Source organism: Lytechinus pictus, chromosome 13, assembly GCF_037042905.1.
Source record: "Lytechinus pictus isolate F3 Inbred chromosome 13, Lp3.0, whole genome shotgun sequence".
NCBI classification, from domain to species: Eukaryota; Metazoa; Echinodermata; class Echinoidea; order Temnopleuroida; family Toxopneustidae; genus Lytechinus; species Lytechinus pictus.
The window spans coordinates 12,141,298-12,204,523 of record NC_087257.1 but is presented as its reverse complement, the minus strand read 5'-3'; the positions used below and the strand labels follow the sequence as shown (position 1 = coordinate 12,204,523).

Sequence of the window (63,226 nt, the reverse complement as noted above, 5' to 3'; positions counted from 1 at the left end):
GTAAAAGTTACTCTTTCATATTGGTCATTTATTTTGTATACAATATTTTGTTAAATAAGTAAATTTCTGGCTTGAAATTGTGCCTTAAAACTGAATTTTCTTCCTCTGTTTTCTTTTGCAAATTGTGCAAAACTTTTTATTTTGAGCCTCAATGATATCTATATCACCATAAAGCTGAACTTCTGTACTTTCTCACAATGCCACTCTTGATATGCGGCACCTTTTAATCGGGTCAAGATCACACTTTTCCCACCAAGGTACAAGACGAGATTTCTGAAATTTTGTACTTGCATGAAATCCAGAGTTCTGATTGGCTGGATAAGGTTCACAGAACAACAGGCGCGGGGTATTTGAGGAGATTACCACATGGGAAGTGTGACCTTCCCACGAACCCAGGCACTGGAACCGTTGGAATTTGCCATTGTGTGGTCTTTTTGACCAATCAGAGTGCAGTATACTTGTTTTCAAGCTGCTTTATGTACTTGGCAAATGAAAAGTGTGATCTTGACCCGATTAAACCAATTCTTATTTTGAAACCTATATCATTTTAAAGCATACATATTCAGCTTTATCATGATATAAAAATCATTTGGGCTCAAACAAAAATAAAGTGTGAAAATAGCAGCTTTCGTCAGGTGAAAATATTTATTTTGTAGCATATTTTAGATCAAAATTTTAACCTATATTACAAAATCTTTTAATAAATCCAAACACATGACCTAAAAGAATGATTCTTCTTCTTTACAATGGTACCAAATTCATGAAATTCGATGCATAATTAGAGCAGCAATGACCGAATGAAAAGAGGTGTTTTGGTCCGCATCAAGCTCATTAAATATGCAAAACATCTCAAGTCATGAATATCACTTGGATGAAAGAAGCAACTTTCTTGGGACCTGCAGTCTGACTGACACTACTAAAGCTATATAAACTACTTAATTAAAAAAATTTAAAATCTGACTGGGCATGGCCGTTCACCTACAGTTTAAGGGGCAAGGCCCGGTAGGCACATCATTCACAGGCCACCATCTCCCAGCCAGAATCTACTAAGCAATTTAAATTACTGGATAAAAAAGAAGAAAAATCTGACTAGGCATGACCGTTCACCTACAGTTTAAGGGGCAAGGTTGGTAGGCACATCATTCACAGGCCATCATCTCCCAGCCAGAATCAACTAAGCTTTATAAACTACTCAATAAAAAAATATAAAAATCTGACAGGGCGTGGCCGTTCACCTACAGTTTAAGGGGCAAGGCCCGGTAGGCACATAATTCACAGGCCACCATCTCCCAGCAAGAATCTAAAAGTTATTTAAAGTACATTATTTAAAAAATAGAAGAAAAATCTGACTGGGCATGGCCGTTCACCTATAGTTTAAGGGGCAAGGCTCGGTAGGCACATCATTCACAGGCCACTATCTCCTAACCAGAATCTAAAAGCTATGTAAACTACTTTACAAAAAAAAATAAAAATAAATCTGACTGGGCGTGGCCATTCACCTACAGTTTATGGGGCAAGGCCCGGTAGGCACATCATTCACAGGCCACCATCCCCCAGCCTGACACTTCTAAAGCTATATAAACTACTTAACAAATATAAAAATCTGACTGGCCATGGCCGTTCCCCTACAGTTTAAGGGGCAAGGCCCAGTAGGCACATCATTCACAGGCCACCATCTCCCAGCCAGAATCTAAAAGCTATGTAAACTACTTTTAAAAAAAGAAAAAAAGGCTAGGTGTGGCTGTTCACCTACAGTTTAAGGGGCAAGGCCCGGTAGGCACATCATTCACAGGCCACCATCTCTCAGCCATAATCTACTAAGCAATGTAAACTATTGGATAAAAAAAAAATCTGACTGGGCGTGGCCGTTCACCTACAGTTTAAGGGGCAAGGCCCGGTAGGCACATAATTCACAGGCCACCATCTCCCAGCAAGAATCTACTAAGCAATTTAAATTACTGGATAAAAAAGAAGAAAAATCTGACTAGGCATGACCGTTCACCTATAGTTTAAGGGGCAAGGCCGGTAGGCACATCATTCACAGGCCATCATCTCCCAGCCGGAATCAACTAAGCTTTATAAACTACTCAATAAAAAAATATAAAAATCTGGCTGGGCGTGGCCGTTCACCTACAGTTTAAGGGGCAAGGCCCGGTAGGCACATAATTCACAGGCCACCATCTCCCAGCAAGAATCTAAAAGTTATGTAAAGTACATTATTTAAAAAATAGAAGAAAAATCTGACTGGGCATGGCCGTTCACCTATAGTTTAAGGGGCAAGGCTCGGTAGGCACATCATTCACAGGCCACTATCTCCTAACCAGAATCTAAAAGCTATGTAAACTACTTTACAAAAAAAAATAAAAATAAATCTGACTGGGCGTGGCCATTCACCTACAGTTTATGGGGCAAGGCCCGGTAGGCACATCATTCACAGGCCACCATCCCCCAGCCTGACACTTCTAAAGCCATATAAACTACTTAATAAACAAATATAAAAATCTGACTGGCCATGGCCGTTCCCCTACAGTTTAAGGGGCAAGGCCCAGTAGGCACATCATTCACAGGCCACCATCTCCCAGCCAGAATCTAAAAGCTATGTAAACTACTTTTTAAAAAAAGAAAAAAAGGCTAGGTGTGGCTGTTCACCTACAGTTTAAGGGGCAAGGCCCGGTAGGCACATAATTCACAGGCCACCATCTCCCAGCCAGAATCTTCTAAAGCAATGTAAACTACTGGATAAAAAAGAAGAAAAATCTGACTGGGCATGGCTGTTCACCTAGAGTTCAAGGGGCAAGGCCCGGTAGGCACATAATTCACAGGCCACCATCTCCCAGCAAGAATCTAAAAGCTATGTAAACTATTTTATTAAAAAAAAAAAAATCTGACTGGGTGTGGCCGTTCACCTAGTTTAAGGGGCAAGGCCCGGTAGGCACATCATTCACAGGCCACCATCTCCCAGCCAGAATCTACTAAGCAATGTAAACTAGTGGATAAAAAAGAAAAAAATCTGCCTGGGCATGGCCGTTCACCTACAGTTTAAGGGGCAAGGCCCGGTAGGCACATCATTCACAGGCCACCATCTCCCAGCCAGAATCTACTAAGCAATGTAAACTAGTGGATAAAAAATAAAAAAATCTAACTAGGCATGGCCATTCACCTACAGTTTAAGGGGCAAGGCCCGGTAGGCACATCATTCACAGGCCACCATCTCCCAGCCAGAATCCACTAAGCAATGTAAACTACTGGATAAAAAAGGATAAAAATCTGACTGGGCGTGGCCGTTCACCTACAGTTTAAGGGGCAATGCCCGGTAGGCACATCATTCACAGGCCACCATCTCCCAGCCAGAATCAACTAAGCTTTATAAACTACTGAGTACTCAATAAAAAAATATAAAAATCTGACTGGGCATGGCCGTTCCCCTACAGTTTAAGGGGCAAGGCCCAGTAGGCACATCATTCACAGGCCACCATCTCCCAGCCAGAATCTACTAACCAATGTAAACTACTGGATAAAAAAGGAGAAAAATCTGACTGGGCGTGGCCGTTCACCTACAGTTTAAGGGGCAAGGCCCGGTAGGCACATCATTCACAGGCCACCATCTCCCAGCCAAAATCTAATAAGCAATGTAAACTACTGGATAAAAAAGAAAAAAATCTGACTGGGCGTGGCCATTCACCTACAGTTTAAGGGGCAAGGCCCGGTAGGCACATAATTCACAGGCCACCATCTCCAAGCCAGTATCTAAGCAATGTAAACTACTACATTAAAAAAAAAAATCTGCCTGGGCATGGCCGTTCACCTACAGTTTAAGGGGCAAGACCCAGTAGACACATCATTCACAGGCCACCATCTCCCAGCCAGAATCTACTTAAAGCAATGAAAATTACTGGACAAAAAAGAAGAAAATCTGACTGAGCATGGCCGTTCACCTACATGTACAGTTTAAGGGGCAAGGCCCGGTAGGCACATAATTCAAAGGCCACCATCTCCCAGCCAGAATCTACTAAGCAATGTAAACTACTGGATAAAAAAGAAAAAAATCTGACTGACCTAAATGTAAACTACTGGATAAAAAAGAAAAAAATCTGACTGGGTGTGGCCGTTCACCTACAGTTTAAGGGGCAAGGCCCGGTAGGCACATAATTCACAGGCCACCATCTCCCAGCCAGAATCTATTAAGCAATGTAAACTACTGGATAAAAAAGAAAAAAATCTGCCTGGGCGTGGCCGTTCACCTACAGTTTAAGGGGCAAGACTTAGTAGACACATCATTCACAGGCACCATCTCCCAGCCAGAATCTAGATATATAAGCAACTGTATAAAAAAAATCTGACTGGGCGTGGCCGTTTACCTACAGGTATTTGGTAAAAGTGCCCGGAAGGCACATAATTCACAGGCCACCATCTCCCAGCAAGAATCTACATGTAAAAGCTATGTAAACTACTGTATAAAAATACAACATTCTGACTGGGTGTGGCCGTTCACCTACAGTTTAAAGGGCAAGGCCCGGTAGGCACATAATTCACAGGCCACCATCATTCAGCCAGAGTCTAAAAGCTATGTAAACTACTGTTAAAGCAAATTTCAAAAATCTGACTGGGCGTGGCAGTTTACCTTTAGCTTAAGGAGCAAGGCCGGGTAGGCCCATAATTTACAGGCCACCATCTCCCAGCCAAAATCTAATAAGCAATGTAAACTACTACATAAAAAAGAAAAATCTGCCTGGGCATGGCCGTTCACCTACAGTTTAAGGGGCAAGACCCAGTAGACACATCATTCACAGGCCACCATCTCCCAGCCAGAATCTACTTAAAGCAATGAAAATTACTGGACAAAAAAGAAGAAAATCTGACTGAGCATGGCCGTTCACCTACATGTACAGTTTAAGGGGCAAGGCCCGGTAGGCACATAATTCAAAGGCCACCATCTCCCAGCCAGAATCTACTAAGTAATGTAAACTACTGTATAAAAAAATACAAATATCTGATTGGGCGTAGCCGTTCACCTAGAGTTTAACAGCGTGGCCGTTTACCTACAATTAAAGGAGCAATGCCCAGTAGGCACATATTTCACAGGCCACCATCTCCCAGCCATAATCTACTTAACACTATGTACATGTATTAAAATTACTGTATAAAAAATACAAAATCTGACTGGGCCAGGCCATCCACATACAGTTTAAGGAGCAAGGCCCGGTAGGCACATAATTAACAGGCCACCATCTCCCAGCTGGTTATAATGCAGTCTTGCCTTCAAATGCAATTCAAAATAGCAGTAGTGCTGATTTTGAAAACTATAAAAAGAGGAATATTTACAAAAATACTATTCAAGTTCATTGACCTTAAATGACCTTTGACCTGACACTCTTGCAAAATGATCAGTGATACTTGATTCCCCTTATGTTCACGTTTAATCATGCAATGGATCCATTTACTTTCATAGTTATGATACAGTTGTACATGTACATGTAATTCAAAACTTAACCATGCAGTTGAGATTTCAATGCTGATAGTCACAACATAGACAAAGTTCATTGACCCTAAATGACTTTTGCCCTTGACCATATGACCTGAAACTCATGCAAGATTATCAGTGATATTTGATTACCCTTCTGCCCAAGGTTCATGAACTAGTTCCATATACTATCTAAGTTATGATAACGATTAAAACCTTGGTTAAGATTTCAATGTGGACGATGCCGCCATTACCGTCAGAAAACCAGCGCGAGTATAATCTTGCTCTCCTATGCAGGCGAGACAAAAGTTTTAGGTATGAAATCAGAGTCTGTATGTGGAGACTATGCATGTATGGATCATTTATTGAGTAACAGAGGAATTGGAAGCTACCTAATTACGATGTGCATATAAACTGTTCTAATTTTCACAAAATATTGCTAAACTTTAAAATTCAATGTTCTTTTATATAATTTGTTATCAGATTTTGAAAAAATTTTCAGCATTTTGCTCTGTAAATTTTACTATAGATTTATTGTATTTTCAGCCCGGAGTACCCTTTAAGATATATGTTCAATATATATTATTACATGGGTTGCTATATAGACCTTTATTAAGGTCTTTACTTATACAATTTATTGTATCATTTGTGATACAGGGCCTTGTTGCGACGGATATGCAATCAATCACATCTTTAGTTCTCTTATTAACTATAGAAGGCTCAACAGATGAAATCAGCTGTAAGGTGAGATATTGGATTAAATCGATCGCAACACAATAAACTGGCAATACATTGAGTATTTTCTTGTGAAAACTACATGCAGTGCCCCTATCAATGTTTTTTTATTTAACACCAATGTACCCCTTATTGTTCATGATATATATGCAAATAGTTGGTTCCATGAAAACTTACTGTAACAGGTGCATGCATATACAGGCCTACATACTCGATGTACATGTAACACTTGTACACAATAAATTAGGCCTCCTGTACATAGGATTTCCTGTATGTAGTTGGCAGGTCTCATTGTACGATTCTCTTGATCCTGCTGCGCTCGACTATTTTCAAAAGAAAAAAAAACAGATATGGGGGGGTGAAATCATCTATTCTGGAATCATTCCAAAAATGTGTTGCTTTGGAAAAGGCATTTGTGATACCGCTTTCACTCCTAGTATGTAGGAACCTTGGTAGGAATGTGTACTGATTCTGAAGACCATCAACAATAGAAGACCCGCACTGACTGCACACTGTTGACGGTGGTCCCTGGATGAAGAGTACATTCAGTAGTATATGAACTGGTGGGTGTTTCATAAAGCTGTTCGTAATATACGAATGACTTTACGCACGACTGGTGACCCCTTCTTGTGCTAAATGATACATCCCTGTCATTCATTTAGGACATAAGAACATGTTCCAGTCACTCGTAAAAGTGTGCGTAACTTTACGAGCAACTTTATGAAACACCCACCAGGACTAAGACTTTAATAGGTTCATGTGATAAATTTCATTTTTTAGTTGTTAGTCTGAAGATTAGGATGTAAAGATGAACTATTTAAAAAAAATCACCTGTAATCCTGTCTCTAGTGGCCACTTTTTTTGTTTCTCTTGGGGACCTTTAATAGACAGGTTGGACTGTAGGATGGGGTGGAGTGTCCAGACACTTCAACATTGTGAAGCCTTCTTTTTCTCTCTCTCTCTCTCTTTGGATCACACAAAAAATATGAATTCATTACTTGTACAGTATGTTACCTTCTTCAATTTTGTTCTCAATAACATTGCCTAACATTCACTGATGAGACTTTTCTTGATAACTTATCCAAAAATGGCTGTTTAAAACCAATTGTCTGGACATAGAATCTATCCGGCCACACGACAATTGGGTATATATGTACATGTAGTATTACTACCAATGATGTAGGCCTACCCTTTCACCATGTTTCATGAATGTAAGCTCTATTGTATCAACGATACACCACAATTTTACCATGTTTCAGTAGAGTCCCTGTAGCACCTGCAACAGCACAAACCTGGTGGGAGTTTCACTAGCCTCATTCAGACGCAGGCTGTTTTGGTCCGGTCGGTGGATATGTTGGAGTAGTATCCGTCTGGACAGAGGTCATGGTAAGTTCCTATGACCTTCCTCCGACCAAGATACTTCAATTTTTTCCAGGAGTATCTTGCTATTTATACAACTAGCTGATCAGAGTAAAAAATTGCCCTTGCGGACATGCGTAGTACATGTAGCTGCACACAGAGTACCTACGGCCTTGTGTTAAACTTCCAGGATCTAGCTCTCTCTACTAAAATACGGATTTCGCAAGGAACAATCAAAAGGTTGGCTTACACGGCGCGTCCACTTCTGGAAGTTACTCTGACCCTCCGCAATGGCCCGTGCGAAGGTCATGGTAAACTACATCTAGTCAGATTTTCTCTCATGATCGGTCATGTGGTTCATAATGGAAGTTTAATCCATGTGTAATAAAATTTTACTCCAACTAGGAACACACCTTTGAACTGCTCTACTTGCACTCTATGGCTTTTCAAATGTTAGGAAACACTTTCAATAAGCAAGGCTAATGCACTTTCTTCTGCTGAATGAAATGTAGACCACCTAGAGACATTTTCCAGTCCTTCCTAAAGTTTAGCATATAACTTTATGAAAAGCATTATGATACACCCACCTGTATATAAAATATGTCCTTCCTTATCAGCTCAATCTTCTTAATATTGGGTATAGGGAGGACTCTCAAACTTCAATCTCAAAAACCATAACGAGTTGAGAGATTAAAGCTAAATTACAGTAGTTGCAGTGAAACACTAATTTCATGAGAAAGTCTGTAAAACCAAGGTTAAGTATGACTATATCATCATGGATCTAGATCTGGTACAGTTACATGAACTGAACTTTGTGAAATAATAAAATCTAAGCTGAAATACGATCACTCTGAAGATCGCCAACACAGATAGGCACACGTGGGACAGTGTATCATTATTGCTGGAATAAAGACCCGACGGAAGTGACCGAATCCGCGCTTATTTTGCTTATTTCTCAGCAATTACACAATTTCTTCCAGAATCCTTTGGCACATATTTTTTATTAATACAAACAGACACTTGGGTGCCTGGGTGGTCATTATATTAGATTCTGTAAAAAGTCATTTTGAGATCGTTACCAGAACTGGAATTTACCTTTAATCTTGGGTATAGGGAGGACTCACAAACTTCAATCTCAAAAACCATAACGAGTTGACTGATTAAACATGCAAAAAAATATTTTTTAACCTACCTCAAGTTTCCTTTGCCTATCAGGATCATAGACATGGTCTGGGCCCATGGGCATTGGCCCTCGGTCCATTGGCCCCCTGTCCATTTGTCCCCTGTCAATTGGGCCCCGGTCTGGCGAAAGAGCCCCTCCATTATGCCTCACTAAATCCGACTGGCTTACGGGTTCTCCCACTCCGCCCCCTCCACCGCCGCCGCCGCCACCACCCCCGCCCACTCCTGGAGGGGGTTTACCTACACCCTCGGGAGCAGGGGAGCCGGTGGGGGGCGGGGCGTGAGGGGAGTGTGGATGTTGGTGGGGGAGTGGATGCTGCGGGGGTTGGTTACTCATGGCTTAAAGACTATTCTGGCAGTTTGGCGTTACAAGAAAAACTTTGGCAACAGATCCTAAAAACTGAAAGACGGCTGGTATCACTATTTCCCTCTAAATGCGTTGTCTTCGTGGTCTGTCAGCACAACTCCAACAAACAGCGCCCTCACGAGGATGATTTCAGAACACACATCATCTCACACGCTTCTATCCCGTAGCACTCGTAATGTTCAAGGTTCTGGTTGGGTAATGCGATAATCCAATATATCCTTTTATTCCCTGAAATATAATCAGAACAAATGTTGATTATTTTCAGGAGGAAAAAAAAATTCTCAATTGTTGGTTCAGATCCAAACAAGAGCCATTAACTGTCACACCTGAATGTTTTATAGTCAATGCATGGTGACATTTACACATTGGAAAGTCATTTCATCAAGTTATCTTTATTTCTTGATATCAAGAATTGCCATTTTATTATTAACAAGAACTTCCCAAAATTAATTCAAGGTCACAGTTTCAATAGCCCTGACTATGTATGCAGAAGCATTTATTATGGTACACAATAGAAAAAAATAGGATGCAATTTGAGATCTTTTGTGGTGCAATTTTGCATGCTTTTTAGAAACTTTTTGCACCAGTAAGGGAGAATTTATTTTTTGGCGATCTAAAGGGTGCAGAAATGTACCCTGAGGCAAGATGCAAATTTGCACCCTCTTGAATGCAAAAATATTGCCTTTGCATCCTACAAATTGCATACTTTAGGGGTTTCAACATAAGAAAAGTGTGCAAGTTTGCAGTTTTACACACACACAAAATTGTGCATTCTTTCAGTTTTCTTTTTATATTAAAATCATATAACAAATGTTTTTTAACTAAAATCATTTCGTCTAAAAACTAAAAAAATGAAATATTATTCAATTAAAGCAATACCTGTGAAGCTCATAGTTCCAAACCTACAAGAGTGTGTTCAATGTTGATTTTAAAATACAAACAGCAACACAAATCACGATTGAAAACTCAATTACAATACACTGAAGACAATTACGATCAGTATTAATGCATTGTTCATTGTCAAAAATATAAAGCTGATTATTTGTTGATCGTCTTTAATTTTCCCACTTTCGTTAGCGCAGCTTTAGTGCGCAGTTTGACCCATCACAAGAAAGGTCAATTCTGGCAGCTGCTTGTGTAGTCTTCCACTGCAAGAGCAAATTTTAAAGACGTTACAAAACTCAATCATGTATAATGAAGGTCGTAAAATCTGACCTGATCGCGTGTACAAACGCATCTTTTTCGACGTTCAAATTTTCCCCCGAATCAAGATTCAAAAGACGTTTAATGTTACGACCGGGAAAGAGGAAAATTTGAACACACCCTTTGTTTCTCATTTATCCGTGTTTTTTTTTTTTTGTAATCACATTTTCAATCATGATCCATATTGCCGTTTAAATCTGGAAACCGACATTGAACACACCCATAAAGTGAACACACATATTATCATGCAGACATATACAAATGAAATCAATCTATCAGCAAATGAAAAACTGTGTATCATTAACCCAAAATGGATCAGGTCAAAGTGATTCCAATCTACATAATAAACAGTATTATAATGCTTTTATCAATGTAATCAGAAACTGTTTAATAACTGTGTTTAACAATGTCTGATTGAATTAAATGCTGAGTTCAAAGTATAGTTTGAATTCAATGGGATAGTTTGCATTCAATCCTTATATGCGAGATAGGATTGTTGGATTCGGGATCGTTTGGGGGGTTAATTGAATGATTAATACATATATTCAGCGTAGGAAATAAATGAGGGCGACGGGTGATTTTGCCCCCATGAGAGCCCAAATCGCCCCTAAAATTCCCCCAAATGCATGCATTTGGGGGACCATTCTTTCTAGAGTCGCCCCAAAATATGTTTGAAACAATATTCCAAGATTTTTTAATAGAAAATTAATATTCTTACTGTGGCAGAAGAATATTTGGTTGTACTGCACAATTACTTTTCATCCCTAAAAAGTAGTATTTCAAATTAAAGAAATAGCCAGAAAATTCTGCAATCGCCCCAATGTGGAAAAGAAAAATAGCCAATAAAAATCAAAATTTATTTCCTACCCTGAATATATTGATCAATGGCCTTGGATACCCTATTTGGCTCTAGTACCTCACACAAATCTAAGTTATCTTTGTGCTATGTTATGTTAAGCATTACACACATATCAGTCCGGCATGGGTATTCAAATTCTTCCCAATACCCGTCTTTATTTCTTTTACTGTATCTTGCCTGGCGTTACGTACATACTTTTTAAAATAATGTTTGTCAATGTGTTTTATTTGAATTTTAATAATGTGCAATTTTATATATTGAATGTGCAATATTCTCTCAACGGTTTTTCCATGAGGGCTCGCATGCCTCTGGGCAATAGTACTGAATTTTACTTTTGCGAGCCCTGGCCCATGGAAAAACCGTTTTCTTACTCTTTTCTTCTTCTCTTTCATTTCTACCTTATCTATATGTAATTATTCAATTTCAAATTGTATTTATGTAATTACATTGTACAATTTTTGTATGTTTTTTATGGCCAAATAAATAATAATAATAAAATAAATAATAAATAATATTTATTGACCTACATCTAAATGCACTTCACTGGTGACTGGTCTATAGATCTATTGATCTTTTTTTTTGTTGCCCTTTTCATATCTTTTTCCAATTTGTGCTGTTATGAAAATGCGCCCTTTTGAAAAAAATTCCTTGCCCTAAAAATGTTGAAAATTAAAGGAGAAGTTCACCCTGACAAAAAGTTTATCGTGAAAATAGCAGAAATAATAACGAAAAAATATTGTCGAAAGTTTAAGGAAATCCATTAAAGAATAAAAAAAATTGTTTGAATTTTAATTATTTGATTTGTGATGTCATATGCAAGCAGCTTTCCTACATGTACCTATTGTTAATAAAAAAAATAATGAAGTGACATTTTCTAAAAAAATTTAAAAAGCTTTTTATTGCACCTTCAGTATATCAATGCACAAATTATTTCACACCCTTTCCTAAAAAGAAAAAACTCATCATGAACCACCAAAAATTTATATTTATGCATTTTACAAATATGTACCTGTACATGTATAGAACAGCTGCTCGTATATGATGTCACAAATCAAAAACTTACATTTTTATTTTTCTAATAACTTTCTTAAACTTTAATGGATTTTCCTCAAACCTTTACCAATACTTTTTAATATTTTTTCTGCTATTTTTACAACTTTTTCTTCAGGGTGAACTTTCCCTTTAAGGCAGTGGACAGGCCAAGCAAACGATACCTCCAATCATCTCTGTAAAACTATTCATATTCATGTATGTGATAGTGCAATGTATTGCATAAATACATACACATACACCCAATGTTTATCAATCTTTATGAATTTGAACATTGCAAAAACACAAAGGCCTCAACCACTTGATCTTTACAGCCATGAGCTACTGCACTCTACATAAACTTGAACTTGAACTCAATTTCTGTATGAGTTTGCACCTTTTTTGTTCCAGATGCTATTGTATATTCTTTTGGGTGTGTTTATATTTAATTTTGAAGGCAGAATGAATGTTTTGAAAAACAATGTAGATCAGAAATGCAGTTCACAGTGGTCCCTGCAATGCTCAATACCCTAGCCTGCCCTAGAGTACATGTATATCCCTCCACCAGGCGAATCATTCTTGATCACTACTAAAATCCAGCCAAAATGACAGAAAAAACCTATTTGATGGATAAACCCTCAGAAACATTCATCTCAATTTAAACATTTTAACTTAAAATCATGCTCGTTTTATTATTTCTTCAAATTTGTTTCTGACACCCTATTAAAATGGCACACCTCAACCAAAAAATCTACCCTTTTTCTCCTTTTATTTGAACAATGTAGGCCTACATAGTTGTCTGCCCCCTTTCTAGCATCTCATACTCATAAGGGCCGTCTGCACCAGCCCGAGTTTTCAAATTAGTGCGCTATTTCTGATCGGGCAAATTATCCCGATCTGAACAATCTTGAGATTATTTGTAATGGAGACGCAATTATCGCGCTAGTTCGCAGGATTAATCTCGAGATTGCAATCCCAAGTCAACTTGGGATTATTTGCAAATTAGCCTGCTATTTTTAAGAATTATCGTGCTAATTTGCAGGTGCAGATGCACTCAGGATTATTTCATTCACGGCGTCCTACAATAATGCATCGATGCCTCACTGGAGCAGGAATCGCTCTTCTTGCGATGGTGGAGACGGGGTTTCTTGAATGTCGAGATTAATCGCGAAAAGGGCCCATCGGGCTAAAATCTCGAGATTGAGCAAACTCGGGCTGGTGCAGCACCGCCTATAGTCTAAAGTATTAAAAAATAATGACACTAGCAATATCCATAATAAATCTTAAAATACATTCTTTGCAAGATTAGAGCTCATCTTCAGACCTGCCCCTGGTCACTGAATAGAAATTAAAGGAATGATCCGGGCTGAAAATATTTATATCTTAATACATAGAGTAGAATTCACTGAGTAAAATGCCGAAAATTTCATCATATTAGTTATTGAAGTTTAAAGTTTAGCAATATTTTGTGAAAACAGTCATCATGAATATTCATTAGGTGGGCTGATGATTTCACATCTCCACTTTCCGTTTTCTTATGTTATTACATAAAATCTTATTTTTTTCATTATTTCATACTTGTCAGAATAATATGTCTCCCATATAATGAAAGAAGTTACAGCAATAAATATCAGATGCACTAAATCAGTTGTCAATCCAATTTTTCTTGTTCTTTGAGGAAAAAAAATTGAATAAACCTAATTTCCTATAATAAAATACAAAAGAACAAGTGGGGATGTGACATCATCAGCCCACCTAATGAATATTCATGACGACTGTTTTCACAAAATATTGCTTAACTTTAAAATTCAATAACTTTGTTATTTATTATCCGATTTTGATGAAATTGTCGGCATTTTGCTCAGTGAATTCTCCTCTATTTATTAAGTTATACTTTCAGCCCGGACCATCCCTTTAAATGCTTATGGACCCTGGGAAGACCTCTATAAACTTGTTAGAAGGGTATTTGCAGACCACTTCTTGAAACGGACAGTATAAGAGGATCCGTCAACATGATAAGAGGCTGGATTAGGGTCAGGGATCCTTTGAGAGTTAGGGGTAAACTGCCCCTTGGACCAAGAATCCCAGTTCATAAACCATTCGGTCTAAAACCATCTGATTGATATTTAGCCCATCTGCCATCTTTGTCTAATGATATAAGAGACAGGTTTAGGGTCATGGATCTTACAGAGTTCTGGGGAGTGTTTCATGAATGTACTTGTCGGATGTTTTCTCTGACAAGTCCTGTTTTATCCGAATGTTTCCATAGTAACAATCTTTCACAGCCAATCAAATCAAGGAAATATGTCAGATAGGGCTCACAACTTGTCAGACAAAAATGTTGATGAAACGCTCACCTGGTGTGTAGGGGTAGCTTGCAACTTTAAAGAATCCTAGTCCATAAAGCACTTGGTCTATTGATATCTAGCCCATCTATACCAGTTCTGTCTAGAATAGGGTCATGGATTCTATGATAATAGTCAGCCTATATGCCACTTGGTCTAAGAATCCTACATGTAGTTTGTAAATTATTTGATTTGGTCTAATTGATATTTAGCCCAGCTACAGGTACCATTTTTGTCTTGGATCTTTTGAGAGTCTGGGTGGTACATGAAGGGGTAATTTGCAATTTGGTCAATAGAATCCTAGTTCGCAAACCATTAGGTCTATATATTAGCCCATTGACCAATTGTTGTCTAATTTCCAGCTAGGCTAACTTAGACCATGAGCTACATACATGTAATGATAAAATAATGGGAAGCCAAAAATTTTTAAATTTTGTTTACACTTTATATCTACATGTATTATGTTTACTGCATCATTTCCTCATTAAATGGTGTAGACAACTGTTTATATAATCCCATGCACAGGGGTACATGAAAAAAAAAAAACATTTCAAACTTTCACTTATTTTTACAAAACAGACATGGACAGTGTGTGAATGAAAGAGTCAATGATATCACACACTCACTACATGTACGTACATGAATTTTATTTTGTAGTTTAAAAATATAAAATATTTTGAGTTTTGGCAGATTGGACAAATTTTGTAATATTATAAAATGTAAAATATTAAAGTTTTTGCAGATTTGATATCTAGTAAGAACTTAAAAGAAACGACAATGGCAATCCCACTCTAGTTGTGACATGTTTAAGAATCAAAGTATCAAACCTTGGTTCACATTACGAGGACACAATCATAAAGCCTCGGGCATTTCATATTTTTTTGTTTGAGAATTGATTAGAAACACTTTTTTTTTAATACTTGTTAGCCGACATGACTGGGTAAAGTATATAAATGTATGTTTACATTGCACAGTTGGAAGGAGGTAGGAGATTATTGTGGAAGTGCCTCAAGTACAGTATGTATGTATGTAGGCCTACATGGCTGTCATGAAAAGGTCAATTATGGGCCAGTCTTGCTATAAATTGCAGACACAGACTAAGACCCCATTCTCATTACGCTTTCTAAAACTAGTTTACTGGAAACCGGAAGATGGCTTTGCTAGCGTTCCAATTTGATCACACGAAAGTGATTTTCGAAATCACATCACGTAAAGCAAACTTGTTGCTATGGAAACGCTCTCAGTGGGGTGACACGTTTTGCGCAAAATTCAAAACCGCAACATAGGCATTCTACACCTGTCGTTTGGACTAGCGCGCTCAAAACGTGCAAAGATCGCTTCCCGAAGAACGGTTGCGTCCTCACTTGCGCTAAAACCAGTTTATCGAGGCGAAGCGGTCTTGAAAACTACATCGCAAGGTGATTTTCCAAACTGGTTAGGGAAGATCCCTTCCAAGACCGCTTCGACCGTTCTCACTACTCATTAAACTTGTTTCCGCTAAACTAGTTTCCAGTAAACAAGTTTTAGGAAGGTAGTGAGAACGGTGTCTAATAACTCTAATACAGTGTACATGTAGGATGTATGTCAGTCGCTGTGCATAAGGTGTCTCCACTTGAGACTAAACTGCCAGCATATACTGTACTGTGCATTTATAGGCTCATACATGTACCGTACATTTATGAACCCCACTGCAAATCCTGGTGACAAAACCCAGCAACAGATTTCAGGGGCCGCGGAATTGGGAGAGGGGGGTTTCAGCTTCACCCCTCCCCCTTCAAACATGTACAAATCCCGGGGGGGGGGCAGTCCAATATATTGCTGTAAACACATGTGACCAAAAAAATGTGTTTAAAGGGGTGGTTTTTTTTTCAGTTTTGGACACGGGCCGCGCGTGCACTCGTTAAGGGTATCAAAAACACAATTTTTTTTTAAAGGGGTAGTTTTGAAAGACTAGTCAATGGTCAATCGCAGGGTCAAACATATTTAGGGTACATGTATGTTTTTCTTCCAAAGCTTTATTTTAAGACTAGCCAAACATGTTTAGGGTATTTTCCCCGGGGTCATAATCTAAACTTGTTTAGGGGCCAAAATGTGTAAATAAAGCCTGCGAAAAACTTTGCATACAGAGAAAAACTTGTTTAGGGGGTGTTTGGAAATAATTTGGCCACGCGTGTGTACAGCAATACATTTGACTGCCCCCCCCCCCCCCCCCCGGGTACAAATGACTATCTGATTGTGTGGGTTTTTTTTGCATGATAAGCACATTCCCTCCCTCCTTCAAAACTGGGTAACACGACATTTGATCTTGCGACAATTGCTCCGGGCCTTTGACTAAGATGTAGGGTTAAGGCTAGGGTTGCAATAGGGTTTTTTATGTAGGCTTAGGGTTACATGTACATGTAGGTTTAGGGTAGGGTATTCGTATAGTGTTAAACCAAGGGTTGAAGTTTGTCATCGATTAGTGTGTGAAATTTAGAGCGGGCCAAATTGTCGCTGGAGCAAATGTCATGGAAAACTGTTCCACTGCTCCTTGTTTAACAAGTCAATAGAGGGAAGAAGGGTTTTTTTATTGGTCAAAACTAATAAAGCTTTTGAAGAAGGAAAAATAAAATACACTGTACAACTAAATATATTATAACCAAAAATGTTAGCATAATACTGGGCAAAAATCTTATATTGTTTGACAGTTTAGTGTTGAATAGTACATGTACCTTCTTGGCCTACATGTACATGTAAACATTTGTTGCAGGTCCATGATAGACATGCAACATTCCAGATCGCAATCTTTAAACATCTATCTGACTTCATTAATCTGTTGGGATCATAAACCAACGGACCAAGTGCTTAATATTGCATCGGCATGTTGAACTGACCATTTGTTGCGCCCATTCAAACTGTTTTTGTTTATGTTTCTTTGTAATTCCTGGTAATGCAAGAACCAAATGTAGCTTTTCAGTACAGAGCGACAATGTACAGTGTACTATAGTATCGAAATAACATGTGTAGAACCTCACAACCATTTAGCTGCAATGAATAGAACAGCACAGGGTGATTGCATTTGCACAGAAAAGGGGGCGTGGCTCAAACTTTAAAGGGAAAGAATCCACATGCTCTTGGATTTTGTTCTGCATGCTCCCCCATATAATGAATGACATTGATCAAATGATATACATGTACATTAATTGTCAAGTGCTACTTCCGAGCTAACAATTAAGAATACGGTAACATTTAATGGGCATATTTTCAATCCATTTATGTACATGTAGAGTACATGCACAAATGACTTGAATGCTGAGCAGGAACTAAACAAAATGGCAATGCAATGTTGGAAGCCTTCATTTTATTCCCTAAGTTTTTATCAGGGTGTACATGTAAGTGCAGTTCCTAACTTGTATAAATTGTGTTAAAACAAATAATACCATACTGCATTTCCAAACTAACAATTATTTCAGATGGTTTTTTTTTTATGTACATTGTACAGTAATCATCAATGACATTTCACTATCATGCAATCAACTCTTTCAATGACAAAAGAAAGTGAATTTCATCTGTCAATTATCGAAATGAAATTTGTGTACCGGTAATGAGATGAAAAGAGAATTGGCTGAACAATTATTTTCAAAGACCACCACAATGTAACCTTGCATAAAATTATAATTATACTACATACAAGTACCAGCATTTCTGTCCAGCTTCACTGTAAAATTTCTGAGTCAAGTGAATATATTTGATCACATTTTCGGGCAATTTCTAGACTTTCAGCTTCTATCTGCAAGCCAAATTGGAAAAAGGGTTTCAGAATATTCATCTGCTTTATACAGTATGTAAATCACTCTGTTTTGTGGCCTATTAAAGCATACATGTACATGTATGCATGCAGCTAAAATATTTGTGCTACATTAAGCGTCAGAGGTATAGGTCTTTATTTTCTCACTGGCATCGATATATACATGTACATGTAAGGTAGCATATGGACCATACAGGTACAGTAGTTAGTAAAATAATAATAACAATAATACCGGTAATAATGTTCAATAATAATTTTATCAACAACAATAATTCTATACCGGTAATGCCTTTCTTGATTTATTTAAAGCACACTTACTACGAAGACCAAATAATTAATAACAATGAAACCAAACATACATGTACGTATGTCGATCAAACAAAGATGTGAATGAAAATGAAAGCCTAGAGAAGACCAAAGCTTGCAAACAGGAAAAGATGGAGATTTTCATTAAATACATTAAGTGAAACTGGCTTCTTAAGGGAGGTGGGTAGATCCTTCCATCTTTTTGGAGCAGTGGCAACAAAGAACACTCACTTGCACCCATTGGTCCAACATTTGAGATATGGAATCTTGTAGATTAAACTTGACTGTCATACCAGGGTAAAAGTTTTGTATAATAAGGTCCTACTCCTAGGCTTGTATAATGTCGGCCTATTCTTCATTATGGCAAAGTTGATTAGGGTTCACATTCAAATTCAAGATTTTTTTTTTTCTATTCAACATCATACATTTGTCCTTCAAAACCAGCGTAGGAAATACTTAAGGGCGACAAGCGATTTCGCCCTGAGTCATGACAGCTCAAATCGGCCCTAAAATTCCCCAAAATTTTTTCTTTGGGGCGACCATTCTTTGTAGTCGCCCCAAGATCTGTCACAAATAATATTCAAGATCATTCAGGAAATCGATGTTTTAATCAAACTATTGCAGAATAAATACATTTGCTTTTACTGCATAGGCTAATTGCTTGTTACCCCTAAAAAGTAGCCATAGAAAATAAATAAAAAGCCACCAATGGCCCAAATGTAAAAAAAAAAAGGTAGCCTCCAAAAAAAAAAATTATTTCCTATCATGTTCAAATATATGGCAAATACAAGAACAGTCAACAGGTACATGTACATGTAGATTGTAGGCCTACATTGTAGATCACATAGGAAAAGAATTGACTCAATATACAACTTCAACTTGTCAAATTACATACTGCAAGTCAGCAACCCAGTGGTTATCATGAATGTCAATGATATGTATTATCACTCTTTGAAATTACATGTATACAATAAAATTAATAAAATCCAAGGCCACCCAAATTATTTCCTTGGGCTTGGACTCAGCCTCAGGCCCTATTCTAATTCTATTGATTGGTTATTTAAATGACCCTCTCATTGGCTGACAATATTTTTAGTTCTAAATTTTCAACCATTTGTACTGTAATTGTACATAACACATGCTATATATTTTTTTTAATGCCTTGCCCTAAAATATTACAATTGAAATTCTGGTAATAATAAGTCTTGTGAACTACATGTACCTAGTCCTAGATAAAGACCCTATCTAGATTTCTATTTGTATAAATGTCAAAATTAACTGAACAAAAATGTAGGGCTAGAATCATATGTATGTATACTGTATACATTTATATAGGTCTATACATGTTTCATATGTTTGACCTCAAGCTACATTATTGTGTCAATTGTGATTCACCTGTCAAAGACATTGCGGACATGCCACCGCCCACTTCAGAAGTTGAGTGAATTAATGTTAAACTTTGTTAAGACAAGTTACTGACCATTGCATTGGCATTGCCCATTTCAGGAAGTCTAGACTTTTAGTATTTTTTCTACTAAACACATGAAACAGTCGACATAAATTTGCAATACATGCAACATACACGCACTCCATCGTGAAAAACGATATGACATCACGTTTGTAAATCAAACGGAATTCACAAGCACACATGCCGGCGGAGCATGCAACATGTATTGCGGATGACACACACGGTTAGGCAACCCGAGCCAGGCCAGGCGGCCAGGGGCCGTGGGAAACTCGCTGTCACCCTGCACCACCGGCCCCCGCACCACAATAAATAAAATAGCAGAAGAAAAATTACCCGAACTTGTTGGAAGCAAGGCACAGGCGAGCAATCTTGATATAAGTCCGATAAAGTCCACAGGGTCCTTTCACGTTCGAACAGAAACGTCAGATCGATCTCGCAGTGGTCTATTGTACGTCTAAATCCTACACAAATAGGAATATGAATGATTTAAAGGGACTAAAAGGATAATTGATCGAGGGACCCGGCTTGTCTAGTCGCGCGTGAAATGATAACATTAAACGTGACACAACAAGAGAGGGCGTTCGTGATTCGACCTGAATCTACATTATGGAATCGCTCGTGATCATGAAGAAAGATTGAAAAGTAATAAAAACGAAATATTGTTAAAGGTCAAGTCCACCCCAGCAAAATGTTGATTTGAATAAATAGAGAAAAATTAAACTAGCATAACACTGAAAATGTCATCGAAATCAGATGTAAAATAAGAAAGTTATGGCATTTTAAAGTTTCTCTTATTTTTCACAAAACAGTGATATGCACAACTCAGTGACATGCAAATGAGTTAGTCGATGATATCCTTCACTCACTATTTCTTTTGTTTTTTATTGTTTGAATTATACAACATTTCATTTTTTTTACAGATTTGACCATAGGGACCGACTTGACTGAATCATATAGTATTAAACAATGCTAATTCCACATGATCAGAGAGGAATGAATCACTGTTTCACTTGGCAATGAGGAGAGAATTAGAATATTTCATATAATAAAATACAAAATAATAGTGAGTGGATGACGTCATCAGTCTCCTCATTTGCATACCAACCAGGATATGCATATAACTGTTTTGTGAAATTAAGAGAAATTTTAAAATGCCATAACTTTCTTATTTTACATCCGATTTCGATAAAATTTTCAGTGTTATGCTTGTTGTATTTTTATGTTTTTATTCAAATCAATTTTTTGTTGGGGTGGACTTGTCCTTTAAAGCAACTTTAAAAGAGTATGCATTTTTCGTTTCAAATATTATGTTTTGATGGACACCGTTCTTATTGGCAGGAAGTCCTTTTTAAAGACAAGAATGTGCGCAGTATCTGGTATACTTCCAGTACATATCGGAAATCGACAAATTATTGATGGGCTATATTGATATCTTGATATCATGAATTTGTTGCAAAAAAAAATAATAACCACCAAGATTTGTAGTCCCTCTTGGTCGCAAAATATGATTCATGCTGTGTTTTTGTTTGTTTGCTATTTATCATTTATAAAGGCTTGCATTTTTGTTGAGATGTCGGAGCCAGGTGACTGGCTGATTATGGGAATCCGGTTCATGAATTAAAATCATTCAACCTTGGGCTTATAATATGGTTCATGCACTCACTACAACAGTTCATTGCGAGTTGAAACATTTTACAAATTATAATTTAGGAACCCGTCCTCAGCCAAAGGTCCAAAATTAAAGTAAATGCTGGTTTGTTTTTTACACAGACAGAAAGAAATATGGCATAAAAAACAATCGTACTAAAAAATAGGTACATGTTCATATTATATATATATTTCAAATAGTTTTTGTTGGGAAGGTGATAGATTAATCAAATGAACTTAAAAGACTTTTAAGCTAGTAGCAGAAGCCTTTTTTTTCGTAAAGGGTACTTTTGGGACGAAAAAAGTGGTACCCCAGGCTAAAATTATGACATAGAAATAAATATAGTAAAATTAAACAATCAGAAATATGAAAATTTCATTAACATCTGAATAAATAAGTTTTTAATTCTAGAAATATATGTTTTTACAGATATATTACGCATGTCCTTATGAATATACAATCAGTGGATTCATGTCACCACTTTCCTTTTTGTTTTTCTATTACAAGCCATTTAAGCATAATGATTTGTTTTTCATACATGTGCATGGGCAAAACTTGTCTCCCTTGTAACGAACTAAGTTTCAGCAGTAATTATCTTTCACAGTAAATCATCAATCACTCTTATCTTATCTTTATACATTTTCGGAAGTAAATAAAATAACATACGATATGATTAGTATATTATATATATATATTGTTTTTGCATTAAGTCTTATTTATTGAAGGAAACCTTCAATAACAAGCTTTGCTTTCCAGAAGGTTCCTATTTCATTTCAAAATGTTATATTATATTTTGCTTTACTTTGTAACTTTGTTGAAATTTTGGAATGAATAAATTCGTTGTCAATCAATCAATCAATCAACATATACAATTCCATATAATAGAATACAAAAGATTAACTGGGAGAATTATATCATAGGCCTGCTCATTGCATATTCACCAAGACATGCGTGTAGCTCTTTCAACAAAATAATGCAAACTTTGTTGTCCCTTGTCCAGTTTTCATGAAATTTCCAGCGTTTTGTTTACTTTTGCTGTTTAAAATCACATATTCAGACAAATTTCAGCATAAAGTAGTTCTTTAAAACACGGCATGTTGAAAAAAAAGCTTTTAAAGAAAAAATATTTTCTGATTTGACATTAGTCATTCTTTATCGGATAAAATGCCTCTAAACTTGAATTGGTTGGATTTTTCTCTCATCAATTTGCAACATACAAATCGGGAATTCAAAAATACAAGTCCATGGTAAATAAAAACAATGAACTTACAGATGTAAATTTGTAGTATCGATGGAAACAAAATACATTATATTCATATGATCTTTTCTTTAAAAAAAAAAATGAAGTATTAAACGTTTAAAATGTATCATTAGTTGAGGTGTGTGTTAAAAATTGAAAAAAAAGAGGCCAAATGCTTACTTAAAGTAATGATCCATAGAACACGTAAAAGTGGTCACAATGCAAATATTCCTGCCAAAATAACGTATAAAGGGAGACTAAGTAGTAAGTAGGCCTAAAGTAGGTAGGATTTAAAGGCGTCTTGTCTCCGGGAAAGATCGAGAACTGACGTTGATGTTCACATAAACGGGACAGACGTATCCCCATACTCCAGTACGGGTGTAGGATTGGAGCTGTGATTTTCCTCATTTCTTTTCTCTGTCATCTTCATCCTAGGTTTACTTGCATACTAAGTAGGCCTATATGTCTAACATATTTTGAGTAAAAGCCCTGGTTTTAATTTTTGAGACACACCTACTCGACTTTAAATCCTCGTAGATACCCTAAAAATTAAAATAAATAATAATAAAAAAATAAATAGAAAAGAAAAAGAAGAGAAAAGGAAAAAAAGAATAAGAGAAAGAAATATTTGAATTTTACTTTATATAAAAATTTTTTTTCAAAGAAAACAACGTGAATAATACAATATTTATGATGGCGAAAATAGTCAAATTGACTGGTTGCCAAATACAAAGAAGAACCCCCCCCCCTAAAAGGGAAAGAAGCTTTTTCATCCTCTCAAAGAAGGCTCCAAATTAAAGCAGTGGCAAAAATAGTCATTTTTTGACTGGTTGCCAACACACCACAAGGCAGAAGAAGAAGAAGCTAAATGGTATGCATTCCTAATGCACGCCGACTCCGCGAACTATCGTCCTTCATTAACGACCCAACTATGCTAGACCACGCCCACTTTCAGGCCGCTCAATTCCTGTGATTGGTCCAATTAAGTTACGTGAGGTAAACCTGAAGCTTTGTTGATTGGATGGTAATGACGCTGCCCTTCGTTTCTAGGTTTTCGAACAGCGCCATCTTGTGTCTCATTTCGTGTACGATAGAAATATGCGAGAATGGAGAATGTAATGCTCGGTCGTGCAAGTAGACGAAATAACTGATCTTTCTCTATTCATCGTCATCATAACCACCACCACCATCACCACCACCACCACCACCATCATCATCATCATCATCATTAATACCACGATGATCATAATCACCATCATCATCATCATCATCATCATCACCACCATCACCACCACCGCCGCCATCGTTTTCACCAACATGATGATAAGGCTGATCATCGTCGTTGTTGTCATTGTCGTCAGCATCATCATTTTCATCATCATCATCATCATCGTCGTCGTCGTCGTCGTCGTCATCATCATCATCACCATCATCATCAATAAATAGAGCACCAAGCTATTCGTCGTCATTATCATTGGTATCATATTGTCAACATCATCATCACCATATAGTCGTCATCATCTCCATCATCATTAATACCACGATGATCATAATCACCATCGTTGTCATCATCATCATCATCATCATCACCACCATCACCACCACCGCCGCCATCGTTTTCACCAACATGATGATAAGGCTGATCATCGTTGTTGTCATCGTCATCAGCATCATCATCTTCATCATCATCATCATCATCGTCGTCGACGTCGTCGTCGTCATCATCATCATCATCATCATCACCATCATCATCAATAAATAAATAGAGCACCAAGCTATTCGTCGTCATTATCATTGGTATCGTATTGTCAACATCATCATCACCATATAGTCGTCATCATCTCCATCATCATTATCATATTTTCTTGAAATAACTGTTATACTTTCTCCCCTTTCAGATAATTATGATTTCAAAACCATTTCTTAAAGAGCAATAAATCAAAACATTTACATTTGTCATTTCCAAGCAAATGCATGATAAGAACATGTAAACTGTGCTGGGCTCGCTAAATTTTATCTTCTTACTTAAGTTAAAGTAATAGAATAAAGAATATCTTGCCTTCCATTTTAATTCCAATCAATGTTATTTATTTCCATAATGAAAGTAACATTGATTATTTATGTACATGTACAACAAGTCATAAATAATAAAATATGTGCAATAATTATTGATAAATACAATATCACTATCAAGTACTAAACATAAAATACACGTAACGGAAATCAATTCAAGCACATGAATACATAAATGACGGCTTGTAAGGTGCATACGGTTATATTAATTTTGATAATAGAAAAATATAAATTTGTCATAATGTACGATATAAAAATACTTCTTGCAAAGCTATTTTCTAAAACGAGGTAGGCCTATAGAAGAAAAGACAAAATGATAAAACGCACAAAAAAATAAAACGTGTTTTTGCTTGCATTTCGTGAATTTCCATTTTAAGGAGATATATTTGTCAATCTTTCTTTAACAATTAACACACTTGGTGATTAGTGATTAATAAAACCAACCATCAATTAGTATACGAAGAGTATATCCAAGAGTTTAACAACGAAAGTTCACGAATCACGAATTACACAGCCTACGACTACAATCATACTTTAGTGATTTAAGCCGACATGATAATCAGCCCAACCACGAGATTTGTACTAAAGCAGAATACATGTATATCTATTTTCAGGTTTCCCAGAATACACACTGCAAAAACTGCGGTGTTTATTTAACACCAGCCCGGAATCATTATATGTCCACACCAGAAAAGTTTTGAAACAACACCAGTTTGGAATCAAACCGATGCTGTTTTAATACTAATCGGTGTTGTATAAACACCTTTCTGGTGTTAGACCAAAACGAAACTGGTGTTGTTTAACATTTCTCTGGTGTGGACATATATAGATTTCGGGCTGGTGTTAAATCAGCACCGCAGTTTTTGCAGTGTATCTGACTTTCTGCTGTACATGACAATCGGTTGAGTCATAGACCTAGGTCCATGGTTGAGTAGATCGTGGGATGATCAAGCTGAGAAGATTATTCGTAGTCAAATTCAAGTCCACTTTCTCCAAGCCTCTTCTCCAATTCCTTGTCAAATTGCTCGTTTTGAGCCACCGTAAAATAATTCTTCCAATCACCAATTACACCTGGGCGAAGGGGGACAAAAAAAAATTAACAATAATAACTAGAAATTTAATTCGTCATGAGAACGAGTTAAATGGTGTGGTGTCAACCCACATCTTACATGCAATAATGTGATAATTCATTAATGATGTTAACAGGCGCGGATCCAGGAGGGGGCCGAGTCGGCCCCCCCCCCCTATTTTTTTGACAACCTGCAGAAAAAAGTGTACTCTTTAACTTGATAGAAACTATGAAAAACAGAAAGAAAAGTAAGAAAGAGGTATCATACCCATGATGTGTAATTTACAGCCTCGAAACGGCCGGCCCGACCCCGAAAGGAAACAAGAAAAAGGTAAGGGAAAGAATTGGAAAATAGACTTTATATAAAAAAATTCGCTCGCGCTCGCATTGCCTGTGTAATGAATCCCATTCAAGGGGATTAAATGGCACTTATGTATCAAGTTCTGAAATCAATTTGCACACAATATTTTAGCTCGCACATCAAGCTTTCATTATTTATTAGCTGATCTGGAAGATAAATTGGATAAATTATATGATGTTGAGACAAAAGGTTTGATAATCAGATCCAGGGTCAGATGGTTAGAAGAAGGAGAAAAGAATTCAAAATATTTTTGTAATTTAGAAAATAGATCTTGGCAGTACAATCAAGGATGGAGAAGGAAAGTTGTCTTCTGACCCAGATAAGATATTGAAAGAAATTCATGACTTTTATGAAAACTTGTATAGTAATTCCCAACATCAGAATAGCTCAGACCATAATTTCCAAGATCTATTTAATAAGATAACTATTCCTGAATTAACAGATAGTGAAAAGGGATTATTAGAAAAACCACTCTCAAAACAAGAGATAGTTGATGTCATTAAATCTATGAAAACCAACAAAACCCCTGGCTTTGATGGTCTTCCTATTGAATTTTACGTAGTGTTTTGGCCGGATATTTGTGATATGTTGTTAGATTCTTTTAATTTTTCTATACGAAGTGGGATGATGTCGTTGTCACAAAGAAATGGTATTATAACCCTCCTTCCGAAAAAAAACAGGGATGACCTTTTGATTAAAAACTACCGGCCTATTACACTTTTGACGGTTGACTATAAAATATTGGCAAAATGTCTGGCAGAACGTATTTAATGTTTTATTAATTGTCTTATTCATACTGATCAATCTGCTTTTTTAAGAGGTAGAAACATAAGTCATAATGTACGTTTAATATTTGATATCATAGAGTACACTGAAGCAAATAATATACCAGGAGCTATACTATTACTTGATGTTGAAAAGGCTTTTGACAGTGTAAATCATAATTTCCTTTTTCAGACTTTAAAACAGTTCAACTTTGGTGACAAATTTTTATCTTGGATAAAGACTCTTTATAAGGAACGTACTTCTTATGTACTAAATAATGGCTTTTTGACTAATCGCATTTCGATGCAACGAGGTATTTTTCAAGGCTGCCCTATATCTCCATATCAATATAAGCATTATCAATTGTCATTTCCAAGCAAATGCATTTTAAAACATGGAAAATGTGGGCTAGCTAAATTTTCTCTTCTTACTTAATTAAGTCAAAGTAATAGAATAAAGAATAGCTTGCCTTCCATTTTAATTCCAATCAATGTTATTTATTTCCATAATGAAAGTAACATTAATTATATAATTATGTACATGTACAACAAATCACAAAATCATAAAATATGTGCAATAATTATTGATAAATACAATATCACTATCAAGTACTAAACATAAAATACACGTAACGGAAATCAATTCAAGCACATGAATACATAAATGACGGCTTGTAAGGTGCATACGGTTATATTAATTTTGATAATAGAAAAATATAAATTTGTCATAATGTACGATATAAAAATACTTCTTGCAAAGCTATTTTCTAAAACGAGGTAGGCCTATAGAAGAAAAGACAAAATGATAAAACGCACAAAAAAATAAAAAGTGTTTTTGCTTGCATTTCGTGAATTTCCATTTTAAGGAGATATATTTGTCAATCTTTCTTTTACAATTAACACACTTGGTGATTAGTGTTTAATAAAACCAACCATCAAGTAGTCTACGAAGAGTATATGCAAGAGTTAAACAATTAAAGTTCACGAATCACGAATTACACAGCCTATGACTACGAGCATATACTTTAGTGATTAAAGCCGACATGGGGTTGCCACGCAGTCAAGCTTAGCTTATAGTGGCAACCCCTGCAACCTTCTAAAAATCGATATGTATTAATAGAAAATGCAATTATGTTCAATGTTTTGCTTGTCAGTTATACGTATATTATTATTGTATTTTCTTTGTTCATGTGTTTATGAAAAAGTGTTGCATAAACCAATAAATGAAATGAAATGAAATGATAATCAGCCCAACCACGTGACTTGTACTAAAGCAGAATACATGTATATTTATTTTCAGGGTTCCCAGAATACACACTGCAAAAACTGCGGTGTTTATTTAACACCAGCCCGGAATCGTGCCCACACCAGAAAAGTTTTGAAACAACACCAGTTTGGAATCAAACCGATGCTGTTCTAATACTAATTGGCGTTGTATACACACCTTTCTGGTGTTAGACCAAAACGAAACTGGTGTTGTTTAACATTTCTCTGGTGTGGACATATATAGATTCCGGGCTAGTGTTAAATCAACACCGCAGTTTTTGCAGTGTATCTGACTTTCTGCTGTACATGACAATCGGTTGAGTCATAGACCTAGGTCCATGGTTGAGTAGATCGTGGGATGACCAAGCTGAGAAGATTATTCGTAGTCAAATTCAAGTCCACTTTCTCCAAGCCTCTCCTCCAATTCCTTGTCAAATTGTTCGTTTTGAGCCACCGTAAAATAATTCTTCCAATCACCAATTACACCTGGGCGGAAGGGAGGGGGGCAAAAATAATAATTAACAATAATAACTAGAAATTTAATTTGTCATAGGAACGAGTTAGATGGTGTGGTGTCAACCCCCATCTTACATGCAATAATGCGAAAATTAATTACTGATGTAAATATGTAATGAAGTATTGAGAAATGAGGTACTTATATGATCATAATCATGATCTACTCGTTCATCAATATACTCTCCAATAATTATGTGAATTTAATGACGAAACATGGCCGAACACAAAACTATCATATTCTGTCCTGATAGAGTTTATCCCGTATAATTATTTGATACCATTTCTATGTTGTATAGGCCTACTTATGTTTATACTTAGATAATTAGGATGCATTATTTGTTGTGATGTAAAATTCAATTTGCGCCAATCAAGGAATCCACACGTCCATGTAGTCATATTTCGAATAGAGTTGCATTAAATGTATATTGCAAAATAAAATTTTTAATCACATTAACATTGAAATGAATACTAAAGGGTTTTTATTAAACAATTATCATGTTAACTTTTCTAGGAAAATGTATTTTGCAGTTTAGGATTATGACTTCATGGATATATGCTTTCATGTTTTACTTTGGCGCAAATCAAGTAGTACATCATGCCCCCAAACGTTTCTCGGCTCTACCAAGAAACAAAATCAAACACCCCCCCCCCCAAAAAAAAAAGGGGGGGGGGGGAGAAAAGGAAATAGCGAGACATAATGATAGCTTTCTCTGGATGTTATGTCAAAATGTATCTCAAAATTCGTTGTTTTTTTTTAATTAATAATGTCAACAAATTTGCCACATACAGACATGGCGTCTGTTACCCCCCAAATCTGTTGCCCTCATTACGCTGCTATATATTAATTGTATGGAAAGTGAAAGGGACGCGAGATCGGCACTCCGGCGCCAGCCCTTACCCCGGGAGAGGGCTTATTTATTTTTCATGGCACCGGCACGCCGCGGCGTACAGATTGGGAACAGAGTTTTAAAAAAATGAAATGAAATAAATGGGAGAGTGTAAAATATGAAATTATTTTTGGGAAATCATGTTAAATATGTCATTTTTTATGCCATGTCCACCTGCTCAATTTTTCCCCCTTTCATTCATTTTTTTAAAATTTCGAATACCTTTCTGAAAATAGTTCAATGTCCCGTAAGCCTTGCTGAACATGTAACCATCTTCTAAAGTTTCTTCCAGTCTCTTCATCTCTTTCTTTATCTTATCCAACGAAGTCTTCTCGACGATCACGTCTCGGACATCGTCTGAGATTGGGTGGTTGATGAACTCGGCAATTTGAGCGACAATCTTCGTGGGATTCTAAATTATCAAAGTTTGGCATTTGAAAATAAACACCAAAATCATGTTTTGCAAACATTGATAAAAATATTATACTTTTTCCTTCAAAATTTGAAACGCACAATATAATATAATATTCATCCTAATTTACACAGAGGTTATAATTAGCTTTAGATTATTTTTCAAAGCGCTTATTAATGTCGCTATACACTTACGAAAAACAGCTTAGAGTAATTTTTTATATCACAAAAGAGACGCGTCACAGATGCGTCGTAAACATATAATTTAGACAAGTATATATATATATATATATATATATATATATATATATATATATATATATATATATATATATATATATATATATATGATGGTTCAATTATAAGACAGTGCTAGTGTTTGCTGGATGCAAACATTTTCCTTGTGTATGCATATTATTCGCATTTTCTCTCAAGGGTGTAAGTCTGCACCAAAACCTTCAAGGGTGCAAAATATTACTAACTACACCCCTAGACATGCTAGAGGTAGGTATATATATATATATAAACAATTATTGTGCAAAGTTGCACCCCAAAAGAGCTCCAACTGCCTCCAAAGGTTGCATTCGGAGTGTGCAAAATTGCACAATTTTTTTCTCAGTGAAAAATATGAACGACAGCTCTGCAAAGGACTGAATCTCGATTTGTTATTTACCTTTTTCATGTCCTCATATTTCAAGAAGAGAACATTTTTGTCATTTCTCAGTTTCCAGTACGACAGGACGTGTCGATCCCAGGCACCGTAAAAGACTGAAATGAGATTGTGTAAGGAGAAATACAAAAGTGAATTATGATCATAATTTGCTTGCGACAATCGATATTTTGAAGAAGAAATAAAAATGAAAATATACTTAGAATACAATGCAACGAGCTTGTACACAGCAAAAACTGTGGAGTTAACCGGTGTACATAGAGGACCACACCAGTTATTTTACTCCGGTGTTAAATTGATGGTGTTAGTTTAACACCTATAGGTGTTATTACAACACCTTTGGTTGTTACATTTACACTCTTTGGTGTTATGTTCAATCTCTAGGGTGTAATTTTAACACCTCGGGGTGTGGTCCTCTATTAACACCAACTGGTGTCATTTTTAACACCACAGTTTTCACAGTGTATCACACGGTAAAAAAAAATCGTAATTTGAATGATGAAAAATAAGACTAATGACAAATATTTAGCACACGTGAAACTAAACTATAGAACATGATTAGAGTTACGAACGCTAATCACAGCCAATAATACAATCGCAATCATTATTACAATGATGATTCAAGATTCACGTGTGAAAAGGCCCTTAGTAAATTGCGCAGTGTACCTTTACCAAAGATGATACACAATGCAACACACCTTTTTTTTTTGGGGGGGGGGGAGGGGGGGGGGGGGCTTATAGTAACAATGCCTCTTAGCCTTTCAGAATCAAGGAAAGGTGTCAGATCTGACAACTGTAAATCGAATGGGAGAACAATGACGTCGCCTTGTCCCCTATCAGAATATCCAAAATAATCCTGGTGGGTGTTTCATAAAGCTGTTCGTAAGTTAAGAGCGACTTTAAGAACGACTGGTGATCGTTTCTTTTGGTAAATGGCACATTCATTGGCGATGGGTTTGGCGCGTAAAGGCGACCGCACACCTTACGACTGTTCGCGATCCGATTTTGGAACAAATCGCATTTTGCTCATTTTCTGAAGATGTGAATGGAACATATCATTTTATTTGAGGTTAAAATTAATTGAAAGAATACTAATATAACCATTTTGAAAGATTGCAAGCCTTTATTTTGGAGTAAAGGCCAAATTAGTTTCAAATCGTAGCCAATCGTACGACTGCTATGACGTCATTACGACTAGATATTAAATTCGCTTTTATTCTAAGAAGGATGATAGCATAGTCACAAATTTGATCATAGGTATTCGTACGATGATTTAGAACATTACACAGTAAGATATTCCAAGTCTCAATATTAGCATCAAATTCTACCACATTTTATTCTAAAATCGGGTCGGAGACCAGTCGTAAGGTGTGCGGTCGCCTTAAGAAAGGTTCACCAGTCGTTCTTAAAGTCGCTGTTAACTTACGAACAGCTTTATGAAACGGCCCTCTGATGCCGCCCCTCAAGACATAGTTATTATGTGTGCTGCTTACATTGATCGGTGAAGATTGTAGAATACAGTATTTCCCATGTTACAAACAGGGCCTCTGGCGTCTTACCGATGAACCTATACAGAGATGCTAATACGTCCTTGGGGTTTCTAGCACTGTAGATAATCTAAAGTAGATACGAGGATAATCACACTTTACAAAAGTCATTTTGAAACAAGTTACTAAGCTTGTTTCATCATCATCATCACCACCACAATAACCATCACTTTTATCATCATCGTCGTCGTCATCATCATCACAATCACCATCATCACCATCATCATCAGCATCATCATCATCATCATAATCACCATCACCACCATTATCATCATCATCATCACCATCATTATCATCATCATCATCATTACCATCATCATCATCATGATCATCACCATCATAATCATCATCATCATCATCACCATCAAAATCACCATCACCATCATAATCACCATAAGCATCATCATCATCATCGTCATCACCATCACCACCATTACCATCATCATCATCATCAGAATTTTGTTCTCATACAGGCCACGAAGTCTGATTTGGAGCTGTAAAAAGCAATCGGTATTTTTTCGTTTACTTAAAGTATTCATTTATTTATCTATTGATTGACTTATAAATTTATTTTCATTTATTCATTTTCTGGAGATTTTTTTTACATAGTGATAATAATAATATTGTAATATCGTAAGTAGCTGAGAACAGCTTCAAAAGTTATTTATCGGTACATTATTTGCTAAAAAATATTTTCTTGAAAGTCACATTTAAAGTTAAGATTTTCTCCGCTTTATATCAGTTAGCAATTTACATTTCCAAATGAATGATGGCGGGCTTACCGCCCTCGATTGTACAGCCTCGCCTTGTGTACTAATCTAAATGTCCCATATGGCATCAATATTTCTATAATCATCGTCGCCAACACCACCACCACCACCATCACTACCAATACACCACCAACATAATCATAAGTAATCTTACTATATTGAACATTAACATCTTCATCGTCAACATTTTCATCGTTGTCCTCACCCCCATCATCACCATAATCACCACTATCACCATCATCATCATAACTACCACCATCATTATCATCACCATCATCATAATCATCATCATCACCATCTTCATCGTCGTTATTATTATCGTGATCATCACCGCAATCATCATCATCATCATCACCATCATCATCGTCATCATCACCACCATCATCACCATCATCATCATCACCACCACCGTTATCATCATCATCATCATTATCATCATCGTCATCATCACCACCATCATCACCATCATCATCATCACCACCACCGTTATCATCATCATCATCATTATCATCATCATCATCATCATCATCATCATCATCATCACCGTCATCATCATCATCACGTTCACCACATCATCATCATCATCAGCATCATCATTACCACCACCACCACCACCATCATGATCACCATCATCAAAAATATTAAACCTAACCTTGGCATTGGCTTCAAAGACACCCGGTGGTAAGAGCTCGAGTGGAAGATGAGTGAACATGATCCTCGGGGAGGGCATCTTATCCAACTGCTTATAGAACATGGTCATGGGTTTACTTTCATCAAACGCATCTTTGTTGAGGATAACAAACTCGAGATGATTCTTCAGCGTATCTCGTTTCACGTTCTCCCAAACTCCATCCGCCATGATGAGAGCTACGGTCTCAAAGACCCAATGTGTTCCTAGGTACGTTTTTCGGATTGTAAAATTAAATAGATGTCGTTTTTTAGTGAAGGATTCTTTAAGTGTATTAAAAGGATGGTCTGGGCTGAAAATATGTATATCTAAATATAAAGAGTAAAATTCACAGAGCAAAATGCTGAAAGTTTCATCAAAATCGGATAACAAATAACGAAGTTATTGAATTTTAAAGTTTATCAATATTTTGTGAAAACATTTATATGCACATCGTCATGAATATTCATTAGGTGGGCTGATGATGTTAATTGAGAAGTCAGGTAATAAAATATTATATTCAATAAAGTTTGTTTCTCTGGGCTCGCCGAACATTGTAGTTCATTGTTTACATTCAACACTCGGCATAAAGAAGTGCATTTTGTGGTGGGGTTTAGTTTCCTAACTTTTGAGCACAACGGTATATTCCTTTTTGAATATGGCATTCATCACTTCTACTGCAATGAAACACAAAGTTCGCAATGATTGGTATTACGACAGTAACCCAAATAACAGTCGTTTTGTAAAAATAATTCATTTCTTTAAATCTGATCACTGACGTCGGCCTACTGTATATAGTCACCTGGTTTACGCCGTGTTTCTATTTCTTAGAATTTGAATATCACAGAATAATATGTCGGGAAAGCTCACGTAACATATCCATTTGAAAAATGTTAGTGTTATCTTAATCAAAATACTGGTTTAGAAGTTAGTCGTTGGCTAACTCAGACCAAACTCGAAGTTAAAAACAAGCATGGACTGGGTTGACAAGTAAGGCCGAAATAAATGAAAATCTGCTTCAGCTGAGTGGGTTCTTGGACTGGCCTTGGTCACTTTGAATAGCCATTTTGTATATAGTTTTATGAATGCAAGGCAGAAAATATTTTGTTCCTTGCAGACCAGTTTCCATTCACCCATTTTACAAAAACGTGGAAAAAATAAACCGTCTCTGATTTCTTCCAGCTTAATTCATTCAGTCTTGTTTGGTCTCAGCGGTGGGTACAAGTAATAAGGGTCAAGTGTTTTTTCATATTCTGGATAATTCAAACTGTGATATTAAACAGTTTTTCAATAGAAGCATGCTGAATCTAGATGACCTTTTATGAATTCTCTTGTTTATATTAAAGGGGACATCTTAGAATATGCAATATGGAGTACAAGACTTGGACACTAACTTCGTGCGCCCTTATGAAACAAATATAATGATGATGATGTGTTCTTGTATATAGCGCCAGTACCCCCCCCCCCCCCTCTGCTGAGCGCTCATAAATGTCTCGCAAATTTAAATCTTCAAACAGTGCTCAGAGTCGCTATTCAGTTCAAATACTGTCCTAGTAGAGCTACAATTATTTATTTTCTGCGATGATGTCGGAATGAATGGTAATGGGAAATTTCACATACAGGAAAATTCAGTTATTTCATTCATTTCTAAAAAACAATGAGTACAGATATATATATAATATATATACATACATAAAATTACACTTCGAATGTATACATCAATAATTGAAAACGTAAACATGGTATTTGTGTATAATTAGGCCTGTGTACAGTAACATTATGAGAAATTAAAAGATTTAAAATAAAGCCAACAGTGGCCCTGTGAGGTAGAGTCTCCTAAAATAATAATTTGAAGGATACTTAGTATATATAATAATCAAAGCAAATATTAGTCAACTCACTGGCGGATCAGGGGGGGGGGGCAAAGCCGGCCCATGCCCCCCTTGAGAGGCACAATTAAATTTGTAATGTAAAAATGCCCAGTGAATTTTTTTTTTTGCTTGTCAATTTTTTTCTCGGGAAAATGTGCCCTCCTTTTGGAAAATCCTGGATCCGCCCCTGAGTCAGCTCATACCACATTAATATAAATTTTTATTAAAAAATCGTAATGTTGATATTCCTCTTTATTATAATCCTAGCCCTTTGGCCCGAATTCTTGAAGGGTGGCTAACTTAGCCCACCGATTTGGGCCGGGGCTAAGAGCAGGCTAAATTTGTGACGTCAAATGACGCGAATTTGCCGAGAAGTTAGCCCGTGCTAACTTAGCCGAGCTTCGGGAAATGCAAAATTTAGCCCGGTGGGCCATATGACGTCAAATGACGCGATTTAGCCCATGGGTAAGTTAGCCACTCTTCGAGAATTCGGGCCTTTGGGGGCAAACCCCATTCCCTGTAAAAAAAAAAATCACCCGGAATAAGATCCGTTGTGACATGGAAAACTCAGATCTGGGCCCGTTGCATAAAAGTTACCATAATATGGTCACTTTGCCATCCAATGTTAACTTGCATAGAATCAGTGGCGTAGCTAGGATTTTTTTCCTGGGGGGCACTGGGGGGTCCTTGCTTTTTCAGGGGGGGGGGGCAACATTTTTTCCGGTGTGTGTGTATGTGTCACAAGGGCGGATCCGACTTTCGCCAATAGGGGACGGGGACCGAAATTATCTTCACCTATATTTTCCCCGATCAGTCACTTCTCAGTTTTATTCTTATAAAACAACATAAACATGAAATAATCTCATAAGCCTTATAAAAAGTGCGAGCGCGAAGCGCGAGCGATTTTAAAAAAAAAACTTTCATGTATTTTGTCCTGAAAATTTGATATTCTGGGCAATGTTATGTGTGATCCTGAACAAGATTCGTATGTAACTAGATGGTTACTGCGAACGCCAAGCGTTAGCAGAAATATTTATTAACCGTTCTAGCATTATCGAAAAGGGACCTGTTAAGGAAGACGGTATATATTTCAATAATGCGAGCGCGAAGTGCGAGCAAATTTTTTTTGACATTCCGACCTAAAAAAATGGTGATTCTAAGCACTTTTTGTATTAATAAATGGGATAGGTATGTAACTAAACAATTGATGCGAGCGCGAAGCGCGAGAGGAAGAAAATTGAGATTTTAGACCTAAAAGCGGGACACTCTATTCATATTTTGTAAATCATAAATAGGATATAGTTAATTGGGTATCATTAATAATGCGATCGTGAAGCGTGAGCAGACAATTATTGATATTTTGATGTGAAACTGGATAATTTAAGTACATTTTAAATAAAGAACTTGCAGGCTATCGCGCATGTTTTAGATTTAGACCTAGAATCTGGGCATTCTGAATACATTTGTTTAATGGAACATTATGGAATACACGTAGCCGGGACACGTAGACAATATGAACTTGGCAAATCAAACAATGTGACCACGCAGCGTGAGCTTAAAATGCTGATATGTAGACCATAAAACGGACATTTTACAGAGCACTGAAATTTGTAAATGAAAAAATAATAATGAAAGCTCGATGTCCGAGCTAAAATATGTTTTGTATATTGACTTCAAAACTTGCTCCATATCAGCCTATTGAGCAAGATATGAATCTCATCGAACAGGCAATTCTGGCGCGAAGCGCAAGCAAAATTTTATATAGTAACATGAAGGATTTTTTTTTCTCCAAGTCTTCCCTTCACATTATTTCATTCACTCGTCTTCCTTCTCTTATTTTCCTCTTCTTTTTTTTCTTCTGTCTTTCTTCTTCTTTTCCTTTTTTCTTTTCTTCTTTCTCCCTTTTTTTTTGCTCTGCCATTTTTTTTCAGGGGGGGCACCTGGGGGGGGGCACACCAAATCTCAGGGGGGGGGCACGTGCCCCCCCCCCCAGGCCCCCCTTCCGTAGCTACGCCACTGCATAGAATCCTTGATTTTTATTGGCTGTTGATCAGCGTTACCATGGCAGTTACCATTGGATGGCAAAGTTACCATAATAGTGATTTTTATGAAACGGGATCCAGACATAGTCTTGAGGGCGCAATGATGATGACTTTTAAAATAATGATATATACTTCATCATGAAGAAGTATATATCATTATTTTAAAAGTCATCATCATTGCGTCCTCAAGACTAATCCAGACCCATGCAGAAATGGTCACATCCGACCATATTCCTGGTCACAGTTTATTCGGAACGGACTGTGACATCGACAGACCCAGTTTTCGGCTTTTGATTCTGAACACAAATTGAGCAGTAGTTATTATAAAGCCCGGCGCACACTATGCGATTTGTTGCGAACCGAAATTCAAAGAAATTGCAATAACATTTGATATCAACATTCTAACCAATACAATCTTAGCGTTCAGAGTTCAGAAATGGTGGTAAGACTACTAAAATCAAAATTCAACCTATTCTGAGTGTCCCTCTGGAAATAAAACCAAATCCAAAATTAATCGTAATGACGTCATCATCGGCTGCGACTTTTGGACTTCACTCCGACCACAGGGCTTGCCGCAAAACAAACTTATGCTTTTATTATTCCGAACATTATGGCGAGCTTCAACTGAAATTATTTTACTTCTTGGAACTTTCAAAATTTAGTGCAAAATGCGATTTATCAAAAAATCGCGTCTCATCGGACCACATAGTGTGCGCTGGGTTAAACACGTCTTCACGAAACGATACCCTGGAACTGGAGATGGCGCCAAAAAATGAGACTCACCTGATTTTGGAGACGTCACGACCAATATATCGTCTGGTCGAAATTTGAACGACTGGAGGTCTTCGATCACCTCTGGCAGAGCATGAGAAGGCAAGACAATACCCTTGTGCTCATTAAACCTCGTTCTCGACTCAGACAGAACTATATCTTGACCATTTTCTCTCGCCATTCCGTTTGTCTGTGCGTCTTCCATCGTATACAGTTCTAATTCCAAAAACGAGAGACCGAGCTAGGTGTAGCTCCTTATCCCTTTGCTGTATGGTATGACCTTTGGCGCCTGCAGTGAAACCACGGACCTCTAAATGTAGATTTTGGCGACACATACGTGTTGTGATGCGTATATTTCAATGAAATACGTTTACTTCGTTTGAGCTGTCGCAATTATTTGTAATTTGTTGTTTATTGTCGTGTTTGTTCATCTTATCTTGAGCCGCTTCACAATATAAGTCTGTGAACATTTCCGACCTTTGGTCCCTCGACAGGCCCCAATAGGCATCAATCTCTGTCTCATAAGATCGCAAGGAGGTATCGTGCCGGCGGGGTAGTAATGAGTAGGTTAGGGAATTAAACTTAAACTTAGGAACTAATATGGGTAACTAATAGAGGGATCACCAAATAAGAATGGTCCTTGTCCAAGATTTTCGGAAAGGGGGGGGGGGGCACATTTTCCTAATGAAAATTTGACAAGTTAAAAAAAGAAAGTTTTCACCTAAACTTAAAGGTCATCTCGTACGCGGAAAATTTGACCCCCCCCCAAAAAAAAAAAGGTTTTCACCTGAAATTGAAGATCATTTTGTCTGCGGAATATTTAATAAGCCCCCCCCCCAAAAAAAAAAGGTCGTCACTTTCAAAGGAGGAGGGGGGGGGGGGGGGACACGGTAAAAACGGCACATTTACATTACAAATTTTGATTATGGCTTTCAAGGGAGGGGGGGGGGGCACGAGCAGGATTTGCCCCCCCCCCCGGATCCGACAGTGGGTCCTATCTTAAATAAGTAATAACATTGTCTCCCACGAGCAGGGGCGTAGACAACGGGGGGGTTGAGGGGGATGCATCCCCCACCTCACAAGGTGGGGGGGATGGCATGTACAATCACCCCCCCAGGTTTTGGGGAATGATATTTGGTTACTTAATACGTCATAATGATGATAATAATAGTAATAATAATAATGATAACAATTATAATATTAATAATAATAATAATTATGATGATGATAATAATAATCCTCATCATTATTGTAATTGTGTTTATTGTTATTAGCCGCATTCACACGGTGAAAGCCAATTCAGACGGTAAAAAAAAAATCTTACAAGTATTTACTGGGCAGGAACGAAAAGAGGCGCAAGATATTTGGTTTCTAAGACACAAATTTGCAAGACTACAAAAGTAAAACTGACTAAGAGACCGATATGTTTGTTTGTTGAGCCATGAATGCTCCTTAAGTAAGTTTACCAACTTACCGCATGTCTCTATTATCTGATTAGCAACTGTTAATCAAGCTGTTTTTGGTATGGGAATGAAGCAACAACTTTTTTCTTTTCATCGAGACTACTTTTCAGGCACGAACCGAGTACTAGCAATACCTTCTCATATATGATATGTATTATATTTATTTATTTATTTATTAGTTTATATCATATTATATTACAGGTATATGATATTTATACATATATATATACATTATATGCATTTATTTATTTATTTATTTATATATTTATATACACGTTATTTTCTCAAGTCGGTTTTTATTGAAATACATGTGTGGTCTGGCCCACTCGTGTTATAGGCATTATACATTGTGTGCAAAATGCATCAGCGCAATCTAAAACAGAATAGAAAATGAATGTGATACAACAGTATACATAATAATTCGTGACAGAGAGTACCATACTACTATCTTTATAACAAGTATTATTCAAACAAACATATATAATTATGTATAATCATGAATTGTTCAACTTCATGCTCCCACTATATGACTATTGTTACACTAATACTGATATCAGGACTGACTGGTATACATTAGTTTGTTGTTAAGCTTGCAGCAGCTACATCTTTTCTGTATTGTTAACTATTTATTTATTTTTGTTTTATTTAAGATGCACTTTGTTTTGTATTCATTTAAAGTATGTTGATTGATGCATGAAGACATAAGTTTGAAATGTTTAAAGAAGTTTGTTTCATGTAAAGCGCAGTGTGAATTTACCTTGTCTTGAAATGCGAGATAAAAGGAACCTATTAGTATTAGCATTATTATTTGTATTAGTATTATTTTTTATTTGTATTATTATTATTATTATTATTATTATTATTCCTCTAAACAGGATCAAGTCCGTATTTTTTTCTTGAATAACTTTGCTCTAACAAAAAGCACCAAGTAATTTCAAGTGCAACTAGGAACTTTACACTACTAATGTCCGAGAGTCTTTCTTATCAATCTGGTTGTACCCAAGATAGCTGCCTTCTGAATGTCGTACATCCGAAGGTGAGGAGAGATCTTGGTTATGCAGGCTTCCATTCCCTTCTTCACCATTCCTGAGTGACCAATGATGACTGGTGTGACCTCTGCTTTCACGTTCCACATCCTCTCGATCTCAATCCTTAGGTCTTGATACTTGAGCCGTTTGTCTCTTTCCTTTACAGCAATGTTGATATCGTGGGGAACAGAGACCTCAATGATATTTACTACGTTGTTGTCTCTGACGATGATGTCCGGCTTGTTGCAGTTGATGGTTCTATCCGTTAGTATGCCACAGTTCCAATATATGGTGCTGTTATTGATCGTGGTGATCGTTTGTGGCTGATGTTCCCAAGCGTGATCACAAGTCATTTTACCGCGATCCTTCAGTAGTTGCCAATGGATAAGTTTGGCAATATTGTCGTGTCTTGTGATGTACTCAGTTCCAGCAAGGGTCGAACATGCTGATACCAAATGCATGATTGTTTCGGTCTCTTTTCCACACATCCTGCAAGTGTCGTCTGTGTCTGTTCTGAGGATAGATTTTTCGTAGGCACGGGTCCTCACCACCTGGTCCTGAATAGCATAGACGAACCCTTCAGTTTCACCTCTTAGTCCCGCCGACTTAAGCCATTGATGGGTGTCTTTCTGGTCTACGAACTCCCGATGCGTCTGTTTTTCATGGTGGCCATGAAGTCGCTTGGATTTAAGTTGCTCTTGAAGTTTCTTGTGAAAAGAGCATTTAAGTCTTGCCTTCTCTTTTTCACCGTAGGGTAGTGTCAGTCGATGTTGTGCCAATAAGATAGATGCTTGCTTGTTAATGGAGTATATTGCTTGACAATTATCATAATCGAGGGATATACTCGTCAGTATATCAGGTGGATTGGATAGGTAGTTGGCGAGGTTCGTTGCTTCCATATTCCAGACCATCTCAATTTGTTGTAGACCTCTTCCTCCAAGATCACGGGGAAGGTACAACCTTTCGATTGCGGCCTTTGGGTGATGTAATCTGTGCATCGTTAATTGCTTTCTGGTCATAACATCTAGGCCACATATATCAGCTAGTCTCCAGTTAACAATACCAAAACTGTATCTAAGCACAGGAATGGCTAGAGTGTTGATCGCTTCAATCTTATTTTTGGCATTCAGTTCGGATTTGAGGATCAGCCTGAGTCTTCTTTTGTATTCTGATGTTGCCTTCTCCTTCATTGTGTTACGGCTAATGACATCATTCTCAGCTATGCCTAGATATTTATATGTCGAATCATTAGTCAGTTCCTTGATTGATGTTTCCTCATCTTGCACAAACATGTCGCCTGTATTTACTCCCTCGTACAAGTGTAACTTTGGCACACTTGTCTATACCAAACGACATCTTGATGTCATCGCTGAAATGTTTAACTACTGCTATCATCTTGTGAAGTTCATCGTCATTTTTTGCAAAGAGTTTGATATCATCCATATATATCAGATGGTTTATTGTCGTAGATACATCTTGCCCTTTGTATCTGTAGCCATAACTCGTAGCGTGTAAGAGAGAGCATATTGGATTTAGAGCTAAGCAGAATAAAAGAGGAGATAAGGAATCTCCTTGAAATATTCCTCTCTTGATTCGGACCCCCTCCACTGTCATCGAACGGGTGCCTATCGTAAGCGAAAGAGTAGTGCTCCATTGTTTCATGCCTGCTGATATGCACTTGACTATTTGTGGATTGATGTGATACATCTCTAGAACTTTGATGATCCAACTATGTGGTACGCTGTCAAATGCCTTCCTGTAGTCTATCCAAGCCATGGATAGATTGGTCTGTCTTTGGCGAGCATTACCGATTATTGCTTTGTTTGTCATTAGGTGATCTTTACAACCCTTCTTTCCTTTCCGACAACCTTTCTGAGTGACCTCCATTATGTCATGATCATCGATGTGTCGTTCGATGTGCATGGCAAGCGTTGATGTCAGCAGCTTATACATAGTATTAAGGCAAGTGATTGGACGATAGTTCTTAGGTTGTTTTGGGTCTTTACCTTTGTACAGTAGATAGGTCCTTCCAATTGGCAGCCATTTCTCAATAGTCCTGTTCCCTCTGATAATGTAATTGATGATTTTCAGTAGATTAGTATGGGTGCTACCAAACCTCTTTATCCAGAAGTTTTGTACACCATCTGGTCCAGGGCTTTTCCAGTTATGAGTGTTCCTTATGATATTGTGTAGTTCAGGTAAGGTCAGGTCTACTAGCTGCTGCGCTGGCACATTGGACCATTTGTCTGCTTCCGACTGAATCCAGGGAGTTTCTTCGTGAGTGATATCATTATCCCAAAGCTCTTTCCAGTAGTTCTTCATATCATCTGCCGATGGAACATCTTTCGTCTCAGTCATCTTTGAATCCAGCTCACGAAAGAATTTCTTTCTGTTTCCATGGAAGAGTTTATTCTGCCGTTTGAAATTGTTACTCTTTGTGTATCTCTTAACACGGTGTTTGAGAGCATTTATCTTCATTTTGAGCGTTTCTATAACAGTTGTCCTAGTACGGGTCTTATCGTCAATGCGATATTTCTTCTGAAGTCTTTTGGCATTGCTCTTCATCCGATTGGATTTGATGTTTCCCTTATCTACTTCTCCGAGTTGAGCCACGTCTTTATGTAGTTCTGCTATCTTAGTTTGTAGCCTTTTCTTCCATTCAGGAGCCTTCTTCTTATGATTGGTAGAGTGGTTTGATGAATGAAGCTTGAGTCCCATATGTTCTGTTACAGATTTTGCTCCTGCCCAGATAAGACAGTTTATCTCCAACAAACTGGAAGGACTAGATTGCACCTTTTCAAGCATTTTATCTACTTTGTCGATCACGCTCCTAGTAGTACAGCACCTTGTGTCGATCTTGGGAATTTGTGGTCTATCTGATATTGATATTCCCTTCACATATTCAAAGTTGCTCCTCAGTGCTGATAACAGCCGTTGATCGGAATCTCTGTCTTCATTTGTCGAGTCTTGTGATACAATCGCATCTCTCTCGGGTACAGATGATTTGATATTACCCGATACGTTCCTTTCACATTCTTTATCTTGTTGAATGTGAGGCTCTCCGCCGCATAGAAAATGGGCAACATCGTCAACATGTTCAGTCTCAGTAATTTCTTGTCTTTTCTTAGCCTTTTCTATTGCTGTAACCCGAAGAGTACGAGATTTCACTTTAGGTTGTTGCAAGTGCTGGTGTATGTCTACATGTGAAGAGAATCCAGTCTTATAAGAGCTGTTTTTTTTTCTGTTCATCGTTGATCCCTTTCCCTCTCCACCAGCGGGCTTGTTGTCAGATGTGTCACAGTACTGAAAGAAATGTGCTCCTCTTTGGTATTCGGCCTCAATCTGTGTGTCTACCGTTTCGATTTCATCTAATTTTTGTAGAAGAGACAAGGAACACGCCCCAAATTGAGCGATGTAGTGATCTTTCTTTTTTTTCTTCTGAGCACTGTCCATATCAAGACGATTCATACGTTGTTCTTGTGATATTCTTTGGTTGTGTTCTCCATCTCGTAAGCCCCTATCACTCTGCGTCCGAACATCCTGTTGATTGTTGAATATAATCCCCTCGTCAAGAAATATATTCTCTGTATTTCCAGAAACTGTACTTCCTTCATCATGGATAGAATTTCTCACCTTCTCACTGTTGGTGATTACCGAGTTTTCTCCTTTTCCCGATCTCTCTCTATCAGTGTTGGTGTCGTGCAATTTGTCTACTTTATCTGTTATTCGTTTTCCCCTGTCATCTTGATTCTTTGTTGCATTACGCTTTCGTTCTCTACAAAGACTTTGGGCATTTTCCTTTATTCTCTCTAATTCAATGTCGCTGAAGTATTGAGTACTAATGATACTTTGTTTCATGTCCACTAGACCTTCTTCTCCAACTGATGGGTCACCATTATTTACAAGCCACGTTTCTCTCATTCTCTTCCTGTAATGTCTAGTTTTATGAGATACATCAGTCGCAAAGTAGAAGCAAGTCATAAGATTTTCCTTCTCTTTATTTGACCATAATTTCTTTTCTCCCTTTCTTCTCACTTTGTTGTGTAGTGATTGTGTGTCTAGAATCATCGATTTTCCTACTTTGGCTTCGTCACCATTGGCACTATTGTAGTCAGAATGGCCATAGATCTCGTAGGCATCATCATCACCGGTATTTTTGTCATTAGCATCATTATGGTCCTTGATGACATCATCATCGGCATTTTTGTCATCACTATCACCATGGCCATCGTTGGCATCAACAACATCGGCATTATCATCAGGGCCATTATTGGTATCACCAGTGCCGGCATTGTCATGATCACTGTCCTTAGCATCCCCATGGTCATCGATGGTATCGTCATTACCGGCATTATTGACTTCTCTACAAAGTATGTGTGCCTCTTGCTTTATTCTCTCTAATTCAATCTCGCTGAAATATTGAGTACGAAGGATACTTTGTTTCATGTCTGCCAGAGCTTGCTCTCCAACGGATGGATCACCATTATTTTCAAGCCACGTTTCTCTCATTCTCTTCCTGTAATGTCTAGTTTTATGAGATACATCAGTCGCAAAGTAGAAGCAAGTCATAAGATTTTCCTTCTCTTTATTTGACCATAATTTCTTTTCTCTTTTCCTCCTCACTTTGCTGTGTAGCGATTGTGTATCTGTGATCTTCGAATTTTCATTATAATTGGCTGGCCATGTCGTATCATTGGCCTTGGGTGGATGTCTTGATAATCTCTTGTCACACGTTTCTACTCTCCCGTCTTTATTTGGTTGGCCTCCTTCGTTCCTGCCTTTATGATACACATTCTTACCATCAATATCGGCATCATAGTCATCATCAGCTGTGTCATTGTTCACAACATCGCCATGGTTATCGTTTATAGCAACATTGTCATTATCTGCTTCATCGTTATTAGCTTCAGCATGGTCGTCGTTGGCATCGTCATTAGGCTTGCCAGCATTATTGACTTCAGCATCACCGAGATCATCATTGGTATCGTCATCACCGGTATCATTGTTGTCAGCATCACCATGGCCATCGTTGAAATCATCAACACCGACATTATTGTCATCACCATCATGGTTTTCGTTGTCATCGTCATTACCATGGTCGCCGTTGGCATCGCCATCGACGGCATTCTTGTCATCAGCATATCTATGGCCATCGTTGGCATTGTCAGGACCGGCATTTTTGTCATCACCATCCCCATGATCGTCGCTGGTTTCGTCATTACCGGCATTATCGACTTCTCTACAAAGTATGTGTGCCTTTTGTTTTATTCTCTCTAATTCAATCTCGCTGAAATATTGAGTACGAAGGATACTCTGTTTCATGTCTGCCAGAGCTTGCTCTCCAACGGATGGATCACCATTATTTTCAAGCCACGTTTCTCTCATTCTCTTCCTGTAATGTCTAGTTTTATGAGATACATCAGTCGCAAAGTAGAAGCAAGTCATAAGATTTTCCTTCTCTTTATTTGACCATAATTTCTTTTCTCTTTTCCTCCTCACTTTGCTGTGTAGCGATTGTGTATCTGTGATCTTCGAATTTTCATTATAATTGGCTGGCCATGTCGTATCATTGGCCTTGGGTGGATGTCTTGATAATCTCTTGTCACACGTTTCTACTCTCCCGTCTTTATTTGGTTGGCCTCCTTCGTTCTTGCCTTTATGATACAAATTATCACCATCAGTATCGGCATCATCGTCGTCATCAGCTTTATGATTTTTCACAATATCGCCATGGTTATCGATTATAGCAACATTGTCATTATCTGCTTCATCGTTATTAGCTTCAGCACGGTCGTCGTTAGCATCGTCTTTACCAATATTATTGACTTCAGCATCGCCGAGAACATCGTTGGTATCGTCATCACTGGTAATATTGTTGTCAGCATCATCATGGTCATCGTTGGTATCGCCATCACCGGTATTGTTGTTGTCAGCATCACCGAGATCATCATTGGTATCGTCATCACCGGCATTCTTGTCATCAGCATATCTATGGCCATCGTTTGCATCGTCAGGACCGGCATTTTTGTCATCACCATCCCCATGATCATCGCTGGTTTCGTCATTACCGGCATTATCGACTTCTCTACAAAGTATGTGTGCCTTTTGTTTTATTCTCTCTTTATTATTATTATTATTATTATTATTATTATTATTATTATTATTATTATTATTATTACTATTATAAGACTGAGATCAAATAGAAGTAAATAATGCCCTAATTTGAAACGATGCAATGCCGTTATGGTTCCGATTTCTTCACAAACTTACAGAGCAGTATTGTTACTCCATGGATCATAGTGATACTGTTTATGTTTTTTGTATCTGTATGTTAATGAGCCGCCAGCCAATATCCATCTATGGATACTATGCCTGTTTCTTTGAGGTAAAAAAAAGCATAGTATGTACGTATTCATTATGCTTTATAATGAACAGACATATTGTTATTTGTTTGTTGTTTATGTGTTCTATTCACAAATGGCCACAGAGGCTGTTTTCATTCATAACCACATACCCATATCAAGACAACAAAGACTATACCTGCGTGTACACAGTTGACATTGGTTTTTTTTCTGAAGAGGTGTAACAGCAAAATTCACAGAGATAAATAAATACGTAGTGTGGTTCAATATGCAATACTATGTGTCAGTCCATTCTGTATTCGTATGCCACGGTGTGTAGATCTTGTCGATGTATGTCTGTCCATTCAAGGCGTAGTATGTGTGTGGTGCGCGCACCCGTGTGTGTGTGTGTGTGGGGGGGGGTGAGTATGTGTGTGTGTGCGTGCGCGCTTGTGTGTGTTATTTTACCTCATTAAGTATGCATCAGATTGCACGATTTCAAGTTCAAAATTGCAAAAGCTCCCTACCGTGGGAGGGGGGACACCCCCCTCCCACACCCTACCCCCGCTCGGTCGTTTCGCTCCCTCGCTCGGGCGCTTCGCGCCCTCACTAGCGTTGGCAGCCGAGTCATCCCCCCCAGGTGTACGAACCTGTCTACGCCACTGCCCACGAGGACCGATGTGGAGTGTCCCATGGTAATATAGGCGATACTGCACTGGTCGTAGTAGAAGCCGGTGGCTGGTAGGGACGCACACCACTAATTGGAGCAATTTTGGGATTCCCCTTAGACCCGTATCTAAAATGACGTAATGGTTAGAAAAATTATCATATAAAATCAACGGTGCATATCTGAACATATGGGCATAGAGAGGGATTACTACTGGATCTGTTCAGTCGCGTGGGAGAGCAAGAATTTGTCAATGCTGGATTTCATGGGAACCTACTTAGTTGCCCAAGAAACCCTGTGAGCATTGTGACTGCAACCAAGTTTGAATGCAGTCTGGGTTTGAGCCCCTGTTGCGCGAAAAAAGCTGAAAACCCCTTTTTATATTTTTAGCGTTTGAAGGATATTGGATGAACTACCAAATGATAAAGGTTTGTATGGTGTCATTATTAAGACTTATTTTTGGCGATTTCAAATCTCATTTTTAACACATGAGTCTATGTGGGAATAGTTAGTAGTGTGTGGCCGTAGTAGGAAGGTACACCCTATCCTGAAGGCGGGAGTCGGCTGGCTTGCTGGCAAGGGTCCCAGCAGGCAGGAATGCATGCTCTTTCCCGTTCCCGTTGGCACTCACAAGCAGCAAACTTTGTCAATCCTCATTTATAGGCCAGGTTCATCTTTCAAACTAATGGCGCAGTCACATTTCCCTAAGGCGGGCGTACGGCGAATAAAAAACAACAGTTTTAACTTTTTTTGGTACCAACTACATATAGGTGGTTTAAATTATAAAATGAATAAAACGGCTGTTTTCGACTTACCGTACGACTGTCGTAGGGGAAATGTGACTGCAGCATAATTCTGACCTGGTATCCTCCGTGCTCTAGCTGAACAGCATAAAAGGGTGCACTCAGGCATTGCCTATGTTGCGCTTGGAGAATGCTACTTAACAAACATGACATAGCAACAACAATACATATTTAGGGGCTCAGGGTCATTCACACTGCAATGCCTTTATAGACGATGAGAATAGACCTGTTCGTAGTTACTTCATGGACAATTTTGGTCAAACGACCTTTCATTCCTTTCATTGAGATAGGCAGATTTCAAAGCAAGATATTATGTAAGGATGCCTTACATAACAGGATGAAGAAATTGAATAGACAAGGTGACTAGAATAGCACACAAATGAACGCTCTAAGAAGGTATTTGTTGCATTTCTACTTTGTATGCATATTATAGCATGTTGTACAATGTACTTGGCAAACTGTGAAATACCAGTCGTTCTTGGACGCAATGTTTTTTGTGGATGTAAATGAAAAGCACAATTCAAAAGAATATATGAATGATCAAGGCATCAAAGATGGTGCTTATCTCATTAAATTTTAAACAACCATGTCACTTTAGTACAAATGACCTTCCTCTGATCATGCGCAGAATCTTCTGATCATGCGCAGAATGGAACTACGAACTGGCTTTATAGGTGCATGAATGTAAGCAGGTACATTCACACTGGGGATTGAGTGGACCCAGGCATGTGAGTAAATTGCCAATTCGTCTACTGCCAACCCGTCCACTCACCACATGGTCTACTTTCATTTAGTCTAATGCCATTCCGTCCATCAACATTTCGTCTAACAACCATTTGGTCCAATAACTGTTTTGTCCAATCACCATTTCGTCTATGGCCAGTTGGTCTAATATCCATTTCAATTTAATTCATTTTGCACAATTAGACCAATTAGACCAAATGGTATATGGACTAAATGGCTATTTGACCTACTGGTTATTAGAGGAAATGGCGAGTGGACGAATTGGCAATTAGACCATGTGGATAGTGGACGAACTGATGGTAGACCAAATGATAGTAGACGAGTTGGTAATTGGACGAATTGGCATTAGACGAATTGGGAATAAACCAGCATGTGCACCAGCACCAACAAAGACTTTCAAAAATGCAACAGCTTTAGTACAACCATGGACCTATGAAAGCTGGTCATTCATCGGTTAGTTAATGAATTCACTAACATCTGACTGTCATTGTCATGTGAATAACATTCTCTTCATATTTATCTCCTGTGATACCATCATGGTCGCCGCCAATTAAACCATGAGTTACAGAAGCTTTCGGTGATTAGACATTTAACATTAGACAAATTGTATGCGCAGAAGGTAATACATTCTCGGAAATTAATGTGCAGTTCTGGTTTACAAATGGTTATCTTAGTTCCATTGTTTTTATTTGGAAAAATGTATGAATATTTCAAGATAGAGGATGAAATGAAATTGATTGATTGTAATTTATAATCACATTTTAAAGATTTCCTCATTATATTCCAGAGAAACATGGTGGGTTTCTTGTAGGGGTCGTCCCCCTCTCGTTGTTAGAAAAGTCATTATGAGTGTGCAGAAGCGTGCAAATCGATAATAATAAATTTGATATCACAAAAATCGTCTGCTTCTCAATTTGCTGTTCCAAATCTGAAACATCTTAATTGAAAGGTATAATCTGCTACAAGACATCAGCCAACAAACGGCAAAAAGAGCAAAACATTCCTTTGTGAAGATCAGATTCGCCTTGGTAGTCGCTATTGTCAAAGCACCTGTATGTTATCATTAATATGCACATAATCAGGAGACGGCGACTATGATTGCATCAAAAGAATGCTCGCGTTAATCGTCCATTTCTTATAGGTCCATGGTACAACAAAAGCCACTAGGAAACACCGATTCACGAGCACCTCTAGTTTGCTCGGATAAATCTTCTGTATTGCAACATAATTTGTGTGAATTTCGGAATAACAAAATTTTGACCTTTGTAACGCATACTGTATTTAGGCCTACTGTGAAACTCTCTTCGCATTTTGCACCAATTACGTCTCGTGTGTGCAAACCATGTTAGAGCTCTGTTCATCATCATCATCATCATCATCATTAACATCATCATCATCATCATCATTGACATCATCATCTTCATCATCATCATCATTAACATCATCAACATCACCACCATCATCATCATTGACATCATCATCATCATCACCATCATCACCATCATCATCATCATCAACATCATTATCATCAACATCACCACCATCATCATCATTGACATCATTATCATCATCATCAACATCACCACCACCATCATCATCATCGTCGTAATCAGTACCACCTTCCAAACCTCTGAATTCCCACCATCAACACCACCATCATCAGTCCGACCTCTGCGTCCGCTACAACCTCTACCACCTCTGTATACCACAACCACCACCACCAAAATTATTAGTATTCTCCACCAGCATCACCATCGTCATCATTACCAGCACTGGCAGCATGTTTTACATATATGTGCCGCAATTAATTTTACTCTAAAATAAAACTTTCCAACCACAGACGTCACTGCCCAATGACAAAAAGGCAGAGTTTCATCTTTTTGTCAGCTAAGTCAAGTTTTTGTTCTGTTTAAATTATTGTTTGTAACATTGCTCAGGTCATACTGAATTATTATACGGAACGTTCGCCCTTTGCTATAAAACGAACATGAATTTTAATCGACAAACTCGAATCAACGTTGCAAGAAACATAACCTTAACCAATTGTATCAAATTTATTATGTTATAGAATTTCATAAAAATGTGACAAATATACAGTGGTGCTACAAAGTTAGTGAACCCCACCACAATATGCACCCCTTCAAGATGAGTGTTGAATATAGACAACGATGCTACAATGTCCATGATGTCCGGTGAGCCAAGAGAAGCAATCTATATTGAATGTAATATTTTATCACCTAATTTAACAGTAATATCTAAATGATGGCAGAATTTGAACACTTTTAGATATGTTCATTTTCTGATGGGGTTCACTAACTTTTTAGTACCACTGTATGTAAAATATCAATATATTATTTTTAGTAATATGAAAAATATACAATTAACAAAAAACAACAGCCAAACATGACCCCTGAGAAAAAGAAAAAAGAAACTGGATATGGCAACAGAAACACAAAGTCCGATTTAATTGAATTTTCGATTAGGACCGCAATAGTTCCGCGAAAGATGAATATTATTGTTCACTGGCGGATCGGGGGGGGGGGGGGGGCACAGCCGGCCTGTGCCCCCACCCCCTTTGACAGGCACAATTAAAAATTTGTAATGTAAACTTTTTTCTTGCTTGTCAAATTAGGGAAAATGTGCCCCCCCCCCCTTTGGTGAATCCTGGATCCGCCCCTGTTACTGCTTTCAATTTCATGTCCCGACCCATTCGTAAATCCGATTCATAACAACAGTGTCGATATATTTCATTTTCTCTCTCAATTCAACAGTTTAATTCATTTATTCAATACTTTCATAAAAAAACATTTATAAAGATATAATAACATAGACAACAAATTATACAAATAATTATGACATTGAAAGTAAGCAAACAATCAAAAAGAAAAAAATAATAACAGAAATTAATTACTTTACTCGGACAAAAATGAAAGTATAAGAAGTGGTAGAAAGGCTGAGCATTATATAAAGCCAAGCTCCAATCATATAAACCACATCATGTATCACTGATTAAAAAAAAGTAAGATTTAAAAGATACGTGCATACATATAATCGGCAACACCTATTAAAAAATTTGGACAGACACACACACCCCATATCTTTATTTTGTAAGAATTATTGTACTTGTGAATAGTTTTGAAGTAAATAAAATTTAATTGTCCCTTTGAAGACTTTATTGTGTTCTCGAAATAAAATAAAGCACATTTTAGGACCCTTATCTTTATTCTAGACCAGGTCGGCTATTGTGCACAAATGCATTGATAGACAGATATACGTACATACTTCATTGTACTTATTAGATTTAGGTTAAAATCATAAATCAATTACAATATTATGGCTGTATAAATCTTAACGTGTTATGTATGTAAAATTGAAACTAAAGGTGAAAATGTTGTGTGTCGTACGGAAATCAGAAATGTCCCGTACGACACATTTAATATTATAATATTATGGGGCCATACAAAAAGCAAGAAAAAGCAGGAGGAAAAGTGTGGATCTTTGTGCACCTGACCTCTCCGAGTACTTTTAAGTTTAAGAGCTTTAAAAGAATATCGATGGAAATTACTCGTAGTCGAAGTCCAGCCCAGTTTCCCCTAGCCTCTCCTCTAGTTGTTTATCGAATTCTTCATTTTGGGCCACCGTGAAAAAGTTTTTCCAGTCTCCAATTACACCTGGAAGACAAGTTTAATAGAAGGGGAACCATAATATTAAGAATGGTGCAAATTTTATTGGTGTGTACCGGGTCTTTTTTTTAGGGGGGGGGTAAAGCTCTTTATTTCGAAGGATCATTTTGTCGACGGTTCTTTTATATTTCAAAGGTTCGTTATTCATAAACATGTCAATTAAATATTCCACGATGCTCGTTAGTCCGAAAACGAAAAAATAATAATCAGAACATGAACCAGGATCCCATCTTACAAAGAGTTACGATTGATCAAATTAAATCTCAATTTTTTATATGGAAATCCATCAATGTCATAATTTTTGTCTTATGAAATTTGCTCATTGTTCTTTGAAAACAAAGAGAAGCATACTAAATTGTCAAGAAAACAGTGAATGTATGAATATACATCATTTCTAGAAAAATATTATTAACCAACATGTATTTTAGATGTTGACATTGCTGGCTTTCCATAGTTACGATTGATTGGATCTATCGTAACTCCTTGTAAGACGGGGCCCAGGACTTCTTTATCTGAAGGTTCGTTATTTGAAAAAATGAAGTAAGGTTCGTGACGTCATTAGGTCCCTCATTTGTATACGGACAAGGAAGTGTATATAAGTGTTTTGTGAAATTATGTGAAACTCTAACATTCATAACCTTTTTAAAGTTAAAAATCCGATTTTGATGAAATTTTCAGCATTATGCGTCTTTGATTGTAACTGTTTATAAAAAAACAACCTTGTTTTGTAGGAAAGGATTTCCCATTCAAAGATAATGTGTTGTTCATAATGTATACCGTGCGTTTTGTAGTCAGCTTATGGAATTTTCATAGAAGTATATAGTTCACGCTAACGATGTGGGAGAGGTGCTCGTCTGTGACGTCACAAAACAAAAACGTTAAACATTTATAACTCCTTTATTGTTTAACGAATTTCAATCAAACCTTCACCAATATTGTGCTTGGGTGGGAAATTACCTTTTTGGAAATAGCTGAGTTTGCCGAATGCCTTGCTGAAAATATAGCCATCTTCTAGTGTATCTTCCAGTCTCTTCATCTCTTTCTTCATCTGGTCCATGGTAGTTTTCTTGACGATCTCGTCTCGGACATCGTCTGAGATTGGGTGATCGATGAACTCGGCGATTTGAGTGACGATCTTAGAGGGATTCTGCAAGAGTGAAATTTGGTAATAAACTTATCAGTAAATAAAAAACAATGATAACAAAATCGTTAAGCGTTTATGGGAGGGGATTTTGTGAGATTTTTGAGCGGAGCAATTGTCGCCGGAGCAAACGTCATGGAGCCGATCAATTGTTTCATCCCCTTCTTGAATACCATGACGTCAGGGATTCACGCCAATGGGTATAAGACTAGGGATCAAAACTTTCATTTCATATCTTTTTTACGAGCAAAATATTGAATAATTGATATATATGTAAAAAAAAATCATATTACATGAACATCATAGTACTTAAAGTATGTAAATTTATTAGCTTAATCCGATGCTCACTAAATGAGAGAAATATAAAATATAATATTTCAGCAATTGTTTCTGTTCCATAATCTCTTACATCTAAGAAGTATTTGCTTTTAATGTTTATGGTAATACTTGCAATTTAGCACGAACATTTCAAATGCAGATTGATAAGAACAAGACATTAATAAGCGAGCTGACGTAAAGGTAAACATTCAAATAATGAAGATGAAATTACGAAGGAGCCTGCACAGAGCAATTCTTGTTAAGTCTTAATTCCTTATCATTTTAGTATAAAAATTATGAAAGATCTAAGAATACTGAATACTAGTTAGCTTTATAATATCAATGTGAAGTTTTACCTTTTTCATGTCCTCGTATTTCAAGAAGAGAACATTTTTGTCATTCCGTAGTTTCCAGAACGATAGAACGTGCCGATGCCAGGGACCATACATGACTTCACAAGTTGGTGAAGTAAAAAAAGAAAGGAAACAAAATAATTTTCTTGATTTAGAAGTGGCATACAATATGACGTATTAGTTTTTTTCCTCGTATATGCAATATATAAAGTGATGTCATTATAAGTTTCATCATTATCATTGCAGTCGCCGTCGCCATCGTTATCGTTGTCGTCATCATCATCATCATCATTATCATCATTATCATCATTATAATCATCGTAATCATCACCGCCAACGAAGTCATTAACTTCATTATTATTATCATCATCATCATCATCGTCATCAGCATCATCAATATCATCATCGACATCATCATCATCATCAGCAGCAGCAGCATCACTCTCTTCATAATCATCATCATCAAAATCATCACATCATCATCGTCGTCGTCGCCCGTTGGCATTACCATCATCGCCGTCATCACCACCCTCATCGTTGACATCATCGCCACTATCATTAACACAATCACCATCCCCATCCTCATTATCATCATCATCATCATCTCCATCCTCCTCCTCATCATCATCATCCTGTTCATCCTGCTTACAATATTCAGTGAAGACTGAAGAATACAGCATTTCCCATGTTACAAACTTGGCATCAGGCGTCAGACCGATGAATTTATACAGCGATGCCAACACATCTTTTGGATTCCTTGCTGTGTAGATGATCTGTACAAACCAAAATCAAAATAATGTGTTCGGCCATCGGTAATTTAAGCCATCAATCTAAGGTATTTGCAATTATTTCAACATCAAATCAGTATACTATTTTGGTTAGTGTGGGAGTAATGAAGGCCTAATTAGTTTGACTTTTGAGCGGATAGCTTATAATTATTATTTATAGTTATCATAGCGGTTCGTCGTGCTGCTCCAACAACAACGCCAGCTACGACGACGGTCTGACGAAGCTTGCAGCCTCGCAAGCGAAAGCTTACCGAATAACAGGTAAATTTTAATGATTATGGATAAAAGAACGTCTTCTCATGAGAAAGCATCATTCTAATATAATTTGGCTGATGGTTCTGACCACTTGTACACTTTCACCTTTTGAAGCAATAAGGAGTTAGAGTTAAGGGCTTCATTTTTTTAACATATCAAAGACAAATATAACAACCAGTACTGACCTCTCAGAAACGTTGTAAGCGCTAACAATGCGCTAACAGAGGCCCTGTTGCAAAAAGTAACGTGGCAGCGATGTCTAATATTACAATGATGCATTACTTACACATTGAAATAAATGTTTTGACAATCCCAAATATGTGACTGGGCTTACTGGTGGCGCTCTGTTGGCTAACAACGTTTGTGTGTGGTCAGTATAGGACCTAACAGTTTTGATTTTTTTAAGTCGAATGTTAAAATATGTCTTTAATGGAATTCACCTATCATCATCTTCAGCAGCATCACCACCACCACCACCATCATCATCACCACCACCATCCATCGTCATCATCATTATCATCATCATCATCATGACACCATCACTATCGTCGTCGTCATCAACATCAACATCATCATCACCATCACTATCGTCATCATCATTATCGTCATCAACATCGTCATCACCATCGTCATCATCATCATCGACATCATCATCATCATCATCACGTTAAATCTTACCTTAGCATTGACTTCAAAGACGTCCGGCGGAAGAAGCTCGATGGGAAGATGAGTGAACATGATCCGTGGGGAGGGCATCTTGTCCAGCTCTTTATAGAACATGATCAAGGGCATACTTTTATCATACGACTCTTTGTTGAGGAGCGTGAACTCGAGATGATTCTTCAAGGTGTCTCGTTTCACATTTTCCCAAACTCCATCGGCCTTGATAAGTGCGGCAGTTTCAAACGCCCAGTGTGTTCCTGCATATTTTAAATTGTTTTTTAAAACGAAAATCGAAATATGAAAATCGGCGATAAACTTTGGCTAGAGAAAGTGCAATTTTCAGGGGCACGCGAGCAATTAGCGAAGGATAGGATTGCCGGAAAATAACAAAGTCTCGTTGTCGTAGTTAATGCGGTCAGAGATCGCCAAACCATCACAGGAGTTCAGAAAGGTTGTCAAGCGTGGTGTGCGTATATTTTTAGTTCGAGAAAATGGCAGTCAAAAAGTCGTAGTTAATTCGGTCAGAGATCGCCAAACCATCGCAAAAGTTCAGAAGCATCGTCAAGCGTTCGCGTGCATTTTTTGGCTTTCGGAGGGATTGAAAATGTTTCCTGCACCACGGCTCGGGCTATATTTTTCATTTTTCCTGACTCAAACATATTAAGCTTCATTTGCGCAGAACCTTCTTAAAATATGCGCGGTGTTTGCAAATTCTTCACGAATTCTCCGTAATTCTCGAAACTTATCGCGACAGCTTGCCAAATGTCCAACGCGCAATAGCGATGTTTTTGCAATTTCCACCCGATTCTTGGAAAAGTCGCATTTTCAAATTCAAGTCACGTGTTCTATATGTTTGTTTTGTTGACTGGCCGTACACTAGTTCAGCAATGGTAGATACCACAGTCGCACAAGCGCGTATACTGTGACAATTTTATACAAACATGCGTACAAATGGTTTGTCGCGAGTCAATCGGAGAAAAAAACTTTTCTCTGAATTTTTGACAAAAAAAATCTCTGTGAATTTTTAGACTTTGTACATTTTTCTATCTTGGCATCATTCGCGAATCGTTCGACTACCTCATGGAATCTGTCAGCATATAGGTGAATTCATTTTTAGTTCCAAATCTTGATTAACACAGGATAATAGGATAGACATAAAATTTCTGGGGAGTGTTTCATGAAAGGACTTGTCGGACGTTTTATCCGACAAGTCCTGTTTTATCCGACAGTTACCATAGTAACACTGCCTCTCAGCCAATCAAAATCTAGGAAAGATGTCAGATCTGACAACTTGTCGGACAAAAATATTGATGAAACGCTCCCCAGGTGGGTGTTTCATAAAGCTGCTCGTAAAGTTACGCACAACTTTACGAACGACTGGAATATGTTCTTATGTCCAAAATGAATGACATAGGGATGAATAATTTAGCATAAGAAGGGGTCACCAGTCGTGTGTAAAGTCATTCGTATCTTACGAATAGCTTTTTGAAACACCCACCAGGTGATTTCTAAAGGCAATTATGAATTTGTATGTTAGTGTCGTTGAGTGTAAATAATTTGCGTGTATTTTCTCTAACATGTTCAATCGGTCATATATATAGGCCCTATAAAAAATATGATACCTTACATCTAAAAAATATGATACATGTACCTTGCTTCCTGCCCAATCAGAGGTGCAAAAAGTTCGGAGGGACTGGTGCATCAGCGCACCCTTTTAAGAAGTCGGGGGTTAAAAGATCGCATCAAATATTGATCATGTTGGGGTTAGTTGCAAAATAGACTGACTAAAAGCGTCCATTATTACACTCTAAAAATATTTTGGTGCCACATCCGGTACCGGGACAAAATGACCCAGAATAAGACCCAAATGTTTTAAATTCTGTGTAAGATCTAACCCCTTCATTATTATTAAGACCTTATTCAGGATAATTTTGACCCTGAATGGAGTGTGGCGCCCGGGTGTGGCATCAACTGACCCGGTTCCCGAGTCAATCTGACCATGGACCTATTCGTAATAGGTCCATGATCTGACCCAAGGCATGATTAAGAGTCCGAGTAGATATATAAATATAAATATTCAGCACAGGTTACTCACCTGATTTCGGTGAGGTGACAATAAGGATATCATCTGGTCGAAACTTGAAGGATTGCAGGTCCTCAACCACTTCAGGCAATGCATGGGGTGGAAGAGTAACCCCCTTGTATTGATTGGGCTTAATGGAAGGGGTCATATCCGGTTCCGTTTCACATTCAGTCGCCATTTTGTTCCCTTTCGCAAGCCTCCGAGTTCGATTCAAAGATATCAACAGATTGTGCCCAAAACGACTATTTTATGACTTGGATCGCAGATCTCAAGCAAACAAGCACACTTTGATGGATTCTTTTAAGCCCGTGTATGCCAACGTACGTAGGCTATGACGAGTCGTTTTCTTAACGCATTTCCTTGACATCAAGAAGTGCCTTTTATTAACAACTCAGATGATTCTTCACAGAAAGTATTTAATTCGCGATATTTCATATTGTCAAGAAAATGCGATGCTTGATATCAAGTATGGAATGCTTGATAATAATGAGTGGGATTGAAGGAGTAAACGACTGGCCGCACGCATACAGTACGTCGGCGTGCGCTGGCTCAGACGGACATTTGGATACTTTATGTTGAATACGATTGAATGTTCTGAAGTGCGTAACGTAAGAAGTGAGTTTATTGTGTACGTTTTAGATTATCGCATGCGAAGGTCGCCTTTTGATCAATAAAGATACTGAATTATATTCTCCACGGTGTTTATCTCCAGCGTGCTATTGACTTTCAAGGATGTACAAATCAAATTCTACGGAAATCGTGCAATAAAAGTAACACACAATAAAGTAGATATGTGATCCAGTGACACAAATGAAACAGACATCAAACCAGGGACCTATCCACGGAGGATTAGTCTATTGTCACTGGGGGTGCTGAGCATTGTCACAGCACCCCGAGTAACAATAGATAATCTTCCGTGGATAGGTCCATGCATCAAACCGACTGATAAAGTGTCTTTAAGAAGTAAGTAGTAGATGTGTTCGGCTCGGAGTCTGTTTCGTTGATGTGACCTGGTGACTAGGGCAATCCATGTTTTAATGGAACTCATAGAATGATATAATAATTGTCCCACACAGAATCCTTCCACCAGGGTTTCCGTCTTACAAAGAGATACGATTGATCCGATCAATCACAACTATGGAAAGCCACAACATCAACATCTAAAACGCATGTTTGTTCAAAATATTTTCTAAATATGATGTATATTCATACATCAATTGTTTTCTTGAAATTCAATGTGTTTCTTTTCATAAACAAAGGACATGCTATCTTCCAGGAAAAAAAAATACATTGTTGGACTTCCGTATAGTTGAGGTTTTGATTATATCAAGATTGGACCAATCGTAAGTCTTTGTAAGACGGGGCCCTGGAGTAATTAAAGGGGAAGTTCGCCCTGAAGAAAAGTTTATTGTAAAAATAGCAGGAAAAGTAATAAAAATATTGGTGAAGGTTTGAGGATAATCCGTCAAAGATTAAGAAAGTTATTAGAATTCAAAGTTTTGGATTTGTGACGTCATATGCGAGCAGCATTCCTACATAGCGAATGGTAAAAAAAATCAATGAAATGTCATTTTCTCAGAAAATTGAAAATGGTTTTTACTGTGCCTTTTGTATATCAATAGACAAATCATTTCACACCCGATCATAAATAGAAAACAAAATAAAGTCATCAGGAACCATACAAAATTTGAAATTCATCGATTTTTTACCATTCGCTATGTAGGAATGCTGCTCGCATATGACGTCACAAATCCAAAACTTTGAATTCTAATAACTTTCTTAATCTTTAACGGATTTTCCTCAAACCTTCACCAATATTTTTTATTATTTTTTCTGCTATTTTTACAACAAACTTTTCTTCAGGGTGAACTTCCCCTATCACCTAAAGACATTTTTTAAGATTGCAAATATCTTATCAAAAAATAATACCCCTACCCTTTGTATTTGTTATTGTTCACATTGAGAAAATGCACCCAGGGGTGAAAAAAAATCACATCTTCGATATCTGTGATTTAAAAAATATCATTTAATTATGATCGATTCTAGGCAGTCTGGTTGCAATACATATTGAATGAAATTGGGTTGGCATTTCCGGTCACTTTATTTTCTCTTTGATGGCGCATTTATTTTAGTTATTATTTTCAGGCGCAATTAGGGACCCCCCAAAAATTTTACGAAATCGCTGCAAGAGTCATACCAATTAAACCCACTACAAATTGACCGTTGATATAACATTCAAGATATAGTGTATTTTGTTCGATAGCAGCTGCGCAATCCTTGAACTTTAAAATCATCCCTGTTTTCATCTATAATATTGTTCCTAACGGAAAGTGAAACCAGAATAATGATTTCCTTATTCCATTAAATACATATATACAGGATGTGAGACAATGTTCGATTGAATAAATTATTGTACTTTCGAAACAGGAAGCTGACATCATAATGAGGACCCCTCGGTAGAATGAGGACCCCTCAGTAGACCAGCAGCACCATGATTGATGCTGCTGAGTAGGGCCATCCTCCCGTTTTCTATTTTCACATGTATCATTTTATATGTATTGTTATCTGTTTTTTAACGGAAGTAAATTCAACTCAATTCAATTCAATAAACAAGGACGATATTGCGTCCCTGTTGAACCGCGGTGAAAGTCACGGATAAAAATTTACGAAGCTTCCGAATTGCCCGTCTTGCGTAGTCTGCAGGCACATACACTGATTGAAAGTTTGATGAACAAGCGTGTCTCCACGCAAAGACTAGCACATACAAAACTTGCTGTTTCAATTCCACGGCCTTCAATACACAAGGCATGAGTAGGCTGAAAAATTCAGACCCTTAAAACGAGTGAAGGGTTTGCACAGCAGACTACGTCTTGTGCACGCTTGGCGAAAGTTTATTATCCCCTCCCTGAAATGCGAATATTTGTAATTTTTCGATATTCGTGTCTTTCTCATGGCAAAACGTTCGCGAGTTCCGTGACCCTCCCCTCCCGCTAACTTGCTGCTGAACATTCAAGAGATTTAAATGTCCCATCATTTTGTGAGCTCTATATTTTCTCATGTATAACAGAAACGCAATATAGCATTGACACACGGACGTGTATGATCAGAACATCAGGGGCCAGCTTCAAGCAAGTGTCAGATGGACACTAGACTAAATACAGACACATGAATTTGCAGGTGGAAGCATTGGTCTGCTTGCAAAAGATTATTGTCTTGATTGGCTTTCCATCTACGTCTGGCTGAAGTACGCTTTCATAAAACGGGCACCAGTCTTTCCCGGGTACACCCGATATGACATCCAAAGATTATCAGACTGTCAAACTCCTTAAGAGCTTTAGACTCCGCCCAATAACAGAACCCCCGGTGCCCGTGAGTGGTCAGATCTCAATAGCATGTCACGTGACATTACGTGAAACTCAGCCGATTGGATGCTCTGTGATCTAATTGCTTTCCCTATAGGCCAAATGCATAGATTTATTAATCCCCTTATGCCTCTATAGGAAACCTGACGCAAAGGCTGGGATATTTTCTTTTCAAAATAACCAGATTTACATTTTGTTTTTACAAAAATATTTATCATGAAAGAAAAAGAAGATTGGTTAAGATTTAGATCAGTCCTAAAAGAGAAATCTCTAACCTATATATCAATTTATTTTTATTTTGTCTTAATTAACTGAAAATTCGGTTCATAAATAAGCAGTTCATTAAACCATGTAAATGATGTAGACTCCGTGGTCATGGTGGTGTTAGAATTAAGAGATATTTGACAAAATGGTAAATGAGCTAAATGACAGAATGTTGATAGATTTTTTAGACGAAATAAGATTAAACCATATATCTAAACTGAAAGTAGACAAAAAGGCTGTATACCGACTTTCTTCAAATCAGGGGCCTGTCTTACAAAGAGTTGCGATTGATCCGATCAATCGCAACTATGGAAAGCCAGCAAAGTCAACATATAAAATGTATGTTTGTTCATTTTTTAAAAATATATGAATGTATATCCATGGATTCAATGATTTCTTGACAATTTGGTGTGTTCTCCTTTGTTTGCAAAGGACATTTTGAAAATTTCCTGTAGAGAAAAATTGTGACACTGATGGATTTTCATAGAGTTACAATTGATTGGATCAATCGTAACTCTTTGTAAGACGCCGGGGCCTGTAGTACCATTCGAGGAACCCTTGATTTTGATTTACGAACAGGGTAAATATATTGAAAA

At 37.5% G+C, this 63,226-nt stretch overlaps 2 protein-coding genes across 3 annotated transcripts; both read right to left on the bottom strand.

Annotated features, from left to right (window-relative positions):
• Positions 1 to 25,058: 25,058 nt before the first annotated feature.
• On the bottom strand, positions 25,059 to 39,042 carry LOC129274517 (sulfotransferase 1B1-like). Of its 2 annotated transcripts, XR_010295518.1 has the most exons (7): positions 38,687 to 39,042; positions 33,976 to 34,217; positions 32,500 to 32,623; positions 31,010 to 31,104; positions 30,148 to 30,337; positions 28,829 to 29,008; positions 25,059 to 26,133 (listed from the first exon to the last, which is right to left on the bottom strand). XR_010295518.1 is itself a non-coding variant. In XM_064108772.1 (6 exons), the coding sequence occupies exons 1-6, from the start codon at positions 38,877 to 38,879 to the stop codon at positions 28,899 to 28,901; spliced, it is 954 nt and encodes a 317-aa protein (XP_063964842.1). In that variant the 5' UTR covers positions 38,880 to 39,042; the 3' UTR covers positions 26,745 to 28,898. The 2 variants fall into 2 exon arrangements, 1 of the variants encoding a protein (XP_063964842.1); XM_064108772.1 differs by lacking the exon at positions 25,059 to 26,133 and having other exon boundaries at positions 26,745 to 29,008.
• Positions 39,043 to 51,668: 12,626 nt separating this feature from the next.
• Positions 51,669 to 60,011, bottom strand: LOC129274518 (sulfotransferase 1C4-like). The gene is made up of 6 exons (XM_064108692.1): positions 59,017 to 60,011; positions 56,937 to 57,178; positions 55,865 to 55,988; positions 55,219 to 55,313; positions 54,361 to 54,550; positions 51,669 to 53,391 (listed from the first exon to the last, which is right to left on the bottom strand). Exons 1-6 carry the CDS (start codon positions 59,180 to 59,182, stop codon positions 53,282 to 53,284), a joined length of 927 nt encoding a protein of 308 aa, XP_063964762.1. The 5' UTR covers positions 59,183 to 60,011; the 3' UTR covers positions 51,669 to 53,281.
• Between the last annotated feature and the right edge of the window lie 3,215 nt (positions 60,012 to 63,226).

Bases quoted from the DNA above. Each gene is read 5' to 3' on its own strand.
- LOC129274518 (XM_064108692.1), bottom strand. From the start codon at position 59,182: ATGGCGACTGAATGTGAAACGGAACCGGATATGACCCCTTCCATTAAG. The intron at 55,314-55,864 runs GTAAGCAGGATG...CAACTTGTGAAG, and splicing joins TTCAGTCTTCACTGAATATT to TCATGTATGGTCCCTGGCAT. The intron at 54,551-55,218 runs GTAAAACTTCAC...TCACTCTTGCAG, and splicing joins AATACGAGGACATGAAAAAG to AATCCCTCTAAGATCGTCAC.
- LOC129274517 (XM_064108772.1), bottom strand. From the start codon at position 38,879: ATGGAAGACGCACAGACAAACGGAATGGCGAGAGAAAATGGTCAAGAT. The intron at 34,218-38,686 runs GTGAGTCTCATT...AAACGTACCTAG, and splicing joins CGTGACGTCTCCAAAATCAG to GAACACATTGGGTCTTTGAG. The intron at 30,338-31,009 runs GTAAATAACAAA...TTGATAATTTAG, and splicing joins AATATGAGGACATGAAAAAG to AATCCCACGAAGATTGTCGC.